Below are 72089 nucleotides of genomic sequence, written 5' to 3'. Positions count from 1 at the left end.
TGGCAGTGTGTTAATAGGAACTAACGTCAGCTCCCAACGACAGAAATAAGATACATATATTTTTTTCCAGTGTTCTTGAAATATGCAGGATACAATAGGAATGGTCTTGATCACATAGCCTACCTGGTTAAATAAAGGTGGGAAAAAAACATGTAGAGGTAACTCCGTTGACCATTTAGCCAATTTATTGAAAGCTAGCGAAAGTTACAGTTGACGAGCTAATACTGTAAATTAAACGTAATGTGTCTGCTCAGGAAACTAGTGTTTCATTAGTTATCTCGGTCATTGAATTCAATGTTGAATCGTGTTTTGATATTTCAAGTAACTAGCTGCAGGCTTAAAGTAACATTCAATCATATAATTTGCATAAAACCCCAAATAAAAGCATGTAGATATAAAGGTGTGTGTTGTATTCTAGAATGGAGATGCATATGCATATTCGCCAATATATATTGCATACCTTGCAATACGATCTTTTCTAAAAAATAATATGCTCTGCAATGAGAACCAGATGAGTTCTCAGAAAGCAGCTGCCCAATACCATGGTGGGCATGCATAATGTTGCAGTCATTGGAATAGAAGGTACGGATAATGATAAACAGCCTGTGGCATTATAGAAATAGCAGTTGGGAAATTATTGTTTGAGTTTCAAATACTAAATGTTCAATGAATGAGTATATCGGGTCGTATATGTAGGTCGTTTAAATGATTAACTTTCCTACTAACCTAAAATTGGACAGTGCCAAAATCTTGCCAATTTATTTTGCTCTTATCCAGAGCAACTTACAGTAGTGAGTGCATACATTACATTATTTTAAAAATCTGAACTGGCCCCCCATGGGAATTTAACCCACAACCCTAGCGTTGCAAGCTCCATACTCTACCAACTGAGCGACACAACCTACTAACTACGGGATTTCTACTAAGTATGACTGAGTGTGAGACATGTTTTCAATAATGTACAGTCCATGCACATACATTCAAACAAAGAACACCATCACAAATAGTGTTTCACCATTTGAGTACAGAGACAAATAGCAAAGGTGTCTCTCAGGCAGTATTTTTAGTATCTAAATATAGTGTAACCTAACAGTCAATGTATATCAAATGCAGTGGAGGGCACAATGCTGTAGTCCAGAAATGAGAGCTTTACCATCTATGCCAAAAGCCTGGGCCTCTGATGGAGACTGTAAAACTGTCATAACACATGCTTCAGTATTCCTCCTCTTCTAGGGGTGTGTGTACCCCGGCCCCATAGTCGTATTGAAAGGATCCCACCCTGGTCACCAATGTAGCTGACCAATGTAAAGATAGACAAGTGCCTTAGCAGAATGCTTGTGTGGTCCAGAGAAAAGAACTCTACCATCTATGACAAAATCCTGTGCTCCTGATGGGGACGATGTGTTTGATATGTTTGTTACCTGTTAAACTGATTCTACATTGAATATAGTCTTTGAGATGCTCAAACAAGGATGTGTATCTGTAGTTGGTGTTCTTCAACTCTAAAATGCACTAGACTAAGACAATCCACACACAAAAAGACAACAGGAAAATGCACTAGGCAGGGTAAGTAACCTAGTGGTTAGAGTGTTGGACTAGTAACTGAAAGATTGCAAGTTCAAATCCCTGAGCTGAGTACAAATCTGTCGTTCTGCCCCTGAACAGGCAGTTAACCCACTGTTCCTAGGCCGTCATTGAAAATACGAATTTGTTCTTAACTAACTTGCCTAGTTAAATAAAGGTAAAAAAAAAGATGTATACAGTATATATGTGGTCTCAATGTCTAAATAGGGACAGCAGGTCTAGTTCAAACTGCTGTAGGATGGTTCTCCTCACAGGTGAATGAATCAGCTCATGCTTGGTGGGGAGCTGGACACAGGAGAGCTGAAAAGACAATGTGAGACAAAAGTAAGAGACAATAATTAATCAAATAAATCACAGCAATGCATGTAACTTAGTTTGAGCTAGAAAATGAACCTCCTGACTTGAGGTCGACCGATTATGATATATCGATTATTGGAGGACCAAAAAAAGCAGACACCGATTAATCGTCCGATTTCTTTTATTTGTAATAATGACAATTACAACAATACTGAATGAACACTTATTTTAACTTAATATAATATATAAATAAAATCATTTTAGCCTCAAATAAATAATGAAACAGGTTCAATTTGGTTTAAATAATGCAAAAAGAAAGTGTTGGAGAAGAAAGTAAAAGTGCAATATGTGCTATGTAAGAAAGCTATCGTTTAAGTTCCTTGCTCAGAACATGAGAACATATGAAAGCTGGTGGTTCCTTTTAACATGAGTCTTCAATATTCCCAGGTAAGAAGTTTTAGGTTGTAGTTATTATAGGAATTATAGGACTATTTCTCTCTATACCATTTGTATTTCATTAACCTTTGACTATTGGATGTTCTTATAGGCACTTTAGTATTGCCGGTGTAACAGTATAGCTTCCGTCCCTCTCCTCGCTCCTACCTGGGCTCGAACCAGGAACACAACGACAACAATTTACAACAACGACAATTTAAAACGAAATGCATGCTCTTCAACCGATCGCTGCCCACACCTGCCCACCCATCCAGATTCACTACTCTGGACGGTTCTGACTTAGAATATGTGGACAACTACAAATACCTAGGTGTCTGGTTAGACTGTAAACTCTCCTTCCAGACTCACATTAAGCATCTCCAATCCAAAATTAAATCTAGAATCGGCTTCCTATTTCACAACAAAGCATCCTTCACTCATTCTGATCAAACATACCCTCGTAAAACTAACTATCCTACCGATCCTTGACTTCGGCGACATCATTTACAAAATAGCCTCCACACTCTACTCAGCAAATTGGATGCAATCTATCACAGTGCCATACATTTTGTCACCAAAGCCCCATATACTACCCACCTCTCGTTGGCTGGCCCTCGCTTCATATTTGTCGCCAAACCCACTGGCTCCAGGTTAACTACAAGTCTTTGCTATTTAAAGCCCCGCCTTATCTCAGCTCACTGGTCACCATAGCAGCACCCACCCGTAGCATGCGCTCCAGCAGGTATATTTCATTGTTCACCCCCGAAGCCAATTCCTCCTTCTGCCGCCTTTCCTTCCAGTTCTCTGCTGCCAATGACTGGAACGAACTGCAAAAATCACTGAAGCTGGAGACTCATATCTCCCTGACTAGCTTTAAGCACCAGCTGTCAGAGCAGCTCACAGATCACTGCACCTGTACATAGCTCATCTGTAAATTGCCCATCCAACTACCTCATCCCCATACTGTTATTTATTTTATTGATTTTGCTAATTTGCACCCCAGTATATCTACTTGCACACTCATCTTCTGCACATCTATCACTCCAGTGTTTAATTGCTATATTGTAATTATTTCGCCACTATGGCCTATTTATTGCCTTATCCTTATCCTTATCATTTGCACACGTTGTATATAGATAGACCTTTTCTATTGTATTATTGACTGTATGTTTGTTGATTCCATGTGTAACTCTGTTGTTGTTGTTTGTGTCGCACTGCTTTGCTTTATCTTGGCCAGGTCGCAGTTGTAAATGAGAATTTGTTCTCAACTAGCCTACCTGGTTAAATAAAAGTGAAATAAAAAATAAAAAATGTGTGAAAGAGAACAGTTAAAAATATGCACCTGTTTTCCCCAACATATCATAAACACATCTATGGCCAGGGTCAATCCATGGGCAAGACAACACTTACTGACCTACTTTCCTTGTTTGGATATTTGCTGTTGAACCATGTCCATTGATAACAAGACAATCGGCTTCTTAGCGAGACTGATGAGTTAGATGACATGTGTAACAGCACACATTATCCACTAGAGGGTGGTCCTGATCCAGAAGTGATTAGGGAGGGGACTAGTAGCCTATGGCTCCAGAACATGAAACAATGAGAACAGTCACAACATACTGTAAGAATGGATTCAAATCCGTTCCAACACCTGCACATCACCTACACCATCTCCAGGTTACTGTTTATTTTCTTTTGAGATCACATTTGGAACAACTTGCCAAAATTACAAATAAAGATATCATTACACCCTTATTGTGAAACGAAGAGTATCTCAACAATACATCAATATTTCTCAACAACGTCCTCCTGAGAAAGTACTAGTTAAACATTTAGAATGAACCAGGATGGACTATATACTGACTTATCCAATGCCATCTATGCTCAGACATTTGAAAGAGTGTTTTTGGCATGGTTAAATGGGAAGAGACTATGTTGTTGTGGTGGCAAGACTCCTAGGGAAGAAGGAAGGAAGGAGGTGGGATGAAGAAGGAGAGTGAAAAGGAAAAGGGAAGCATAGAGAGAGATATGATGACATGTGTGTGTAGTTCTCTGTAATGTCTACTCTGCTTCACGTCATTAATTGCCTCGTCCCTGTACACTAACCACATCCCCCTGCTCCCTCCCCTGACCAACATCTCTCTCCCTTCCTTTGTCTCTCTCCCTCACTCTCTCTCCCTTTCTCTCTCTCTCTCTCTCTCTCTCTCTCTCTCTCTCTCTCTCTCTCTCTCCCTCCCTTTCACTCTCCCCCCGCTCTCTCTTTGTCTCATGGGAGGGACCTTGCAGAGCTTCTTGATGAAAGCTAGTCAGACAATTTTCATTCCAGCTGGAGAACCCGATGTCGTTGCTCAGCTCTTAAGAGAATTCCCGTTGCGTCTATTCTCAAACTTTAGTATTAACCCCGGTTTATGGCTTCCCTCATTCATGGTCCCTACATTTGGGGGTAACACTAGACGTGAGTCATATGGAATAACACTTACAGGACCTTTTTTCTTCTTCTTCTATTAAAGACGACCGCTGCGGAGACCAGAAGGGCTTTCCCCCGGCGACGCCTCTGTTCTGAAAACATGTGGCCTGGGAATAATTGGGTTACAGCTCTAAATAACCAAATCAATTGGGCTCCGTAAAGGCAATGACTCCATTTCGCTGCTCTCTCTTTTTCTCCTGCTGCTGCTTTTTCCCTGTCCATGTAGGGCTCAACATCACAATAAGGCTCTGAAAGACATCCAGATGAGAAAGTGGAACGTGATAGGAGTGTTAATGTACTAACCCACATTCAGCAGCTACAAATAGAGTATGGCCCTCTCTTCGTCTGGCTGGGACTGTACTCCTGGAACCCTCTTAACAATGTCTGGCTAGCTAGAGTAATACTCATTTTATATACATTTGATGGAAAATGATATTCATTCTTTCCATTTTAGGATCATGGTTGAGAGAAATGACTAGGTCTGTGTTCCAAATGGCACCCTATTCCCTTTATAGTGCACCTCATTTTGACCAAGGCACATAGAGCTCTTGTCAGAAGTAGTGCACTATATACTGTTTAATTAGCAATAAGGCCCGAGGATGTGTGGTATGTGGCCAATATACCACGGCTAAGGGTTGTTCTTAGCCACGACACAACACGGAGTATATTGGCCATATACCACAAACCCAGAGGTGCCTTATTGCTATTATAAACTTGTTACCAACATAATTAGAGCAGTTAAAATAAATGTTTTGTTATAACCGTGGTATATGGTCTGATATACTACAGCTGTCAGCCAATCAGCATTCAGCGCTCAAACCACCCAGAGTATAATAGAGAATAAAGTGCCATTTGGGATCCATACTGGATGTCTGGCTACTTCTGGGACACCTCCACAGTTAAACCTGTCATTCTTCTGGGTCCTCTCCACCGTTAAACCTGTCATTCTTCTAGGTCGTCTCCATATTTAAACCTGTCATTCTTCTAGGTCGTCTCCACAGATAAACCTGTCATTCTTCTGGGTCCTCTCCACCGTTAAACCTGTCATTCTTCTGGGTCGTCCACAGTTAAACCTGTCATTCTTCTGGGACATCTGTGTTGTCTTCTTTATGGGAGCAGTCTGTCTCCTGATGAAGGACATATTGACTTCAGTGTCAAAGGGCGGTGGTTGGTCAGCATATACCAGCCAATCCTGTCCACTCATCGTTGGTCAACAATGCTTGTGTTCCATTCCAAGGACACGCCAAGAGCTCCTTCCTGTCATACGTCTTCCTTATCACAATCTCCTCCATCAATTTAAACAGGCCTGCTGCCGGTCCCAGCCCTCCCTCCCTCGCCCTTCCCACTGGACATATTATTTGTTTGGAGTCTGCCTCGTTAGCTGTAAGTAGATAGTGGGATCAAGGTCCAGAGGCATTGTAATGGATGTGGACGTGCACATACTGAAGTAAGTGGCCAGTGGCCAGTCTAACTCACCACTTCTCAGGGCCATTGAGACAACGAGGGCTCTTATCACCAACAAAGGGTAGTTGATCACTGAAGTCTTTACAGTTTCCCCACCACCCATCCATGGAGAGCAGGAGAGGCATGGGGGAAATCATGTGGGGGAAAAAGGGATTTCACCAGACTGCCACATACAGTACAAGCAGCAGAACAACCTTAATTCACCTTTGAGTTAGTCTGCCTCCCAAATGGTATCATATTACCTTTATAGTCCACTACCTTTGACCACTACCTTTGACCAGTACTATAAAGGGAATAGGGTGCCATTTGGGATGCAGTATTAGGCTCCTGACATTTGTATTTGTATTTATCATGGATCCCCATTAGCTGCTGCCTTCTTTTCCTGGTGTCCGGCAAAATTTAGGCAGTTATACAATTTTAAAAGCATTACAATTTCAATACAGATTTCACAACACACTAAGTGTGTGCCCTCAGGCCCATACACAACTACCACATATCTACAACGCAAAACCCATGTGTACGTGTGTGTATAATGCGTATCTTATCATGTGTGTGTATGCATGTGTCTCTGCCTATGTTTGTGTTACTTCCCAGTCCCCGCTGTTCCATAAGGTTTATTTTTAATTGCTTTATAAATCTGATTCTACTGCTTGCATCAATTACCTGGTGTGGAATAGAGTTACATGTAGTCATGGCTCTATGTAGTACTGTGTACCTCCCATAGTCTGTTCTGGACTTGGGGACTGTGAAGAGACTTCTGTTGGCATGTCTTGTGTGGTATGCATGGGTGTCTGAGCTTTGTGCTAGTAGGTTAAACAGACAGTTCGGTACCTTCAGCTTGTCAACACCTCTTACAAAAACAAGTAATGAGGAAGTCACTCTGTCTTCCACTTTGAGCCATTAGAGATTGACATGTAAGTCATTAATGTTAGCTCTCCGTGTACTTTTAAGGGCCAGCCATGCTGCCCTGCTGAGCTGTTATAATGGCGCCAAAGGAGATGGCTGCCATTTTACAATCCCGTAACCAATTGTGCTATTGTGTATGTTTTTCCACGTTATTTGTAACTGATTTTGTACATACTGTTTCTGCTACCGTGTCTTATGACCCGAAAAGAGCTTCTTGATATCAGGGCAGTGATTACTTACCCCATACTGGAGGAATTTTTCTTCTTCAACGAGTCGGACGGGAAGGATTTACTTGGACGCCTGACAGGGCCCTCATCCCCGTCATTTGCAGGAGGAAAAGATGGCGATATCGTGGACGACGGTCCGGGTGCCTTGTAAGGATCCGTCGCCTAGAGGGTAATCTACATTTACCAACTCTCCTATTAGCCAATGCACAATCAATCAATAATAAAATAGATTAACTACAAGCGCGTATATCCCACCAACGGGACATTAAAAATGGTAGCATCTTATGTTTCACCAAGTCGTGGCTGAACGACGACATGAATAACATACAGTTGGAGGGTTTTAAGCTTTTTCGGCAGGATAGAACAGCGACCTCTGGTAAGACAAGGGGCGGCAGTCTATGTACATCTGTAAACAACATCTGATGCACGAAATCTAAGGGAGTCTCAAGGTTTTGCTTGCCTGAGGTAGAGTATCTAATGATAAGCTGTAGACCACACTATTTACCAAGAGAGATTACATCTATATTTTTCGTAGCTGTCTATATACCACCGCAGACCGATGCTGGCACTAAGACCGCACTCAATGAGCTGTATACCGCCATAACCAAACAGGAAAACGCTCATCCAGAGGAGGTGCTCCTAGTGGCCGGGGACTGCAATGCTGGGAAACTCAAATCCGTTCTACCTAATCTCTACCAGCATGTTAAATGTGCAACAAGAGGGGGAAAAAACTCAAGACCACCTTTACTCAACACACAGAGATGCATACAAAGCTCTCCCACGCCCTCCATTTGGCAAATCTGGCCATAATTCTATTCTCCTGATTCCTGCTTACAAGCAAAATCTAAAGCAGGAAGCACCAGTGACTCTTCAATAAGATCGTGGTCAGATGAAGCAGATGCTAAGCTACAGGACTGTTTTGCTATCACAGACTGGAACATGTTCCGGGATTCTTCTGATGGCATTGAGGAGTACACTGTCTTCATCAATAAGTGCATCGATGACATCATCCCCGCAGTGAAGTATGTACATACCCCAACCAGAAGCCATGGATTACAGGCAGCATCCACACTGAGCTAAAGGGTAGAGCTGATGCTTTCATGGAGCAGGACTCTAACCCGGAAGCTTATAAGAAATCCCGCTATACCCTCCGACGAACCATCAAACAGGCAAAGCTACACCGGCTCTGACACTCGTCGGATGTGGCAGAGCTTGCAAACTATTACAGACTACAAAGGGAAACACAGCCGCGAGCTGGCCTGTGACACAAACCTACCAAACGAGCTAAATTACTTCTATTATCGCTTTGAGGCAAGAAACAACAGAGCACCAGCTGTTCCGGACGACTGTGTGATCACACTCTACGTAGCCAATGTGAGTAAGACCTTTAGACAGGTCAACATTCACAAGGCCGCAGAGCCAGACGGATTACCAGGACGTGTACTCCGAGCATGCACTGACCAACTGGCAAGTGTCTTCACTGACATTTTAAACCAGTCCTTAACTGAGTTTGTAATACCAACATGTTTCAAGCAGACCACCATAGTCCCTCTGCCCAAAAACACTAAGTTTACCTGCCTAAATGACAACTGACCCCTAGTACTCACGTCTGTAGCCATGAAGTGCTTTGAAAGGCTGGTCATGGCTCACATCAACACCATTATCCCAGAAAATCTAGACCCACTCCAATTTGCATGCCGCCCCAACAGATCCACAGATGATGCTATCTATATTGCACCTAACACTGCCCTTTCCCACCTGGACAAAAGGAATACCTATGTGAGAATGCTATTCATTGACTACAGCTCAGCGTTCAACACCATAGGCCCTCAAAGCTCATCACTAAGCTAAGGACCCTGGGTCTAAACACCTCTCTCCGTAGCTGGATCCTGGACTTCCTGATGGGCCGCCCCCAGGTGGTAAGGGGAGGTAGCAACACATCTGCCACGCTGATCCTCAACACAGGGGCCTCTCAGGGGTGCGTCCTCAGTCCCCTCCTGTACTGTTCACTCATGACTGCATGGCCAGGCATGACTCCAACACCATCATCAAGCTTGCCGATGACACAACAGTGGTAGGCCTGATCACCGACAACAATGAGACAGCCTATAGGGAGGAGGTCAGAGACCTCGCAGTGTGGTGCCAGGACAAAAATGTGAGCAAGACAAAATAGATGATTGTGAACTACAGGAAAAGGAGGACCGAGCGCGCGCCCCATTCTCATTGACGGGGCTGTAGTGGAACAGGTTGAGAGCTTCAAGTTCCTTGGTGTCCACATCACCAACAAACTATCTTGGCTCTAACACATTAAGACAGTCGTGAAGAGGGTATGACAAAGCCTATTCCCCCTCAGGAGACTGGAAAGATTTGGCATGGGTCCTCAGATCCTCAAAAGGTTCTACAGCTGCACCATCGAGACCATCCTGGTTGCATCACTGCCTGGCATGGCAACTGCTCGGCCTCCGACTTCAAGGCACTACAGAGGGTAGTGCGTACGGCCCAGTACATCACTGGGGCCAAGCTTCCTGCCATCCAGGACCTCTATACCAGGCGGTGTCAGAGGAAAGCCCTAAAAATTGTCAAAGACTCCAGCCACCCTAGTCATAGACTGTTCTCTCTGCTATCGCACGGCAAGCGGTACCAGAGCGCCAAGTCTAGGTCATAACAGCTTCTACCCCCAAGCCATAAGACTCCTGAACAGCTAATCAAAAGGCTACCCAGACCCTTCTTATACGCTGCTGCTACTCTCTGTTTATAGTCTATGCATAGTCACTTTAACTCTACCTACATGTACATATCACCTCAATTACCTCGACTAACCGGTTTCCCCGCACATTGACTCTGTACCGGTACCCCCTGTATATAGTCTCCACATTGACTCTGTACTGGTACTCCCTGTATATAGCCTCCACATTGACTCTGTACCGGTACCCCCTGTATATAGTCTCCACATTGACTCTGTACCGGTACCCCCTGTATATAGCCTCGCTTGTGATTTTACTGCTGCTGTTGAATTATTTGTTACTTTTATTTTACATTTTTGACTTATCTATTTTTTACTTAACACTTTTTTTCTTAAAGCATTGTTGGTTAAAAGCTTGTAAGTAAGCATTTCACTGTAAGGTCTACACCTGTGGTATTCGGCGCAAGTGACAAATACAATTTGATTTGATTTGTTCTAGCCAACTGCAATTTTCCCAAGTCCCTGTATGCGGCACCTGACCACACAACTGAACAGTAGTCCAGGTGCGACAAAACCAGGGCCTGTTGTACCTGCCTTGTTGATAGTGTTGTTAAGAATGCAGAGCAGTGCTTTATTATGGACAGACTTCTCCGCACCTTAGCTAATGATGTATCAATATGTTTTCACCATGACAGTTGACCTCAACTTGCTCAATTTCCACATTATTCATTACGATATGTAATTGAGGTTTAAGGTTTAGTGAATGATTTGTCCCAAATACAATGCTTTTAGTTTTGGAAATATTTAGGAATATTTAGGACTAACTTATTCCTTGCTACCAATTCCGAAACTAACTGCAGTTCTTTGTTAAGTGTTGTCATGCTCACTCATTTCACCACGGGCAGCAATGTGTTTCAAGTCACGTCTCCAAACATGTCCCAGTCAATAACTTATTCACACAGCAGTGTCTGGGAAAACAAAGGAGCCAGTGTGTAATGGCCACCCATATTGACCCCTTGAATGCACAATTAGACCTTAGAAGCAGTGGCAAGGCGTCACTAAGTCCCTAATGGCACCCTATTGCTTATGTTCAAAAGTAGTGAACTAGGTAGAGAATAGGGTGCCATTTGTGACACAGACTTTGTAGGAAAGGCCTCTGACTGAATCAACATTCAAATGGTCTTGTGTCACCGTGGATACAGAGTTAATAGCCAACTGGCAGAGAGCAGTGGAGCTGCCTCTCTCCTCTGAAACCATGGAGCTGACTAGAAAACAAGTAGTGCCCACATTGGCAGGTTTCTTCTATCTGGCATCGGCTTCTATGGTCTGCTGCTGTGTCAGTGTTCATGGTGAAAACACCAAAGTAACTTCAAACCGTTCATTAGAGCACAACGTTCAGATGACCAAAGACAAGTCAGGTATTAGACATTGATGGATTCCTTTTTGGCCCACGGATGGTTTTATTTTGAGGCAGGGAACTTCAATCAACATGGTTAAAGTGGGTGTGGGAGGGAGGTAGATAGGGTGTGGTTGTCCACACATGCTTTATGAGAAACACACACACAAAGCTGAAATGCTTAGCACAGCCCTATGCCTTGTACTGCCATACAGTATTTCATGGTGTCATGGTGTAATAAATCCATTGGCGATTTTTTGGGAGGGGATGCATGCAAGCAAAGCCACTACATAACACTAAACAATACATTAATTGGACTATAACGGTGACAAACGGTGCCCACACACTGTTAGGGCCTACATAAAGCTGTCCCAACAGAATGCCAAGAATGTGCAAAGCTGTCATCAAGGCAAAGGGTGGCTAATTTGAAGAATCTAAAATCTTTTCACGCACTGACCTTAGATAGCCTTTTTTATTCTCTATTTGGTTAGGTCAGGGTGTGACTTGGTGGGCAAATCTATGTTTCTATTTCTTTGTTGACCGAGTATGGTTCCCAATCAGAGGCAGCTGTTTATCATTGTCTCTGATTGGGGATCATACTTAGGCAGCCCTTTTCCCACCTTCAGTTGTGGGATCTTGATTTTGTATTGTTACTGTGTAGCCTGCAGAACGATACTTTCTTTATATTTTGTTGTTTTTTGGTGTTCATCAAATAAAGTAAGATGTATGCTTACCACGCTGCACCTTGGTCTAATTCTTCTCTAAACAAATCGTAACAAATCTAAAATATATTTTGATTTGTTTAACACTTTTTTGGTTACGACATGATTCATAGTTGATGTCTTCGCTAATTATTCTACAATGTAGAAAATAATCCCCACAAAAAAATAACTTGAATGAGTAGGTGTCCAATCGTTTGACTGCTACTTTTGCTCTGCCCTACCTGCCCTGAACGACGGGTCGCCAATGAATGAATCCCCCAGAAACTCTTGATCTATAATCCCTGTTCTGCTGTTAATTTACTATGCATTGTATGATTGCAACATGGACACAAAACATTTCCATGTCTTCCAACCATGATACAGTATGTCAATATGTGAAAGCATTCTGTTCACTGCTTAGAGCCTTAGACCAGGCATCCCCTTAAAGCAGTTATGTGGAATATGGGTTTGGCTGCAGCAGCAGCTGCTCTGGACTGTGAGTTCTACCACTGTTTACAGAATTACAGCTCTCCTCTCATGACTGCAGGAGCAGACCCCAGAGTCAGACCATATTGCTCGGTTGTCTGCCAGACAGGCCCAGACGATGCAGGCTCACTGTGGGGAGATAGATTGATGGGAGAGACCGGCTTTTTTATGTACAACACGCACAATTTATTTTTAGATGTCCCCTCCACATCAAGACCCAAGGAAAACGCCCCCCCCCCCCCCCCCCCCCCCCCCCCTTGAAAATAGGATGTGTGATCCCTGCTGTGATCCCTGCTGCCAGAGATGTCTGACTCAGCACAGTTGAAGTGGGGGGCTTTTCATAATGTGGTCCATGAAAGAGAAGAGAAATGTATTCTGAATTCATCTAAATACTTGTGTGTAGAGCTGAGTAGCAGCTGTCTTTAGTGCAGATAGCACTGTGTGATGACTAGATATTACTTTTTACATACTTGAAGATTCCCCCTTGGAGAGTCATCTCGACAAGCAAATTGTAGCCTAGCTAACACAATGCTTGACCATCCAAATGGGGAAACATAGGCATGCCCTGATGTTGTTTTCATTTCATTGCACAGGACAAAATGACAGAGATGAATGAAATGTATTTATGAACCATATCTTTAAAGGGGCAATCTGCCGTTGCTACATACATTTTTGGACTTATAAATGAATGATACACCATTGATTCTTGAAGAATGTAACTTATAAATGCTGCGTGATCTTAGTTCAACTATAACATTCCATCAGAACCCAAAGCTTGTGTTACTTCAATGTTTGTAAACATTGTAAATGTAAACAAACACTGTATAGCCTCAAAACATGGTTCTGATGATAATGTTGATATCATGGATGGTCAGTCCTTGCATCCACAACGTCTATGAATTTGAGAGTGGTTACATTTCTCCAGGCCCATCCCTCAGCTTTTTTACCAAAACAGAGGCAGGGTTCCTACTTTGTTATTGTTTCAATAGAAGCATAGCGGAATGTCTTTACCACTGTAAGCAGCAAGGCTACACAAACATCATTGGGAGAAGATGGGGTTGGAGGGGGGTAATGGTATAAGTAGCATATCATCATGTCTCTCAGTAATGCCCTTCCTGGGCAAGAAGTTGATTTGTAGCAAATATGAACATATGGCACCAGGATCATTGGCGTACCACACACCACTACAGCCCCCACAAGGAGGAGGGGACGACGGGCTCTACTCTAACGTCTATTAGCTGTAAAACTGTAACAATTTCTCTCAGCACCATGGCAATATATCTAGAATTGCAGGAAATTAGTTTAATAATTCCAAATTCTCTCAGCCTCATTAAAACAGCAACATTTTCACTCAGTCTTCTGGCAAATGTGTAGAACTAGCTGTTCACCCCCCCCCCCCCCCCCCCCCCCCCCCCCCAAAAAAAAAAAACATGGAGAAAAAAAAGCCCTTGCTCTGACCTTGAGGGCGCCCCACGAAACTGTGGTACGCCAAATTATTAAAGAAGTAAAGGAAAAAAGATCTAGAGCTATTAGAACCGCCAGTGTATGGAACACCTGCAGTAACAGCTGGAGCTGGGCTAGGTGCTCCTCAAGGGTCTGTATTGGGTTCCATGCCAGGAGTGTGGAGCGGTAAGCACCTCAAGGACATCAATCAATAGAGACTGTCTGTGTTTGGATCCCAGCAGCATGTCTGGATCCCTGCCTCTATTCTCTGGTTCTAGTTCTATTCATCCAGCCACCTTGTTATTACCCCTCAGAGGATCATGGCATCCTCTCAACTGGAGTGCCATGATTTGTGCATCTTCACAGTAACAACTCATTGTTTCAACACACTTTCTCTCTCGCTCAATGTTCAAACTTTCAGCCTCCTAGGGCTGCAAGTCTCATTTTGCCATTAGCTGGTAATGAGTTAATGCTTTCTAACAACATAATATACAGACTTGGTTTAACTCATACTGTCTTTAGGAAACCTCAGCACATCTGTGGATGGCTTGGCTATTATGTCATATTAACTCAGCTATAATTACACCACCCATGTCATTTCAGAGAGTAGCACACTGGATGAGAAGTATCGAGGGTTTTTGGTGTTCTGGATGTACGTCCAGGAGGTTCTTTTCTTTTCATTATCTTCATATTGTGGTCAGTGTTTTAGTGGCTGACAAAAGGGGAAGAGAAAGCAAAACGCAAGTCATACAAGAACGAATAATGATGTGTGCAAAATCATATGGAAGCTGTTTACATTCCACATAAAAAGACTATGATCATTCTTACCAGTAGTGTGCAGAAGAAAATATGTTTGGAAATCTCATGAATATACATTTTTAGCATGGTAAATTAGATTTACTCTTCAAGTACGCCTGATAAGTTAGAATTTGTCCAATTATTTGATGCTTGGAGGAACAACGTTACCTGGGTCTAAATGACAAAGGCAGACATTCTCTTTGTCTTTCCTCTCTCTTCAAGATCAAAAGGCACTCCCTGCTGTATTTAGTCCAGACTTGACCCCACAGATGATTGTATCATGGCTATCTAATAGATGCCATTTAGGAGACGCTTTTATCCAAAACAACTTACAGTCATGCGTGCATACATTTTACGTATGGGTGGCCCCAGCTGGAATTGAACCCACAACCCTTGGAGTTGCAAGTGCTATGCTCTACCGACTGAGCCACACAGGACCATTTTATGAAGTTGAGGCCAAGTTGTTAAGGAAAAGGAAGCCTTGTCTCTTTCTCACAGTGGCAGAGGGGCACTCCCACGACTGACCTGTTTGTCTCACTGCCCGCTGGTGTGGCACTTTTCATGCGGTTGCTATGGACACTACTAAAACATGTTGCCAGCTGCTCTAAGAGAGAAAGGGAGAGGGAAAACGAGAGAGGAGGGGTAGGGACAGAGTGTATCAATGTGAAAGAAACAGAAAGAGGGAGGAGAAGCAAGGAAGGAGAGCGAGCAAGAGAGCAGCTCCTGTGAGCAGCTCCTATTGTTCCTTAGAGGGGATCTCCGGCGTTACAGCCTACTCCGGCCTGATGTTTGGGACAGCTGAGCTGGTTTTTCCTGTTTCCTGTCTGCATCAGTCACTTATCCTCAGACACTCGGCTGGAATTTAGGGAAAACATCCGATAACAATAATGACCAAAAAACACCAAAGGAAAGTCTGCCCTGATAGCTGTGTTTTTGTTTTTCAGAGGTTAGTAGAAGTATGTATGCTATACTTTAATGTGCATGTTCAACCAGGGAATCAGGTTGCACAGTCACCGATAATGTACAACTTTGATATCAAATTATTACATTGCTCTAATTACAGTGAAATATATATATATATATATTTATACATATATATATGTTTATATTTATATACATATACAAATATATACATATACAAATATATATATATATGAACACCTTTTTGGTTACTACATGATTCCATATGTGTTGTTTCATAGTTTTGATGTCTTCACTATTATTCTACAATGTAGAAAATAGTAAAAATAAAGAAAAAACCTCCAATGAGTCATGTGATGATGTGTCACCTTTTGACTGCGAGAGAGAGAGAGAGAGAGAGAGAGAGAGAGAGAGAGAGAGAGAGAGAGAGAGAGAGAGAGAGAGAGAGAGAGAAGCAGTCAAAAGGTGACACATCTACTCATTTAAGGTTTTTTCTTTATTTGTACTATTTTCTACATTGTAGAATAATAGTGAAGACATCAAAACTATGAAATAACACATGGAACCATGTAGTAACCAAAAAGGTATGTATATAAATATATTTTAGATTTTAGATTATTCAAAGTAGCCACCCTTTGCCTTAATGACAGCTATGTGTGCCTTGAATTCTAAATAAATCACAGACAGTGTCACCAGCAAAGCACCCCCATACCATCACACCTCCTCCTCCTGCTTCACTGTGGGAACCACACATGCAGAGATCATCCGTTCACCTACTCTGCGACTCACAAAGACACAGCGTTTGGAACCAAATATCTCATCAGACCAAAGGACAGATTTCCACCGGTCTAATGTCCATTGCTCGTGTTTCTTGGCCCAAGCAAATCTCTTCTTTTTGGTGCTCTTTAGTAGTGGTTTCTTTGCAGCAATTCAACCATGAAGGCCTGATTCACACAGTCTCTTCTGAACAGTTGATGTTGAGACGTGTCTGTTACTTGAACTCTGTGAAGCATTTACTTGGGCTGCAATTTCTGAGGCTGGTAACTGTAATTACCTCTGCTGCAGAGGATAAGTTAACTCTGGGTCTTCCTTTCCTGTGGCTGTCCTCATGAGAGCCAGTTTCATCATAGCGCTTGATGGTTTTTGCGACTGCACTTGAAGAAACGTTCAAAGTTCTTGAAATGTTGCAGATTGACTGACCTTCATATCTTAAAGTAATGATGGACTGTCGTTTCTCTTTGCTTATTTGAGCTGTTCTTGCCATAATATGAACTTGGTGTTTTACCAAATAGGACTATCTTCTGTATACCTCACCTACCTTGTCACAACACAACTGATTGTCTCAAACGCATTAAGGAAAGAAATTCCACAAATTAACTTTTAACAAGGCACACCTGTTAATTGAAATGCATTCCAGGTGACTACCTCATGAAGCTGGCTGCACTCTTTCCTCTGGTCAAAAAAAAAATATATCCCAATGCCCCAGGGCAGTGATTGGCAGTGACACTGTCCTGTGTAGGGTGCTGTCTTTCGGATGGGACGTTAAACGGGTGTCCTAACTCTCTGGGGTCATTAAAGATCCCATGGCAATTATCGTAAGAGTAGGGGTGTTAACCCCGGTGTCCTGGCTAAAATCCCAATCTGGCCCTCAAACCATCACGGTCACATAATAATCCCCAGTTTACAATTGGCTCCCTCCTCTCCCCTGTAACTATTCCCCAGGTCGTTGCTGCAAATGAGAACGGGTTCTCAGTCAAAAAGAAAAATCCTTGAATGAGTAGGTGTGCCCAAACGTTTGATTGATGCTGTATATGTGAATATTTTGGATATACTGTATGTTTGAGGGATCTTGGATGATGTTTTACTTTATCTAAGCAGTCAAATCACAGATTGGAAATGGAGTGGAATTAATTATTAGAATGGGATTTTTGGGGCGAAAGGTACTCCAAAGGAGAGGTTGTGTCTGGTGTCATCCCATTTGACTAATTTCCTCGTCTTTTAGCCATGTTTGGTGGGGCTGACATGTTTATCAAACCTAAAGCCATCTGTTTGGTTTTCATATCCAGTTTTATGTACACAACTCTAAGAAGGTAGAGATTTAGTGTATTGCATCGGTCTATAACCACATATCTCAAAGATGAATCTCAGCCACTATCAGACCTTGGCTGCTCACACTGGATGTAAACAAACTCCTAAGGATAGATTCCCTCTGTGTCATATTAACTACAGGGCAATGGATGCTCAATGTGCCCTCAACAATACCAAAATACCATGTGCATTTGTGCTTTTTCCACTGATGGACAGCCTTTCTTTATATTCTTATTCAAAAGCAATGTAGTTTCCTTTCCCAAGAGTTGGGGGGAGGTCAAGGTCACTCTTTATTCTCAATCTCATTCTCACGAGTCTAAGAGGACAGCTCCTCCCAACAAGAACTATCTAAACATTTGGATGATCATTATGGCTTTCTTTCCCAGAATCCTCCCAAACAAAACTGCTTTCAACTTTCAGGGCACAAATCTCTGTAATACAGGGGGTTGAATAAACAAAACCAAACAAGACACACAAGATGGGGCATGATGCTCCTCTAGCCTTGCTATTCTTGCGTTCTCACATTGCACAATAATGCAATCTAAACTTAAGTCTTATTTGCAAATGGTGCAAGGATCAAACTTCTCAAGTGTTGTCGTAGTGACAGGCATATCGGAATGGAATTTGGTTGCATCTCAGAAATGTCCGCTGATACTGAACATAGAAAGAGTTTCTTTATAACCTCTATCATTCAATATATTTTTCCATATATTCAATAGTATGTAGAGTGCTTAACCCCAGGTTTTACAGGCACCCATCCAATAAGATACTACAAATCACAGCTGTCAGAAACAACAGGTTGGTACCGTATGGAAGGGGAGGACAGGAATGCACTGAAGAAAGGCGAGATGGAATGAGTGAGTGAACGATTGAGTGAGGCCTGGTTTTAGAAACTAATTGGAACCAAGCCCAAATGACAGTGGGCTCCATAAGTACAATGGGGTGACAGGCATCCTCCACATCAAGTGAATGAGCTGCATTCCTATCTGATCCTGTTGATGAATTACACCATGGGAACGTGCATGTGGAGGGAGAGGAACCACACAGCCAATGCTTTCCAGATACAGCACGTTTATCTTCCTCTGAGCTTTAAAAGTAAAGATGGATTTGTTTAGACCTTAGAAGTTAGAACTCTCAAGCTGAATGGATCCAAGGCCAATACGACCTGATTCAGTGACCATTAGAATTTATATATATATGCCTCACAGAAGCCCGGCATTTGTCATGTTTTGGGGGGTTTGAAGCTCTCCCAAAAGACCCCTCACATCGTGTTTATTCTGATGGACAGATAGCTAGCTGATGCCGAAGCAGGGACATTGGCCACATTACATAAGACAGACGTTTACGGAGACATGAAGTGTTTAGCTTCAGCATAGCTCAGTGTTTACAGCAGAACCGAAATTAGTTTAAATACTGGAGCTCACAAGTCTTTCCATGGAGTTTCCAAGTACTCTCTTTGCGTCTCTCTCTCGCTCGCTCTCCCTCTGTTATGTCGAGTAACTTCAGTACTACATTTGGTATTTGTGCCTCTGGTATCTACTGTATTATTAAACTACACTCCATTTTAATGTACAGTGACCTGAATTATTGGCAACCTATATGAACAAAAAAGGATGTTACACTCAACATATGAATATAACTTCTAACATCAATAAATCATTTTATTGTCAATTATTGGCACCCCTAGACATTCCTATGACTAAAATCTTATTGATGTTTATTCCGATTAAGATTAAAAAATACAAAGTTCATCTGAGTCTTTGGGAACTCTTAAGTGGTCCTCCATGGCTTCCTGTTTCACTGAAGTATAAATATGAGGTGACACCAGGCTAAACTCAGTCATCCATCAACATAGGAGAGGCCAGAGAACACACAAAAGAAATGAGACAAAAGGTTGTTGACCTTCACAAATCAGGTAATGGCTATAAAAAACGAGCTAGCTACACCCCTGAAAATACCCATCACTATTAGGGTAATAATTAAGAAATGTAAAACTGGAGCTCTGATGAACCTGCCTGAAAGAGGACGCAACGGTATTTTGCCCCCACGCAGTCAGGAGGGTTCAAGTAGCAACAAAAAAAAATCTCCAATGATCACAGTTGGAGAATTGCATAAGTTGGTTACATCTTGGGGTCAGAAAGTCTCCAAAACTACAGTTAGATGCCACCTCCATGACAAGTTATTTGGAAGGGTTGCTAGATGAAAACCTCTGCTGTCACTAAAACAAACTTTACCACCTGGAATTTGCTAATGTCATTGAAACTTTGATTGGAACCAGGTTATGGTCTGTTTTTGGCAACAAACACCAGAGGTGGGTTTGGTGTAAAAAGAGCCATGGTCATGCAGAAAATAACCTAATCCCCACTGTGAAGTATGATGGTGGATCTGTGATGTGGGGCTGTTTTACTTCCAATGGCCATGGGAGCCTTGTCAGGATACATGTCATCATGGACTCCAAGTACCAGGAGATTTTAGGCCAAAATCTGTCTGCCTCTGCCAGGTGGCTAAAACTGGGTCGTCATTAGATCTTCCAGCAGAATACCACCGTGCATACCACTGCTGGCTTGCTTCTGAAGCTAAGCAGGACTGGTCCTGGTCAATTCCTGGATGGGAGACCAGATGCTGGTGGAAGTGGTGTTGGAGGGCTAGTAGGAGGCACTCTTTCCTCTGGTCTAAATAAAATATCACAATGCCCCAGGGCAGTGATTGGGGACACTGCCCTGTGTAGGGTGCCGTCTTTCGGATGGGACGTTAAACGGGTGTCCTGACTCTCGGAGGTCATTAAAGATCCCATGGCACTTATCGTAAGAGTAGGGGTGTTAACCCTTGTGTCCTGGCTGAATTCCCAATCTGGCCCTCAAACCATCACGGTCACCTAATAATCCCCAGTTTACAATTGGCTCACTCATCCCCCTCCTCTCCCCTGTAACTATTCCCCAGGTTGTTGCTGCAAATGAGAACGTGTTCTCAGTCAACTTACCTGGTAAAATAACGGATAAATATTAAATAAAATGATCCAAAGCATACCTCCAAATCCACACGAAGATGGTTAACTGACCATAGAATCAAGCTTTTGCAATGGACGTCCCAGTCCCCTGACCTAAACCCCATTAAAAACCTGTGGAATGAGCTGAAGAGGATAGTCCACAAGCGTGGACCTGGGAGTCTGGAGGTTCTGTATGGAGGAATGGACTCAAATCCCTCCCAATGTGTTCTCCCACTTCAAACATTCTAAGAGATGACTCAGCGCTGTTATCTTGGAAAAGAGAAGGTGTGTTCTCCCACCTCATCAAACATTCTAGGAGACGACCCAGAGCGGTTTTCTTGGCAAAGGGGTGTTCTCCCACTTCAAACATTATTGGAGACGACCCAGAGTGGCTATCTTGGCAAAGGGAGGGTGCAAAGTACTACATGCAGGGGTGCCAATAAAATACCAATTATTTTATTCATAACATTGACGATTTTTCTGTGAACAATTTTAACTTAAAAATGTTGGAGTCATACAGTATGATATTGAGTGTGAGATAAAGCTGATAAACTGAAATTTTTTCAGACTTTCTTTAATCATATTTACCTAGGATGCCAATAATTCACGAGGGCGCTGTACATGCAAATATATTAATGAAGAGTAAAGTATTCTAACCTAATGGTGAGCGATTTCAGCTGCTGTGAAAGCTCCCCCTTATACTACGTCTGAAGTCTATCATGTTCTCCATGCATGATGGAAGTGTGAGAGACGAGCTTCCTAGATGCCATGTTCCTTGCTGCTGCTGTTTGGTGAGTGACTTGTGATTAACGGCATAACATGCCACCAATGTGGAAAATATTACACACAGTCTTTTAAGAGGAGTGTTCAAAGCCTTGGAATCAAGTCACTAACTGTTGGCCATGTTGCTAAACCACATCACTGTGCTATTAACAGACTTAATTAAAACCAACCAATTTCCCTCTTCCCTCCTCGTGCATCTCTCTCCCTCTGTCTTACTCCCTCCCGCTCTCTGCACCCATTGTGGTTTTTGAACGCGTTAATACGGCATGAAGACATATTTAATGGGGTATGAAGGGCTCCCTCGCCTATTGTTACAGATTATAGCAAACCACTGAATCTCAGCCATACATCTGTATGGTAAACTTGACATTTGTTCTTAAACAACCCTCAAGCTTCTCATGTTCTATCAAGTGACCCAGAATGTCCTCAAACATTTTGTGGGAGGAAAATCAAACATTCACCATACAATAAATGATTACTTTAATGTTGTGTAGGTTTTTGATCCCACCATTTAGAACACTATTCAAAATGGCAGTTGTGTTAAAAGTCTAGCACTAAAGTGTGCTTGTGACAAATTAAAAACCATTGAGTACTTGTTCTCACAACCCATAAACACGTAAGAGACAATGTTATGAAAACATGAAACCCGTTTTGTGGCACTGGAATTTCAAACAAATACAGGGTCTCTAGGAAGTGGATGTCTCTGGATCAGTAAACTTCTGTGCATCCCAAATGGCACCAAAGCAGTGCACTATGTAGGGCATAGTGTGTAATTTGGGGGATAAGCCTCAACTCCAAGTTGGAGGTCAAAATACATGCTGTTGGGTAAAGTGCCTTGTCAGGGACAGAACTTCACAAATTGGAACCCCTTGCTATGTTTATGCTGTGTTTCCACAGGCAAGTTAAACTACAATTCTCAAGTTCACATTATATACAGCATGCCTGTAAAAAAATAAATAGCTGAATCATGAGTATGATTTGATTTATTTCTCACTTTATTATATCTTAAAAAACAAATAGAAGAAACCAGAGTGAAATGTGTCTACAAAACAATAAGTTAAACGAGGGGATTCTGTGACTACACACGGTAAGCATTTAAAAAGGACAGACATGTGAAGGCAGTGACTAGTTAAGTTTGTTAGACATGAAACAAATATGTACAATTAGAACTTAAAAACACCAAAATCATTTCACATAATTTACAAACTACCGTCCTAGTTGGCATTCCAGTAGCTAAACGCTTCCAGTAGCTAAACGTTAGGGTCATGATGGATATTGAATAACAAGCACTTTAAGATAGTTAAAACACAATTAAAACTGTTTTTTTTAAAGAATCAAATATTTTACAAAAAGCACTTTTCATCCAACTACTGTTTGCCGTCCCTCAGGCTGCATGATTCTGTACAGGTCCACAATCCTCATCCTAATTCATCCTACGATTTCAGGGGAAGAGACTGTTGCAAACATAAATATTTTTGTCATTTCCAAAAGCACATAAATGCCCTCCCTGGACATGTAGAAGTCTGATTCATTCAGAGGACTTGGCTGTGATATGTATCAAACAAGAAAACAAAATACACTTTTAAATACCGGCTCTCAGCCAACAAGCACTGTCTGTTTCTACAGAATGTGCCAAAGAACCTAAACAGATGGATTATTCCCGCATGTTCCTAGATTCACGGGCTAGATCCTAGAGTCATTGTTTTCCATGTCTTTGTCTTGGGACTCTACTCCCCACAGCTTTTTAAACACTGCAACAGTGGAGATACAAAATGCTTTGTCTTGTGATACTGGAATGTATTTCACCAGCTGTAATAAAGCTGGTGTTCTTTAACTGTAGTAACCGTGTGAGAAGCAGTAAAAGTTCAATTCCATTCTCAGTCAGGTGCTTGACCCTAATTCCATTAACTACATTTTAGTCAGCAGGGTTAAAAATAGAACACCACCCCCAGATGTGAGATGTCGTTCTGTTGAATATTGCTTATGTTTCAACAAGATCTAAAAGTGCTCTTGACAAATAAAAGCCCTCCATTTTTTTGTACTCAGCAGGAGTAAAAATGTAAGGTCTGTCAGAAAAAATGAATAGCATGCTGTACATTATGTGTGAAAGAGCTAGAGAGAGACTAGAAACCTCTGGACACCACTCTCCCACTCTAAACTGACATGATCTTTTCCGGCGATAGCTTGGATATGTAGCGCATTGGATTGGAAAACCTTGCTGCCTGCTGGGAGCTGTGGATAAGACTGAGGGGGGGGGGGGGGCTGAGCCTGACCAGCTCAGACCAGTTCAACCTTGGAATTGGGGTAGACTGCAACCACGTCATATCCCTCAGGAGGCTGGACACGGGCCATGGCGTGGGTCTCACAGTACAGGTTCTCCTCAATGAAGAAGTAGCCCCTCTGCTTGAGGTTCAGGCCGCAGTCATCACACATGAAGCACTCTGTGTGGTACAGTTTGTCTCTGGCCTTCACGATGGTGCCCCTATACAGACCATGTTATTAGTCAATCAATCAATCAAATGCATTTCATAAAGCCCTTTTTACATCAGCAGTGCATACGTTAGTAAAATGTTAAAGATAATTTATATAATAATTGAGAAGCAATTAAGAGCTATTTGAATATCATACATTTTCTTAAGTACATCCCTGTTTATTCAAGTTACAAGTATGCCATTCATGGATGTGAGCATTTGCATAACCAATAAGGACTAAATAGCTTCAAAAACAGCCATAACTTTGGTTGAATCTGAACGTCCCCTGTACCCAGCCCTTTATCCTACCAACTACTGCTATAAAAGTAGGTTCATTCTTTAGTGCCCTGCCTAAAACCCAGTGTAAACGCTCTATACAACAGATCCATTGTGCTAAGCCTCCACAACAGTCTTGTTCAAATGACATCACTGTTTATCCATGGTGCTTGAGCAGTGTGGGGATTACCAGCACATCTGGGTTCCTGAGGAGGAGAGGGTGTGGTGCAGAGGTTGAATTATTAAAAAAGTGATATATGAACATCTTATAAGCTTGGACCCGTTGGAGCAGGACTAAACTGTGTCACAAATGGCACCCTATCCCCTATGCAATCTCTGGTCAAAAGTAGCACACCATAGGCCTAGAGGGAAAAAGGTGCAATTTGGGGACGCACACCTAGTCTACCGTATCGTTGTCATCTTTTCGGTTTTATAATGACTCACACTATGCCGTTGCCACAGCGCGTGCACTGGGGGAGTTTCTGTAGGCCTGGCATGGGGCCCATGGGACCAGGAATGGGGCTGCCCAATTTAGGGACTGGGGATTGAACGGGGGACCTTAGGCTTCTCACTCCAGACCTGTCAGTGGGGGACACACCTGTGGACAAAGAAAACACCTCAGTTAAGACCAGCAGAGTTCCGGGTAATGCATGAGGCTACCGGGGAGAAGGTAATGTACGAGGCTACCGGGGCGAAGGTAATGCACGAGGCTACGGGGTGAAGGTAATGTTCCAGTTAATGTATGAGGTTACAGGGTGAAGGTAATTAAGGTAATGTTCCATTTAATGTATGAGGTTACGGGGTGAAGGTAATGTATGAGGCTACAGGGTGACGGTAATGTTCCAGGTCATGTACTGTATAAGGCTACGTGGTGAAGTTTCATCTAGGACCAGATCTAGGATCAGCTTCCCCTGATCCTAACCTGGACTATTAATTGGGGAAAATGACAAATTGACCCATGATCAGTCTAGGGGCAACTTCACCCTACACCAGTATGAGCTCAGAAAGCAGTGATTAGCTCTGAGTGAAAAGATGACGAAGAATTAAAGGGTGTTCACACTTGGCTCAGGGAGACACCAAGGTCAGCTCCCATCCACCACAGAGACATCACTCCTCAGCCACCACTTCACTCCCTTTGTGCGTTACCCTCAGAGGGCATGGCAGGGGTACAGGCACAGGGCCAGAGCAGCACTCACACTGCTAGCCTCTACTTCTTTCTTCCCCATCTCTTAATTTGCTCTCTCTATACCTCTCTACCTGTGCCTCCCCCCCTCCTCCACATACTAGGGATGCCAGGACCTGACACACAGCAGGAACACATCAATTAGGAGATGAAATAAGCAGTTGCCTGGCAGAGCAAACATTCCACATTAAGGAGCAGACCATCACACCAGAGTGCTACAATCACACTCCCCCTGAACCACGGAGTGATGAGGTGCCAACATGCCCCATTAACCCAGCATGCCCCTGGCATGGCCTACCCACCATACTGGTGAAGTACCTGGTACTTGACAAAGAAGTTTCCATCACTCCACTAATGCTCTGTGACTATTTGAGGTTTGAGTAATAACAGGGTCTATTTTTGCCGTAATAATTGGTATATTACGCATCTAGTCATCATTACACTCAAATTCTAGTCAGAAGTTCTCATGGGATGCTCACAAGTGAGAGGGAGGTTCAATCATAGGACTTGTACAGAGCTACTAAGCAGCGCTAGCGTCATTTGACAGATACACTTCATGTCTCAGACAATCATCTTATTCTGGAGAGCTGCCCCCGCAGCAGGATTATTTTGCTGTGACAATACAGAATCTTATTTGACCTATATCTGTAGGAATGACATCTACTAAGAAGTCTTTATGAATAAAGTTCATAGCTTGTGATCCCCCCCCCAACTTGTAGATCCGGTGCCTGGAGTTTCCACCTATTTATCTTAGTTATTAGAGCAGCTTTTTAGAACCAGATCATGGCTACCCGCAGTGGCTAATGGGAGTAACATTCCTAGATAAACAAACTAAATAAAACATTATGTAACCCAGTCTATATTTCTTATTTTGAACAACCTCAAAAGGGTTACACTCCTACACAGGGTATTGGCAGAGACTTCAGAGTTGACTTGTTTATTTTTCAACTACAGGCGGTACAGTGTGTGCCACATCTGCATCCTCAAAAGCAAAGTAAATAAATATATCTGACTATTATATGTCACTGTAAAGTAGTGGATTTTTCAGTGATTGCTATAGCCAGGGATTTCACTCTAATAATAAACCGAATCCGTCATGCCATCGTCTCCACCAACAACCCTGTCTGACACCACAGATGGTAAGATCCGAGCCTGTTGGGCTCAAGCATAACAGACCAATTAGTTTGTTCTCCCTTGATATCCCAGGGATGCCGACATTTTCAAAAGCGGAACGTTTTATTTTGAAAAGGATGACAATATCACACGCAGTCAAACGCTCCTCTCGGTCTTAACATCAACACTGAGCTGGAAAAGAGTATAAAATCCTTCAGAACAAAACAAGGATTTCCAGACCGAGAGCAACAAACAGAGCTTCAAGGTGTCAGCATCTTACCAGAAGCTTAACCCAGTGTCAATTACGCCTTTTGTGGTCGTGAAAAACAAACAAACATTTAAAACCCTGCTGCAGTTGAATCGTCCTGGTGCAATTTAATCAAATTCTGTTGAAACCATTGACTTCTCTTCCTTAAACTCCTGTAACACCTGCAAGTGATTAGCGACAAATTCAAAGAATAACAAGGCCTGCAGTTCATCCAAAACCTTCAGGGAGCTCCGACAGACAGGATGCCAGGTTCCTAGGGATTATCTGGTCTGTTTGGGTTCTCCTTGAGGAGCTAGGGCATGGCCATGATGGAAGAAGCTGATCCTAAAACATCACATGACTCCTAAGGACTTCAGAGAGCCTAGGCCTACTTCTTGGAATGTGAATAGTTCAAAAAACACCAGGAAGTCATTTCTCAGGTTGTTATGCAATAAACTTCACACAGTCCTGTGTCTGGAAATAAATCACACACTACACTTCCAACGGAAACCATTTAGCTCAAATATACAAACATATCTAAATGTACACGAACAATCATGAGTATACAGAATATGCACACAGAGTACCAGTCAAAAGTCTGAATACACCTACTCATTCAAGGGTTTTTCTTTATTTTTACTATTTTCTACATTGTAGAATAGTGAAGACACCAATACTATGAAGTAACACATATTGAATCATGCAGTAACCAAAAAAAGTGTTACAAATCTGAATTGTATGTTTGAGTAGCCACCCTTTGCCTTGATGATAGCTTTGCACACTTGGTATTCGGTCAACCAGCTTCATGGGATAGTCACCTGGAATGCCTTTTAACAGGTGTCTCTTGTTAAAAGTTAAACTGTGGAATTTATTTCTGTAATGTGTTTGAGCCAATCAGTTGTGACAAGGTTGGGGTGGTATACAGAAGATGGTAAGATGGTAAGAACAGCTCAAATAAGCAATGAGAAATGACAGCCCACTTTAAGACATGAATGTCAGCCAATGCAGAAAATGTCAAGAACTTTGAAAGGGTTTTCAAGTGCAGTCTCAAAAAAACACCAAGTGCTATGATGAAACTGGCTCTCATGAGGACCGCCACAGGAAAGGAAGACCCAGCGCTACCTCTGCTTCAGAGGAAAAGTTAATTAGAGTTACCAGCCTCAGATTGCAGCCCAAATAAATGCTTCAGAGTTCAAGTAACAGACACATCAACATCAACTGTTCAGAGGAGACTGAGAATCAGGCCCTCATGGTCGAATTTCTGCAAAGAAAACACTACTAAAAAGAAAGATTTGCTTGGGCCAAGAAACACGAGCAATGGACATTAGACCGGTGGAAATCGGTCCTTTGGTCTGATGAGTTATTTGGTTTCAAACACTGTCTTTGTGAGACGCAGAATAGGTGAGCAGATGATCTCCGCATGTGTGGTTCCCACAGTGAAGCATGGAGGTGGTGGTGTGTTGGTGCTTTGCTTGTGACAATGTTTAGGAATTTAAGGCACACTTAACCAGCATGGCTACCACAGCATTCTGCAGCGATACGCCATCCCATCGGGTGTGCGCTTAGTCCCACTATCTGTTTTTCAACAGGACAATGACCCAAAACACACCTCCAGGCTGTGTAAAGGCTATTTGACCAAGAAGGAGAGTTATGGAGTGCTGCATCAGATGACCTGGCCTCCACAATCAGCCGACCTCAACACAATTGGGATGGGTTGTGATGAGTTGGACCGCAGAGTGAAGGAAAAGCAGCCAACAAATGCTCAGCATTTGTGGGAACTCCTTCAAGACTGTTAGAAAAGCATTCCAGGTAAAGCTGGTTGAGAGAATGCCAAGAGGGTGCAAAGCTGTCACCAAGGCAAAGGGTGGCTACTTTGAAAAATCTCAAATTTAATTTGACACTTTGGTTACTACATGATTCCATAGTTTTGATGTTGTCACTATTATTCTACAATGTAGAAAGTAGTACAGATAAAGAAGGCATTCAAGGGAGAGACCCATATACACACATTTATAAATAAATAAACTATAGAGTGAATGACATTTACAAACCGCTAAATAAATGGACAGTCATATAGAGCCACAAATGAGGGTACCTCCATCCTCTGCCTCCAGTATGCCCTGTAGGTATTTGAAGGAGCCGGACTGTTTGGGTGCAGAGGCTGGCTCCTCTGGGTCCTGCAGCATCTTATACACGTCTGACTCTGTGGTGACTTCAAAACTAGGACCGTTCCCATTACGTCCCAGAGGAGAATGCGTCGGAGGCTCAGGGCTGAAAGAGATACCAAATTAAGTCGTTTTTAGTCTGAATTCAGTGTGATCAACAGCTTCTATGACTGAAACGCCTCCACTAAATGTTGCATTGTCTTTAGATTTAATTTGTAAATGCCGTGACATGACTTATTTTTAGGGTAAAAATAAAATGCAGTTTAACAAAGTAAAAATCCCAGAAAATACTTTAACATTAACAAGTTATACAACACTTCATACGTGGTCTTCACATTGACATGATGGATATACCATGATATCTTGAAACTACTGCAGTGGTTTTCCACTCCTCCATGGCCACCATATGCCTCACCTGTGTGGGGAGCTCAGACTCAGGCTGCCCATTTGTTTTGGCAAGACTCTGTCTCCATTGCTGCCATTGTTGTGTGCGTACAGGCCGGCTGGGTTGTTGTACTGCATGTTGTTGAGCTGCTTGGAGGTGCCGTTGTTGAGGTGCGGCGCCTCGGAGATGTAGGAGGGTTTTCGGCTGTATCCACTGCCGTTGTGACCGCTGCTGTAGCCACTGATGTATCCACCGGTGATTGGTCCAGTGCTGATTGGTCGGAAATTCTGGAGAAGGAAAGAGCAGAGGAGCCATTAAGAAAAGTATGGTTGTTTCCAATGCACTTCTATATCTGTCATAGTCTGCTTGTTCGTCACTTAACATTTATGGGAACATGAATTACATCATCTCCAAGGCATGAAGGTGACGGTTGGCACAGAGGTCAAAACATTTAGCAAGGACCTGCACAACCTATACAATGACGTAACCAAATACTTCAACGTTTACTTCTGCAGACAGACTTCTACAAACCACACTGATAATCTACAGTGTAGTGGGTGCTACATGTGTGTTCATCTCTCCAAGCTACTGATTGCAATCTTTTGTTGATGTTATCACTTTTCTAACGGTTGATTTTAGTGGCATGACTGTCAAACAAGAGACAGTGACTTAATGGCTGTTGTAAGGGGCACACAATCATAAATCATAAATCCTCTGTAAATATGTCAAATGCAGTGACTTGTTTAAATGGTTGTGCAAGACATAGTTGTCATCCCACACAGCCAGCCAAGGCCGTTGATTAACGCATGCGTGTGTGTTGAGTGGTGGGTGAATTCACTGGTTGGTCCCAGGAAACAGAGGTTCAGACTCTCCGGGCAGGCAGCAGGATCCCTGTCTGTCATCTCAGCAGATGTGGCCTGGTCCTTGTTCCCTGGCTGGCCCGGACAACCCACGCATAGGCCATTTCTAAATCCCCTCTGCCGAGCCCTAGACACCATACCCAACCCCAAGCTGTGTTTCAAACCCTGGGCTTGGGCCATATAGCCAGCCCTCTCCCCAGCCCAGACAAGTAGCTCCTAGAGGGGGTGACAAGGAGAGGACCACCAGACCATCAGAGCAGAGGGTGAGTGTAGCTGTATCTGAGCCAGCAGTCCAACCCCTGCCCCGTCCACCACCGCCCGCCACTGCCTGCCTGCCTGCCCCCCCCCTCGTCCTCCAACCCCTCCACCACCGCTCCCCAACCCCTCCCCCAGCCCCTCCCCCTCTCATTCCAATGATAACCGTCAGTAATTGTACCAGGAAGCCTTTCATTTTCTGGTCTTGGCAACAAAGTACAAGAGAGGGGAAGAAAAATAATAAGAGTGCATTGTATTACGAAGTGTTCCTGCAGTGACATGACAGTAAACTTGGCCTTTTACGACTTCTTTAGTCTGTGTAAACATGACGTGTGGATGGATTCCAGCGCCTCCCTCAGACAGTTACAATAGAAGCCACAGGGCCCGGAGCGAGCTCACCAAGAGGGAAAAGCCACAGGGCCCTGAGCGAGCTCACCAAGAGGGAAAAGCCACAGGGCCCTGAGCGAGCTCACCAAGAGGGAAAGAGGGAAACCAAGAGGGAAAAGCCACAAGCTGAAATGCTTGGCAAACACTTTGGCTACACCAAACCCTCATGAGAGTGAGTGCAGATAACGTCAGTGATTATTTACTGTATTCAAGCATGTTAAATGAACAAACATGTTTGGATGTTGCCTGTTTAGTGGCAATTTTCACATTAACCGATGGAGCTAGGGAGACCAAGAGAGTAAAGTCTGCTTCAAATCCCTGGCACACATGTTTATGTCTGTTGAATGCCGAGACCACTCTAGAGACCACTAGTTGGAAGACACTTTTTTCTGCATAATATGCAGTTATATGGCCTCGTGTCTGCAGCAAAAAGATACGAGTGGATGGCAGATTTATAAAAAGGCAGCACATCTGGTGCATAGCTTTTAAAAGTGCCAGGTTGGTAACATTTAGGACCTGTAAGTGCTTTTAAAAGTTGCTCTTAGGTATGGAAGTAACCATTACTTTCATTAAATAAATCACAGTAAGCAGACTGTCCCATTAAACTGATTTATTGTACCTATGCCGGTCTGTAATGGGGATTTTAAAAACGGCACAAAATAGTTCATGGAGATCGTGCCAACTGGTGGCACTCCTTCCACAGAGTGTGTGCTTTGTTAAATCATATCTAAAAATCACCAGATTACATCACCTAGTAACCTTATCTTGTTATTTAAACCAACGCAATCAAAACTAATGTTGCTATAGTACTACCAGGCACTCTTTCAGTCGCTCACATACAGTTCAGTTCCTACATGGGAAAAAGTGAAATCCCCTTTCTTCAAGCCTTGACTCCAGCTCAGAAACACGAGAGAGAAAGCAGCAAGTATTTATGAGAAGCAGTTCTGTCTGCTCAGAAATTCTGTCAGTCATCAGATTTCACTGACCTGTTTTACAATAGTGAATAAGCATGGTTCTTGGTTCTGGGTGACTGGCTACTGAGCCTGTGTGACTAGGCAGGGGGGGGGTTATGCCTTTCAGACTGGGGACCGTTTAGACAGAACCACAGGACTCCTGGGAGAGAAAAAAAAAAACTGACTTAAAGCTACATGTATTATAGTAATAAGGACTCAGAAAAGAGGGGGACGAGATATTTACTGCTGTTACCCAAGTCGACACACTGCAGAGTTTGGTCAGGGAGAGGTATAGAGCAGGAAGGGGAGGAAGAGGACCCTTATTCAAATAATATTCCTGCTTAACAGTTTCCCCCTTATACTACACCTCCCCATGGTAATTATGCTTTTCACAAAGCACTCTGCATTGCTAACCAACCACAAACGAGCTCTTTATTATCCCTGTTCCTATCCCAGAGGCAGGCACAGGGACAGTGTGTCCAGAGCTGGCTGGAAGTAGGCAGCCTGTTAGACAAACAATGGGCTAGCTAGCGCGCCATTCTCTGCTCTCCATGACCCCATCCCCTCCCCAGTGCGCTGACAGGGGGAGAGGGACTTCTTGGTCAACCCAAATACAGATTGACATTTCTGGGGATTACCAGCTGATTAGTTATTACTTCACCCATTACTGGAAACTAACAACTAAATATGTGGGGTCACAAGTTTACGATCTGAAGGCCTGGGTGAATGTGGTGCAGTGAATGTGAACTCTCAATGGCACTGTGTTGATTGTATATTTTGAGGAAAACTGTCATAATTGAACATGTTTGACAGAGGTAGAGTATGTATGGAACAGCACACTAAACCCCTATAGAAAGATCCTATAAGTACATCACAATTAGATGGTATTGTCAGTTCTCAAATGCTAGGAGGGAGAATTCTCTCCCTCTTGCCAATGCAGCTTGAGAATGGAACCATCGTGATGCAAGTCCCATTGTTTCCACATTCTAAAGGTCCATAAGTTCCAAGCCCACTGCAAAAGCCACAATTGTGATTCCAATGAGTCTGAGGGAACAATGCAGAGGCATGCGGTTGGCCACATGTAGACCTACTTCATCACACTGTAGACCTACATCATCACACTGTAGACCTACTTCATCACACTGTAGACCTACATCATCACACTGTAGACCTACTTCATCACACTGTAGACCTACTTCATCACACTGTAGACCTACTTCATCACACTGTAGACCTACTTCATCACACTGTAGACCTACATCACCACACTGTAGACCTACATCGCCACACTGTAGACCTACATCGCCACACTGTAGACCTACATCGCCACACTGTAGACCTACATCGCCACACTGTAGACCTACATCGCCACACTGTAGACCTACATCGCCACACTGTAGACCTACATCGCCACACTGTAGACCTACATCGCCACACTGTAGACCTACATCGCCACACTGTAGACCTACATCGCCACACTGTAGACCTACATCGCCACACTGTAGACCTACATCATCACACTGTAGACCTACATCATCACACTGTAGACCTACATCATCACACTGTAGACCTACTTCATCACACTGTAGACCTACTTCATCACACTGTAGACCTACATCATCACACTGTAGACCTACTTCATCACACTGTAGACCTACATCATCACACTGTAGACCTACATCATCACACTGTAGACCTACTTCATCACACTGTAGACCTACATCATCACACTGTAGACCTACATCGCCACACTGTAGACCTACATCGCCACACTGTAGACCTACATCGCCACACTGTAGACCTACATCGCCACACTGTAGACCTACATCGCCACACTGTAGACCTACATCGCCACACTGTAGACCTACATCGCCACACTGTAGACCTACATCGCCACACTGTAGACCTACATCGCCACACTGTAGACCTACATCGCCACACTGTAGACCTACATCGCCACACTGTAGACCTACATCGCCACACTGTAGACCTACATCGCCACACTGTAGACCTACATCGCCACACTGTAGACCTACATCGCCACACTGTAGACCTACATCACCACACTGTAGACCTACATCATCACACTGTAGACCTACATCATCACACTGTAGACCTACATCATCACACTGTAGACCTACATCATCACACTGTAGACCTACTTCATCACACTGTAGACCTACTTCATCACACTGTAGACCTACTTCATCACACTGTAGACCTACTTCATCACACTGTAGACCTACTTCATCACACTGTAGACCTACTTCATCACACCCTACATCACACTGTAGACCTACTTCATCACACTGTAGACCTACATCACCACACTGTAGACCTACATCACCACACTGTAGACCTACATCACCACACTGTAGACCTACATCATCACACTGTAGACCTACATCATCACACTGTAGACCTACATCATCACACTGTAGACCTACTTCATCACACTGTAGACCTACTTCATCACACTGTAGACCTACTTCATCACACTGTAGACCTACTTCATCACACTGTAGACCTACTTCATCACACTGTAGACCTACTTCATCACACTGTAGACCTACATCATCACACTGTAGACCTACATCATCACACTGTAGACCTACTTCATCACACCCTACATCACACTGTAGACCTACTTCATCACACTGTAGACCTACTTCATCACACTGTAGACCTACTTCATCACACTGTAGACCTACTTCATCACACTGTAGACCTACTTCATCACACTGTAGACCTACTTCATCACACTGTAGACCTACTTCATCACACTGTAGACCTACTTCATCACACTGTAGACCTACATCAGAACAATGCAGAGGCATGTGGTTGGCCACATGTAGACCTACTTCATCACACTGTAGACCTACATCACCACACTGTAGACCTACATCACCACACTGTAGACCTACATCATCACACTGTAGACCTACATCATCACACTGTAGACCTACTTCATCACACTGTAGACCTACTTCATCACACTGTAGACCTACTTCATCACACTGTAGACCTACTTCATCACACTGTAGACCTACTTCATCACACTGTAGACCTACATCACCACACTGTAGACCTACATCACCACACTGTAGACCTACATCACCACATTGTAGACCTACTTCATCACACTGTAGACCTACTTCATCACACTGTAGACCTACTTCATCACACTGTAGACCTACTTCATCACACTGTAGACCTACTTCATCACACTGTAGACCTACATCAGAACAATGCAGAGGCATGTGGTTGGCCACATGTAGACCTACTTCATCACACTGTAGACCTACATCATCACACTGTAGACCTACATCATCACACTGTAGACCTACTTCATCACACTGTAGACCTACTTCATCACACTGTAGACCTACTTCATCACACTGTAGACCTACTTCATCACACTGTAGACCTACTTCATCACACTGTAGACCTACTTCATCACACTGTAGACCTACTTCATCACACTGTAGACCTACTTCATCACACTGTAGACCTACTTCATCACACTGTAGACCTACATCATCACACTATAGACCACAGGCATAAGTCCCCATTTATTCTAGCAATACTGTCAAAATGAGTCATACTTTCTGGTAATCTTACAAAACTCTTGTCTGTTGATGAGTAAGACGAGTTCATGGAAATACTCAATTTTCCTCCTGTTTCCCCACAAATAGTTTTGGTTTCAAAGCTGTTCAGGCTCAGATCCAAAAATGCAGTCATTCAACTTTGAGAATCTTCCATGTTCTCCTTGTTCAAGGAAACACCACCGTGTCACTTCCTGCTACCTAGAATTCCCAGATGCTAGTTTGGAATTTCCAATGACTTCAGCTGCTGGTAGGGAGTTCACGTGTGGTGCCTAATATGTCTGGAAAACACAATCAGCATTGTTCAATGCCGGTAACCTCTTTCAAGGTATATTACACTAGCCTGGAGCAGAAAATAACCTGGGTCATTCATTTAGCCTAACTCAAGGGACCAACCATTTCCCTCCCCCTGAAGCAAATGAGCCAAAATGGTACTCACTTTGCTGTTTCTAGTTCCACTTTAACTCTATTAAAATGAGACCAGAGTCTTTCAGTAGAGAGTGGATACAAGGTTTCCAAACCTCCCTCTAACTTTTCCAGGAGATAGAGAGTACAGCCTTCTCTGATTACAAACACAGAGGTACTGCTAGCATGCATGTCTGTTTATATACAAAGTTTGAGTTGATTGCTCCCCCTCGTTCAGGTCTGGTATTTCCTCGTATTAATCAAGACAAGACTTCAGCTCGTGTTGAGATGGTGAAATCCAAAAAGAGGTCCTAATCCCCAGGACCCCTTCTCAGGAAAACTGACAGTCTCCTTGCATTGCCTCAAGGCTGAAATGGGGGTGGTCCTTCACCTTGTTCATCACTAGGCAGATGTATATCTTATTGATACCATGCTTGCAAAAATAGGATATCAACCATGTACCATGTACCCCAAGACCATTTGAAATATTTAGAGTTAGGATCAGTGGCTTTGACTTAGTAATGGATTAATAAATCAATAAAATGTAAATATTTCTGAAGACAAATCCCCAAGAATAAAATACTAAATGTAAACTCAGGCTCAGCTACATAGACAAAAACGTCGCTGTCCCATTCACCTCCAGTGATATCAATGAAACGTCGCTGTCCCATTCACCTCCAGTGATATCAATGAAACGTCGCTGTCCCATTCCCCTCCAGTGATATCAATGAAACGTCGCTGTCCCATTCCCCTCCAGTGATATCAATGAAATAATTTACTTTCTATGTATTGAAGCTGTTTCATTAAAAAATGTCCACCAGCCTGCCTACTGATGTGGAAGTCAATATAGGCATCGGTCTGCTGTATATAGTTTCAACCTTCAATTGATGACCGATGCTTTTCATTTCAGGCCTTTGTGTGACCATTCAGCCCAGTTGACAGGGATTTCCCCACTGAAGCGACATGGGAAAGCGACCAACATGACAACCAATGCCCACAATTAAAGAGGAATGGTCATTTCTCAGATGTCCCAGCCACAATACACGCATTGTCTGCTAGTTTTGACTCACACTGGTCAGTGTCGGGAAAACTCTGAAAAGTTCAACGGCAAGGGCTCGGCTTGCTTGAGTACGCATTTGGCAGATAATTGTTTTGAAACAAATTGAGGCCCAATTTCAATACTTTCCAACTGACAGATGAACTCTAAATCATGTGAAAAACAGTAGATCTGTATAATCGTATCCATGTAAACAAGTGCAGCTCATACCTGTGGGGACTCAGACTCCAACGTAGCCATGAATGGACTGGTCTTGCCATCTTCAATAACAGTTGGAGACCAGACTTTGTCTTCACACCTGAAAAACAATACCCAGGAAAGAGAGCTACGTTAGTCATTGTTTATCTATAAAAATGCTCAGAGGCTTTTAAAAAGGTCATATCTGCTCCAATCAATTTGTGTTTGCAGGTTATTTGCTCACAGCAGTCACTAAGAAGATGCTCTTAAAATAACATTTCTGGATATGATAGTTAGCGTGGAATAAAAGGGATGAAACTCAGGACACGTACACCATAACACAGTTAAGTTAACAAAAAAAGACTTGAACATTCATATTAAATACCACTAACCACTGCTGAATATAAGTGGCGTACGCCATGGGATGAGATTGTGCACTGCCCACCCAAAAATTATTTCACACAGTAGCAAGTGGCATGGTTCTTTGTTTGGCAGGCATAACACTGGCAGCTAAAGGTGACCACATTCCAGTACACTAATGATAGTCATCTCTACAGCAGATCAGCAAAACTATGCCATGAACTCAGTACATCTTGTTATTAGATTAACTCAACATGTTAAGACAGTCATCCAGGTGGACAGAAACAATAGGATGGAAAGGCTTAAATAAGGATAGTCTGCTCTCTGTGTCCGATGACAGTGAATGAAGGACAATGGGGTTTATTGTACAAAGTGATTTTTTCCTATCATGGCTAGGCCCATTTATGTACTAAATACAGAATCTGTTCGTATACTGTACGTTTGTCCTGTTTTAAACATGCAATAGGCTAGTCTACATGCCCTGTGCTACACGTCCCAGACAGAATTGCATCAGCCAGATTTAGAACTTCCCATAAAACCATATGGTAATAAAAAGATGAAATCCAAATTGGCATGGCATTATACAGCATTTAATGGCACACTTGAGGGGGTAGTGAACGACTTGAGGGAGTAGTGAAAGACTTGAGGGAGTAGTGAGTAATGCTTTTTAGAATTCCTGAACCATTTTCCAAACATGTCAGGGGTGCCATTGCTTGACTATTTGCTGTTATGTGGGCAGCTTCCAAAAGGCCAATGTCATGTCATCACACCAGCCCCAGCGAGGGAGCAGAGGGCAGTGTGCGTATGTAGAGGAACAAAGATGATTTTCCCTCCACTCAGTAAGTCAGACAGCTATTCATTCACACCTACGTACATAGATGCAGGCAAGCCTCTGGGGCAGGAGAAAACAATGATTCCTCTGAGTTCTCCACTGGTGTAAACTTCACAACTGGAGGATGAGGTCACTCGATTCAGCTGGCATGGCTGCGGCCACATGAGGCAATGCCTCAAAAATGAGCACAGAGGTGTTCGTATCAAGGCTGCTTTATGGGCAAGTGTTTGATGGATGAGCTGCAGACTGCGTGGGATGATCTGACCTTCCAACTACTTATATCAAGACTTTATATCCCAGGATGTTTCCTTGGATACATATGAACGCTCTATTGAGAAAGTCAATTGGCGGCAAATGAATTGACATTTGCTTAAATACAAAAGAACCATAGAACATGGTAAGAAAGCCGTGAGGAGGACCAAAGACGTACGAGTGGAAACAGAGGCAGAGGCCGATGGAGAGGCAGACAATATGATACACACCAATAGGCCAGGCACAATGGAACATATTGTTTTCAGTGATCTAGTTTAGCATGTGCTCCAATAGAGTCAGCGTTTGAGGGATTAGTGGAGAAACTGTCTGCAAGGGATCCGAGCTGTGCAGAGCGCCAACAACAAACAGCCTCCTACGCTCTGCTCAATGGCTTCCAGTGCCAATAACCCAAAAGGGAGACATGTACTGTATAGGGAAGATCTTCAGAGCCTGATTCCATGGCTGAACTAACTGTATTGGGTCTGATCCTTCTCCATCTCCCCTTGCTCATAAATGAGTGTACAGTTGAAGTCGGAAGTTTACTTACACTTAGGTTGGAGTCATTAAAACTTGTTTTTCAACCACTCCACAAATTTCTTGTTAACAAACTATAGTTTTGGCAAGTCAGTTATGACATCTACTTTGTGCATGACAAGACATTTTTCCAACAATTGTTTACAGACAGATTATTTAACTCTACCACAATTCCAGTAGGTCAGAAGTTCCCATACACTAAGTTGACTTAAACAGCTTGGAAAATTCACAAAAATGTCATGGCTTTAGAAGCTTCTGATAGGCTAACTGACATCATTCGAGTCAATTGGAGGTGTACCTGTGGATGTATTTCAAGGCCTACCTTCAAACTCAGTGCCTCGGCTTGACATGGGAAAATCAAAAGAAATCAGCCAAGACCTCAGAAAAAAAATTGTAGACCTGCACAAGTCTGGTTTATCCCTGGGAGCAATTTCCAAACGCCTGAAGGTACCACGTTCATCTGTTCAAACAATAGTATGCAAGTATAAACACCATGGGACCACGTAGCAGTCATACCGCTCAGGAAGGAGACGCGTTCTGTCTCCTAGAGATTAACGTACTTTGGTGCAAAAAGTGCAAATCAATCCCAGAACAAGAGCAAAGGACATTGTGAAGATGCTGAAGGAAACCGGTACAAAAGTATCTATATCCACAGTAAAACGACTCCTATATCTACATAACCTGAAAGGCCGCTCAGCAAGGAAGAAGCCACTGCTCCAAAACCAACATAAAAAAGCCAGACTGGTTTGCAACTGCACATGGGGACAAAGATAGTACTTTTTGGATACATTTTCTCTGGTCTGATGAAACAAAAATAGAAATGTTTGGACATAATGACCATCGTTATGTTTGGAGGAAAAAGGGGGGCGCTTGCAAGCTGAAGAACACCATCCCAACCGTGAAGCACAGGGTGGCAGCATCATGTTGTGGGGGTGCTTTGCTGCAGGAAGGACAGGTGCACTTCATAAAATAGATGGCATCGTGAGGCAGAACAATTAAGTGGATATATTGAAACAACATCAAGACATCAGTCAGGAAGTTAAAGCTTGGTCACAAATGGGTCTTCCAAATGGACAATGACCCCAAGCATACTTCCAAAGTTATGGCAAAATGGCTTAAGGACAACAAAGTCAAGGTATTGGAGTGGCCATCACAAAGCCCTGACCTCAATCCTATAGACATTTTGTGGGCAGAACTGAAAAAGCATGTGCGATCAAAGAGATCCCAACTTATTATGGGAAGCTTGTGGAAGGCTACCCAAAACGTTTGACCCAAGTTTAAATTGTTTCAGGCAATGCTACCAAATGCTAATTGAGTGTATGCAAACTTCTGACCCACTGGGAATGTGATGAAAGAAATAAAATATGAAATAAATCACTCTACTATTATTACATTCTTATTATTTCACATTCTTAAAAAAAAGTGGTGATCCTAACTGACCTAAATATCTTCCCTAAATGTATATAGACTTTTGTTTTCTACTGTATTATTGACTGTTTGTTTATTCCATGTGTAACTCTGTTGTTGTTGTTTGTGTCGAATTGCTATGCTTTTTCTTGGCCAGGTCGCAGTTGCAAATGAGAACTTGTTCTAGCCTACCTGGTTAAATAAAGGTGAAATGAAATAAACTAAAAATATTATATTTTTTGCCTTCCTGTGATTCCAGGTGCTGTAGGTGTCCTGGAGGGCATGTAGTTTGCACCCGGTGATGCATTGTGCAGACCACACCACCTTCTGGAGAGCCCTGCGGTTGTGGGCAGTGCAGTTGCCATACCAGGCGGTGATACAGCTCGACATGATGCTCTCGATTGTGCAGCTGTAAAAAAGTTAGTGAAGGTTTTTGGTGACAAGCCACATTATTTGAGCCTCCTGAGGTTGAAGAGGCGATGTTGCGCCTTCTTCACCACACTGTATGTGTGCGTGGACTATCAGTTTGTCAGTGATATGTACACCAAGGAATATAAAAAATAAATAAAAAATGTAAACCTTGCCACCTTCACTGCTGCCCAGTCGATGTGGATAGGGAGGGTGCTCCCCAAGTCCACAATCATCTATTTTGTTTAGCTGACATTGGGGTTATTTTTCCTGACACCACACTCTGGGAGCCCTCACTACCACTGTTGTGTCATCTGCAAACTTGATGATCGAGTTGGAGGCCTGCATGGCCACGCAGTCGTGGGTGAACAGGGAGTACAGGAGAGGGCTGAGAACACACCCTTGTGGGGCCCTGTGTTGAGGATCAGCGGAGATGGCCCATCAAGAAGTCCAGGACCCAGTTGCACAGGGCGGGGTCAAGACCCAGGGACTCAAGCTTAAATGATGAGTTTGGAGGGTAATAGGGTGTTGAATGCTGAGCTGTAGTCAATGAACAGCGTTCTACATAGGTATTCCTCTTGTCCAGATGGGATGGGGCAGTGTGATGGCGATTGCATCGTCTGTGGACGTATTGGGGCAGTAAGCAAATTTAAGTGGGTCTAGGATGGCCGGTAAGGTGGAGATGATATCAAATCAAATTTATTTATATAGCCCTTCGTACATCAGCTGATATCTCAAAGTGCTGTACAGAAACCCAGCCTAAAACCCCAAACAGCAAGCAATGCAGGTGTAGAAGCACGGTGGCTAGGAAAAACTCCCTAGAAAGGCCAAAACCTAGGAAGAAACCTAGAGAGGAACCAGGCTATGTGGGGTGGCCAGTCCTCTTCTGGCTGTGCCGGGTGGAGATTATAACAGAACATGGTCAAGATGTTCAAATGTTCATAAATGACCAGCATGGTCGAATAATAATAAGGCAGAACAGTTGAAAGAAACTGGAGCAGCAGCACGGCCAGGTGGACTGGTGACAGCAAGGAGTCATCATGTCAGGTAGTCCTGGGGCATGGTCCTAGGGCTCAGGTCCTCCGAGAGAGAGAAAGAGAGAATTAGAGAACGCACACTTAAATTCACACAGGACACCGAATAGGACAGGAGAAGTACTCCAGATATAACAAACTGACCCTAGCCCCCCGGCACATAAACTACTGCAGCATAAATACTGGAGGCTGAGACAGGAGGGGTCAGGAGACACTGTGGCCCCATCCGAGGATGGGATATGGTCCTTGACTAGTCTCTCAAAGCACTTCATGATGACAGAAGTGAGTGCTACGTGATAGTAATTTAGTTCAGTTACCTTGGCTTTCCTGGGAACAGGAACAATGGTGACCATCTTGAAGCATGCAGGGACAGTAGACTGGGATAGGGATTGATTGAATATGTCCGTAAACACACCAGCCAGCTTGTCTGCGCATGCTCTGAGGACGCGGCTAGGGATGCCGTCTGGGCCGGCAGCCTTGCGAGGGTTAACACGTTTACTCACGTAGGCCACGGAGGAGGAGAGCCCACAGTCTTTGGTAGTGGTTCACGTCAGTGGCACTGTATTGTCCTCAAAGCACGCAAAGAAGTTGTTTAATTTGTCTGAAAGCAAGACGATGTCCATGACAGGGCTGGTTTTCTTTTTGTAATCCACGATTGTCTGTAGACCCTGCCACATAAGTCTGGTGTCTGAGCAGTTGAATTGCACTTCCACTTTGTCTCTACACTGATATTTTGATTGCCTTGCGAAGGGAATAACTAGACTGTTTGTATTCGGCCATATTCCCAGTCACATGGTTAAATGCGGTGGTACGTGCTTTCAGTTTTGCGCGAATGCTGCCATTAATTAGGGAAGGTTTTAATAGTCACAATGGGTACAACATCTCCTATACACTTCCTTATAAAATTCCTCATCGAGTCAGTGTATACATCAATGTTTTTGTCCGAGGCTACCTGGAACATATTCCAGTCCACGTGATCCAAGCAATCTTGAAGCGTGGAATCCGATTGGTCAGACCAGCGTTGGATAGACCTAAGCACTGGCGCTTACCGTTTTAGTTTCTGCCTATAGGAGGGGTGAGTAGAGTAGCAGAGGTCGAGCGTGTTACTCTCATGTACTGCAATCGATATGCTGACAGAATTTAGGTAGCCTTGTCATCAAATTAGCTTTGTTAAAATCCCCAGCTACAATGAATGCAGCCTCAGGATATATGGTTTCCAGTTTGCATAAAGTCCAGTGAAGCTCCATGCTGGCCGTCTTGGTATCCGCTTGTGGGGGGATATACACGGCTGTGAAAATAACGGAGGACAGTTCTCTTGGGAGATGCAATCAAATGCCGACTGTAAGGAATTCTAGGTCAGGTGAACAAAGGGGCTTGAGTTCCTGTATGTTGTTAAAATTACACCATGAGTCGTTAATCATGAAACATACACCCCCGCCCTTCTTACAGGGGAGAAGTTTATTCCTGTTGGCGCGACGCACTGAAAATCCTGCTGGCTGTACGGACTCTGACAGCATGTCCCAAGCTAGCCATTTTTTCAGTGAAACAGAGTATGTTACAATCCCAGAATATGGATGGTTTAATTCGGCAGCTGTGAGAAAATTCCATGCCGCATTGACTAGAGGGGAGAAGCTACCCTCAGAACAAGATGACGAGCAACAGCATTACATCAACGTCTTCCTGTTATCAAATGAATCTGGACTCCTCCTGATCCCACTGAAAACCAGTCTTTTGATATTACACCATTATAAATCAAAACCATCATGCTGCTACTTCGTTATCAGTAACATGACAAGATCAAATGTAGCCTCTGATCTTGGAGATTGGTTGAAACCACACTTATGGGGTCTCCTCACCAGACCTGGGGGATACTTACTAGATTCCTGATTTTGAAGACAAATCAAATGGCAGCAGCAGGGCTGGAGTCTCCCCTCCTGACCACCGGCTCACTTGCAGCGGCATTTTCAACCGCAACATCAGTGCCCTGGGATGACTTTTCCCCTCTTTGGCTGTCCCCTTCCTCCCTAGCAGGGGTACTGTGCATCAAATCCCTGTACCATTCATAATTCCACAGCTTTGACTCACTGTCCAGGCAGTCAGACCAGGACAACGGTGGCAAAACTTCCTCTCCCGCTTTGTTTTGCTCTCACCCTCAGTACCCCTCTCAGCCTCCCCCCCAACCCACTGGTCTCATGACTTCATTAGTTGGGAGGTGAGATGCACCACAGCTGGTCCGTGTCTTCATTGAGGCTCAAGATATACAGTCCAGCTAAGGGAGACATGACATGTTTCAATACGGCCCCGACCTGCCAGGTTTCTGTCCGCCCGAAGCTGACGCCACAGTAAACTTGGAGCGGGGCCTGTTTAGTAACGGCCAGTCTCCCTGCGAGACACACCTTTAGATCAGGCTGCCAGAAATGCCGAACTAGCAGAGCCATTTTCCCTCACAGCGCAGTGCTGAGGGAGCATATCAGGGGCTGGAAATTAAGCAAGGGGGTTGGATGGGTTGACGTGGTGACTGTGTCAAGCTCTACTGAAGCTGGGCCCGGGTTCACGATAGTGTGTTTAAACAACGCATCTTTCCTACAAACCGGCCAAAGACGTAACACGCGCTTCCCAAAACACTACGCAGAAAGAACGGCCGCTAAGTGCGTCTTAGAATGTGTCGATACTGATATTTTATTTAACTAGGCAAGTCAGTTAAGAACAAATTCTTATTTACAATGACACAGCCTACCAAAGGGCCTCTTGCGGGGACGGGGGCCTAGGATTTAAAAATATATATATATATATAATAAATACAATATAAATATAGGACAAAACAGAGACAACACTACATTAAGCGAGACCCAAGACAACATAGCAAGGCAGCAAAACATGACACACTGCATGGTAGCAACACAGCACTATGCGATCTCTTTCGATAGCTTTCTCCATTCAAATCTGTCCTTCACAATAGTGACGGATCAGCTCCTAGAGAGATATTACCACCTACGGCTGCAAATATTGAGGTGGCTTATTTTAATGTAGATTTGGCACATCATTGCGCAAATGTTAGGCTACGCGTCATGAAATATGTTGAGACGAATTAGACAGCCTACAATTAGCAAAATAACTCAATTTATTGAACATTAAATACATTTCAATCATATTGAGATGTACCTAAAGGTTACCCTTTATATTTGAATGCAGTCATCTCGGTTTTCATTTGTATCTTTTTCTACGTTGCTTGTTTGTATCAATTGCAAAGACATTAGCAACTGCGTGGTCAACTTTGTTCTGGAGTCAGACAGACGGCTACACCATGCGATTCTATGTTTAATTGAGATGTGATTTATACACAGGAGGGCAACAAAAAATATATACAACAAATCCTCTCCTGCGAGTGGTGGGGCAGGTGTTCGATTACGAGCGTTTTCAATTGAAACGTTAACGGTGGTTTTGGGAAACAGCGCAGAGATTTAACGATGCGCCTATGAAGGTTCCAACAATGAACTTAGCCTTAAGTTGCTGTTGGGAAACCGGGCCCTGGCGTGTCTTCCTCCGCCTTTCTCTTTCCTTCCAACTGCTGTGTGACAAATGTCTTTTCCAAAAACAGCTGCTCTTCCAAGCCCAGTTATGAACTGCATAGATTTCTTTGACTTGCTTTCATGAGGCTCTCTGGTAAGCTACTAAGGGCTTCTTCTATGAAGGCTCTATAAAAACAGGTTATGAAAAAAATAGTCAAGAAAGTAATGAATTCAGAGGTATAACTTAGACTTTCTTGTACTTAAGTGCTTCAAGCTTCACTGCAACCAATGTCATTTTGGTTCACAAGCAGAGATGTATGCTGATATATTTATCCAACGGCAGCACCAGAAAATTACAGGCCTCTCCAGCCTCACAGTGAGTCCTTTATAGCAGAGTCTTTTAATGAGGGCTTGGTCTGTTGTTCTCAAAAATATTATTTTCTGGGTCAACTTGTCCTCCGCCTCTTCTGGTCATTCCAAACAAAAATACATCTACAAGTTCAATACTTCCATCTCCCTGGGAAACATAACCCAAGTCATAGACGCTCTCTGCTACCACATGGCAAGCAGTACCAGAGCACCAAGTATGGGACCAACAATACTTCCATCTCCCTGGGAAACATAACCCAAGTCATAGACGCTCTCTGCTACCACATGGCAAGCAGTACCAGAGCACCAAGTATGGGACCAACAAGGCTTCTACCCACAAGCGATAAGACTGCTAAACAATGAATCAAATGGCTACCCAAATGATTTGCATTGAGCCCTTTATTTGTATTTTTTTACTGACCATGCATACTCACTGGACTATAACCACACAAGCAATCGTCACATATGCTGCTGCTACTCTGTTCATTGTCCATCTTGATTGCCTAGTCACGTTTACTATATGTAGTGCCTTCAAAAAGTACACACAATGTCAAAGTGGAATTGTGTTTCTATATTTTTACTCATTAAAAGCTGAAATGGCTGGAGTCAATAAGTATTCAACCCCTTCGTTATGGCAAGCATAAATAAGTTCAGCAGTAAAAATATGTTTAAGTCCTAAGTTACATGGACTGTGCAGAAATAGTATTTTAAATGATTTTTGAATGACTACCTCATCTCTGTACCCCACACAGAGGTGGGGTACCACAGTGGAATAGTGAATTTCAAAGACTAGGGAGTTTTCCCCAATGCCTCCCAAAGGGCACCTACTGGTAGATGGGTAAAAAAAAATGACAGACATTGAATATCCCTTTGAGCATGGTGAAGTTATTAATAACACTTGATATAACTACACCCAGTCACTACAAAGATACAGGCACCCTTCCTAACTCAGTTGCCGGAGTGGAAGGAAATTTCACAATGAGGCCAATGGTGACTGAGAACAGTTCAAGTTTAATGGCTGTGAGATAACTGGAGATGGTTCAACATTGTAGTTACTCCACAATACTAACCTAATTGACAGAGTGAAAAGGAAGCCTGTACAGAATAAGCGGTATAAATAATTTCTGAAGGTATTGTACATATTACCGCAACTACCTCATACCCCTGCACATTGACTCAGTACCGGTACTCCTTGTATATAGTGTCCTTGTTGCTATTTTACAATGAAAATATTTCCTTTTTATTTATCAACATTTTCTTACTTTTTAACTCTGCATTGTTGGGAAAGGGCCAATACAGTAAAACGCATTTCATGGTAAAGTCAACAGCGGTTGTAGTCAGCGCACATGACAAATACTTTTGATTTTGACATGCAACAACATTCCTGTTGTCAAGAAAACAATAAAGTTAGCATTATCCATATTAAGCCCTCCAAAATCTCCCCTCCCTTGTGCTCCCCTTACTGTAAGTGTGAAAGGAATGTACCTTCTGAGGTTTCAAATACAGGTCAAATATGTAACACACATTACATAAAGTGAGGGACTTGAAGTGCCCTATATCCTCTGGGTTTAACCTCTAGTGACACCCCATCCCGTGAATGGGACCGTTATCATCTGACACTAATTAGCCTAACGCAACAGACATAAATATTACTAGAAAATATTCCTATTCATGAAAATCACAAGTGAAATATATTGAGGCACAGCTTAGCCTTTTGTTAATCACCCTGTCATCTCAGATTTTCAAAATATGCTTTACAGCCAAAGCTAGACAAGCATTTGTGTAAGTTTATCAATAGCCTAGCATAGCATTTTGTCCAGCTAGCAGCAGGTAACTTGGTCACGGAAATCAGAAAAGCAATCAAATTAAATATTTTACCTTTGATGAGCTTCGGATGTTTTCACTCACAAAACTCCCAGTTAGATAGCAAATGTTCCTTTTTTCCAAAAATTATTTGTGGGCGAAATAGCTCCGTTTGTTCTTCACGTTTGGCTGAGAAATCACCCGGAAATTGCAGTCATGAAAACTGCAAAAAATATTCCAAATTAGCGCCATAATAATCGACAGAAACATGGCAAACGTTGTTTATAATCAATCCTCAAGGTGTTCACTATTGTGAAGGACAGATTTGAATGGAGAAAGCTATCGAAAGAGATCGCATAGTGCTGTGTTGCTACCATGCAGTGTGTCATGTTTTGCTGCCTTGCTATGTTTATCTATTCAATAATATATCCATCGGGAGTAGTTTTTCAGTAGGACCGATTGGAGTAATGGCTACCTCTGTATTTTACACGAGAATCTCTGGGAGCATCAGGTGACCACTTGCGCAATGTAGCCGCCTACAGGTATTCTTCAACATAAATGCGTAAAACTATGTCACAATGCTGTAGACACCTTTGGGAATACGGAGAAAGAGTAATCTGGTTGATAGCCCATTCACTGCTCAATAGGGATGCATTGGAACGCAGCGCTTTCAAAACATGAGGCACTTCCGGATTGGCTTTTTCCCAGGCTTTCGCCTGCAACATCAGTTCTGTTATACTCACAGACACTATTTTACAGTTTTGGAAACTTTAGAGTGTTTTCTATCCTAAGCTGTCAATTATATGCATATTCTAGCATCTTGTTCTGACAAAATATCCCGTTTACTACGGGAACGTTTTTTTTCCAAAAATGAAAATACTGCCCCCTAGTCACAAAAGGATAAGAGAGAAATCCAATGCTAAACTACACTATACATGCAGTCAATGTAATTGAATTTCCAGTCATACACACACAGCACAAATCTGCCCCGTAAAGTAACATTCTCATACCCACGTGGATTTTCCCCGCCTCCCCATTCCACCAGCTCCATACCTAGCACTGAATGCTAGCAGCTCATTTCAGCTGGGGCTGGAGAAAAGGGTGCATAGTTATCGGTGCAACACACCATCCAGAGTCAGCAGCTCAGGCCAACAGAAATTACTCAATGGTGTAGTGACAAAGGTCACATGCCAGTAGATACCGGGGCGTCGTGCTGCTGTGTTCACCATACCGTCATGTGACCTGCCTTTTGGATGTTCTCATTAAGCCGTGGAGAATAGAAAAGATGGATGAATGTGAAACAGAATTCACTTATTTGGTTCTGCAGGAGAGGTTGGATGGCATTTAATCTCTAACCTACAGTTATGGTTTCCCTAATCATTTGCTCATGCTCCTGACTGATTGAAAAGAGCATGCATTTGATGGAGTAGAGGCTAACAAAATAAAGATAATTTTTGATTCATATTGCTTGATGAAATATGTCAGAGCCAAGATTAATTTAAAAGCATTAAAGTACATTTATGTGAACTCGACATAGAAAGACAAGTTGAGCTTTCCTACAGCAATGGGCCATTCAGTTCACACTCGAGATCGCACTGAACTCAACCTTGAGTATCCTTAACCTGTTATGGCTGCATCCCTTTGTTCTCAATTTCCGCCTGAAGACATACCCTAATCTATCTGCCTGTAGCTCAGCCACAGATGCAAGGATATGCATATTCTCTGTATCATTTGAATGGAAACATTCTGAAGTTTGTGGAAATGTTCTTTGAGTGTAGGAGAATATAACAGATGATCTGGTGGAAGAAAAGAGAAAGAAAGAGCATACGTTTTGTTTTTTATTGTTGTAGTAACATCTTTCACATGTACTAGAATAGCCACACAGTCAGATAGGATGCTGGAGATAATTTTGATGGATAACGCAAGAGGGCAACTGTAGGTGTGCAAAGATTCAGACTGATAACTTCAGGAATGGGTGAGCTACATGACATTTAGCATGAAGTCACCCAGGTGTCCCACACAAGTTGCCCAAATGTACCCAAGTGGCTGAATTGGTGAAATGACCTATAACTATATACAGCAGTGCAAATAACTATATACAACATATCAAAAAGCAATTCTAACACACAAAAAAAAAAAATGTACAAAAAATAATTAAAGAAAATAAAAACAGTACACCCCTTGAAAGTCCTCGTCACAATATTTTGCTGCCTGTGCCATGTCCCATAGCAGTCTCTTTCTGATGTAAAGCAGAGGCAAACTGAACAAGTGGTGCATTTCATGCGACACAGAACACAACGACGCCTCCATGCTGTGCCCTTTTGGCCCTGAGGCACAGTCATGCCTGCAGTAATGAACTGTGGCATATGAACACCACTGGGGCAGAGGTAGAGCGGGCAGCTTGGCACCGGGGGCTCCCAGTCGGAGTCGCTATCACTGAAAGAAAACATAAAAAAATATTTGTATTGTATGAGCCTTTTATCATCACATAAAATAAACAGATATGTATTGTATAGAGCAGAGGGAACAGTCACTAAGGTGAAGTGCTGTTCCATTCAACTCCGGCCATTGTTGTATGTACACACACACACACACACACTGCAAAAAAATTATATTTTTTTATATATAATATATACACTGCTCAAAAAATAAAAGGGAACACTTAAACAACACCATGTAACTCCAAGTCAATCACACTTCTGTGAAATCAAACTGTCCACTTAGGAAGCAACACTGATTGACAATACATTTCACATGCTGTTGTGCAAATGGAATAGACAGCAGGTGGAAATTATAGACAATTAGCAAGACACCCCCAATAAAGGAGTGGTTCTGCAGGTGGTGACTTCAGACCACTTCTCCGTTCCTATGCTTCCTGCCTGATGTTTTGGTCACTTTTGAATGCTGGCGGTGCTTTCACTCTAGTGGTAGCATGAGACGGAGTCTACAACCCACACAAGTGGCTCAGGTAGTGCAGCTCATCCAGGATGGCACATCAATGCGAGCTGTGGCAAGAAGGTTTGCTGTGTCTGTCAGCGTAGTGTCCAGAGCATGGGTGCGCTACCAGGAGACAGGCCAGTACATCAGGAGACGGGGAGGAGGCCGTAGGAGGGCAACAACCCAGCAGCAGGACCGCTACCTCCACCTTTGTGCAAGAAGGAGCAGGAGGAGCATTGCCAGAGCCCTGCAAAATGACCTCCAGCAGGCCACAAATGTGCACGTGTCTGCTCAAAACGGTCAGAAACAGACTATGAGGGCCCGACGTCCACAGGTGGGGGTTGTGCTTTACAGCCCAACACAGTGCAGGACGTTTGGCATTTGCCAGAGAACACCAAGATTGGCAAATTCGCACTGGCGCCCTGTGCTCTTCACAGATGACAGCAGGTTCACACTGAGCACATGTGACAGACGTGACAGAGTCTGGAGACGACGTGGAGAACGTTCTGCTGCCTGCAACATCCTCCAGCATGACCGGTTTGGCGGAGGGTCAGTTATGGTGTGGGGTGGCATTTCTTTGGGGGGCCGCACAGCCCTCCATGTGCTCGCCAGAGGTAGCCTGACTGCCATTAGGTACCGAGATGAGATCCTCAGACCCATTGTGAGACCATATGCTGGTGCGGTTGGCCCTGGGTTCCTCCTAATGCAAGACAATGCTAGACCTCATGTGGCTGGAGTGTGTCAGCAGTTCCTGCAAGAGGAAGGCATTGATGCTATGGACTGGCCCGCCCGTTCCCCAGACCTGAATCCAATTGAGCACATCTGGGACATCATGTCTCGCTCCATCCACCAACGCCACGTTGCACCACAGACTGTCCAGGAGTTGGCGGATGCTTTAGTCCAGGTCTGGGAGGAGATCCCTCAGGAGACCATCCGCCACCTCATCAGGAGCATGCCCAGGCGTTGTAGGGAGGTCATACAGGCACGTGGAGGCCACACACACTACTGAGCCTAATTTTGACTTGTTTTAAGGACATTACATCAAAGTTGGATCAGCCTGTAGTGTGGTTGTCCACTTTAATTTAGAGTGTGACTCCAAATCCAGAACTCCATGGGTTGATACATTTGATTTCCATTGATAATTTTTGTATGATTTAGTTGTCAGCACATTCAACTATGTAAAGAAAAAAGTATTTAATAAGAATATTTCATTCATTCAGATCTAGGATGTGTTATTTTTGTGTTCCCTTTATTTTTTTGAGCAGTGTATATATATATTTTTATATTTCATAAAACGGCATTAGCACTTACCCGTCCAGAAGTACGTCCTGTCCTTGCAGAAACAGCTCCTCAGTTCGTTTGAATCATAACACTCCAAGATTCCTCAAACAAAAAATCTCTCACTTTCACTTTAGACTTCGCTTTACCTGATTTATTCGCCATGATATCTTCAATGAAATCGTTGAAACTACAACTTTCCGAAATACAGCTGCGCGTAAAAGCCTTACAGCAGCAACTCTGATTGTCAAGGCGGGTGCGATTACAAACAAGGAATTGTGGTCCAACCCCAAACCATTACATACTGGCGTTTACCTCAGCTCATTGGCTATCTACCCAGCTAGATTTCAAGAAGATCAGTGGTCATTGGGCAGAAATAGTCAATCAATGAAGCTTCGCTAAAATTATTGGTGTGTAAGGTAGTCATTGCTCTTTGTCTTCAAATCAGTTCACTTCGGTCAATACCCCGCAAAAAAAACAATGACGTTTGGCTGTGTTGCAACCATCCAGAGGAATGCACTGAAACCAACCATGACTAAATAAACGATTGTTTACAGTGTGTAATCACGTCGAGTGCTCTGTAAAAAATTGATAGAGATGGAATTCACGGCACAAACGGTTTACAAAATGTTTCGATTTAGGCTATAAAAATTGATTTTATCAAAGAAACCGGCACTTCATTTGATCACTGGGACCCTCAGGAAGAGAAATAAGAGCAAGATATCAGAATGTAAGTCATAATTTTACCTTCAGATGTGAATGTGTAAAAACTGTCATGGCGGAAAATGTTTGTTGTTGATTGCTCTTCTCAAACAAAAGCATGGGATAAGACACTTGCATTTTCAAGAATGTTTAATGTTACGAAGTTGTATTTTTAGTTGTCACTCTGAAATTTCCCCTGATGTTGATCCTTGTACAGGGATCGCAGCCATAACAGGTTAAATAAATTTACAACTCCTATGTGGATATAGCACTTAATGCTCAGTCTGATAAATGGACTGTTTCTCAGAGGCCGGAGCGTTTCGGGGAAAGCACATTCTAGATACACAAACGGAAAGTGGAAAGTTTCTTCTGACGGGATAAAACATTGAGCTCAAACAACTCCATGACTCCTGCTCATCTGATGGATCAGGTTACCCATGCATGTGGAATTTAGGCTGATTCTCCTTTCCATTACCATTGCATGTGCAAAGTCTGTCCAGGCTGAAGTGTATTACAATTCTGTGCCTACTCTTCACTTTACTACTCAGGATATGTTCAACCTGGATCTGTTGTTATCCCAAACCGCAGTAGCCAGCTACTCTTCTCATCTGGGCATTTCAAACCCTCCATTGGAAAGCTGGAAAAAGGATTTTTTTTATTTTTTTATCTTCCACTGCTTTGTCCCCATTTCTGAGTTCTCTGTTCCAAATGGCTGTTTAGCCTGACCATTCTCTTTGGATTAGAGAATTAGAGAACAACATTACAACATTACAACATGTAGCTCCTGTTCTCCCCAACACCAAATAACTCATCGCAAATGTTGCTGAACTAAGAATTATGCATTGGTGTAAGCAGTGGAAAGAGCCGTTTCACCCATCATGGGCTGAATAAACAATATCAATCCAACGGTCCATTTCAGAGGCCATGCTGTGCCACAATGTGTATAACTAATGGATGTGATGCAAGAGTGCTCTGTGAGGGTAGAGAATTGATCACTGACTGGCTTCCATGTGATTGAAAAGAACAATACATGGCTGCGTGGGACAAGTCAAGCTAATACATTGTGTCATTCATTCCAATCAGACCTCTTGTCAATGCTGTCTGGTTTCCTCTCTAAAAACAACTTTAGGAGACAAAATGATTGAGGACAGTATAGCGTCTGAAGGGTGCGCCCCCAAATAGCACCCTATTCCCTATATTTTGACCAGAGCTATGTAGGTGGTAAGGGGCCATATGGGACTCAAACAGTACCATGTAGACTTACCTGCTGACGGCCAGTGTGAGCTCCCCCGTGCAGGCCTTGATCCTGTTCTGGGCCTCCATGTGGGTCATGGTCTCTGTGCTGTCGCCATTGATGGCCAGGATGGTGTCCCCAGGACACAGGTCCCCCTGTGCTGCCTTACTGTCCGGTGTTACCTAACCACCAAACAAAGATATATTATTTTGTGTATTAGGGTGGAAGTGCCACACCCAGCCAAAATGCAATAATACTGACAGTCTAGTCAGGTTGTCATGCTACCTACCCTAGGACTATAGGTTTACATATCCGCAAGCAGCAGCGAGTGACACAGCAAAATGAGCAGGCAGCCACTTAAATCGTTATTGTTAAGGCTTGGTAGTTTGAACTGTGGAATCAACTTGTTGTCAAATTGTGAAATGAGTGTCAAGGCAATGATAGCCACCATTATTATATGACAAGCAGGTTCTAAAACAATGAAATTCAACAGTGGAAGACAAAATGTGCCTCACTACCTAAATAAAATAAAATCATATCACCCAAATCTACAGGATGTCAACAGTAGTCCACCCAAATCCCTGTATGATGTACTACTAGGACTCATAAGGCTCTGGTCAAAAGTGGTGCACTATATAGGGAATAGTTTTTTATTTTAAAGACGCACCCAGCCAATGAGTGCTGTCCATTCGAACAACGGCCCTCTAACGAGACCTGTCTAACACTGAAATACAGTGCAGGTTCCTCTCTATGGTCCACACTCAAGGTTTCACCTCCTTCCTCCGAGTACATTTCCCCTTCAGACACTTGTTTACATAATTACCCCCCTCCATCGCCCATCTTTTTCCATGACTCCATTACCAGACATCTCGATTTGGCAGACAGAGGTCAAATGAAACCAAGCATCACAAGTCCGTCCCCCCATATAACTAGGCCAGCCATAGGAGGGTGCACTTTTTTTTGTTTGCACCAAAAGAAAAGTAGTGAAAGAAAACAGTACAGATGAAAAACAGTGTGTAGGTGAGGTTGGAAGAACAAAGGGCTGATATGAAAAACACACCACAAATAAGTAAAAAAAATAATATTTTCAATTACAATTGTACATGATATACTCAGTATACAAGCGGGGTGGCCATCAATATCCTTTCTCTATGACACATGGATGAATGCAATATTTTACCTCCTGTGACATGAACTTTGTTGGACCGAACCCTAACCAATTCATACTTCAAGCAGAGTGAAGATGTTGGTAAATGTCAGACGTGTCACTATTCTGTAATCAATTTATTTATGTGCTTGCACAGCTCTCACTTCATAAAAAAGCAATCGCAACTTGATCTCAATATGGCATATTACTCTGAATGCAGTCTGCAAGTTACAATAGGACAGATTATCATTGGGACCAATGGTTGGAACACAATTGTGTTAAAATAATATTATGACACAGCCCATTATAAATAAAATGGCAGCCGGCAGTTTAATAATCTAAGAACAATGTTAATGTTCTTGGGAAACCCTGATCTATAGCACTTCACAATATCTATGGAGAAAAAGTGATTCCACAGCAGGAGAGCAGGCCAGCACACTGAGCAGTGCTTTGAGAGGAAAAGCATATAAATTCATGGCCCATGAAAAACTAATAGCCGAGACAAGAGTTTTAGTGTGGAATGCCTAATTTACAGCCTCTGACTCCCCTCTCGGTCACAGGCAGTCCCAGTTCCGGTAAACTTAAGGGTCACTGCTATGGGGTCTGACTGCGCCTGAGAAAACAGAGGTGTATTGTGAATGATGTGGCTGTGTCACGGTGCAGGAGGTTGTGTTGTTATTGTAGAGGGACAAAGACCAGGGTCAGGGCATGAATGGCCATCCATAGGAGACTCACTCATGCTCTCACACCAAGCCTCCACAACAAGCCTTTAATTATCCAGAACACACGCTCGGATGCATTTACACAAACTCCCAACGATACACACTATACTGACGCTATTAGTAAAACCAGCAGTCTCTGTTAAAATGTATGGAGGGTGTTTGGTGAAAGGTTCAGATGCTGACTCCAGATCCCTTCTTAAGCATATTTTATGAAAATCGATTGCCTGTATATTCAGTGCATTCCTTGAGCAATCTAAAAACATTGAGTCACTCTAGAATGTGGTCCCTTCACACAATGAGACACAGTTAATCAGTAACACATTCAGTCAGATAACAGTTAGCATATTACATTTTAATGTCACAAAGGCCAATAGGGCCTGCCAAAGACTGAGCTCATCCCAACGTACAGTAAGTGTTTGCTTGGAAACAGCAGGATCAACAGTGCTTGGTAAGGTGTGAAATAAGGAAGGGTCAAAGTATTGTTTAGTGTCATCATTGTGTGCCACAGTACAGCAGCATTCATCTGAACAGTTTTGCCCTGTGGGCCTGACTGACAACTAGGCAAGGTAACAGAAAGGCTCACATGGTGAAACACAGGAATGATGTTGGCAACCAGACAAACAACTTTGTTTGCTTGTTGATGGAGACGCTTACGGAAAAGCATTACTTGCTACTTACATTATTCCCAATGCCGTTTGATTGTCGCACTCTATTTAAAGAGTTGAAATGAGCCAATGCCATAAACAATGGAACAGCTTATGAGTAAATACATTGGCTCTCTAATGAGATGGCAAAGCCAGGGAGAGAGCGCCTGAACTTCAATACAGCCAAGGGGGGATGTTGTCGCCTACTATGCTGCGTACATGTCCATGGCGTCAGTCATTGAGTAACGCTCTGATTCCAATTGGTGTAGCTAAATGTCTGTTCATTACAAATGAGTCCACTCCTTGCAGTGCAGTCCATTGACCAATATCCATTATTTTGTTTTGTGACTCTTTACTGAGTATGTGCTAGAATTGTATAAATGAATTTGTCATTTGTATGACGGTAATTGAAACCATGTTGAATGCCTCAAGAGCTGGAAATGGCTGCAGGAAAATATTGGCAGACAAAAAGTAAGTAAATCTAATTTGGCTGTGAGCCACATGGCTCTTAGGTATGCAGCACAGAGACAGGATGCTTAGGGGCACAGAGACAATAGCGGGGTTCGAATACTCATAATAACCATACTATTTGTGAGGTGAATTGAGTATATAGTACACTTATTAGTCATAGTATGGATATAGTTAGTATGTCAAAAGTTTCCGGATGTCGTACTAAATTTGCCAAAATAAGAAGTATACACACAGAGGACACTATTTCTGTACTTTAGGGCCCATAATGCAATTCTTTAGGAAATAGGCGTTGCTTTACATTGTTTTCAGATTTGAAGAAAATGGCAGAAAATATGCAGCTGAAGTACAATGAGAGCAGATACAAATTCATTGCTTTAATTATGACAAATGTTAAGAAAATGTTGAGCAATGTAATAAAGTAATGACTTCTCAAATAAGTTACCTTGCAAGTTATGTTGGCTGACAATTTCTTAGCTACGATGTCCTTACGAACTGCATATCATTACAGCAGTATGTACCGGTATGTTTGTCGTTAGCTACCTAACGTTACTTCTACAAAAAAACATGCAAGTATATTAACTATAGGCTAACTAATTACTAGAGGTCGACCGATTATGATTTTTCAACGCTGATACAGATTGGAGGACCAAAAAAAGCCGATATTTGAAATAATTACAACAATACTGAATGAACAATGAACTTATTTCAACTTAATATAATAGATTTTATTTATGTATTTACTCTCAAATAATGAAACATGCTCAATTTGGTTAAATAATGCAACAAAAAAAAAACAGTTGTAGAAGAAAGTAAAAGTGCACCATGTAAAAAAGCTAACGTTTAAGTTCCTTGCTCAGAACATATGAAAGCTGGTGCTCCAATATTCCCAGTTCTTCAATATTCCCAGTAAAGAAATATTAGGTCGCTCTATACCATTTGCATTTCATATACCTTTGACTATTGGATGTTCTAATAGGCACTTCAATATTGCCAGCCTAATCTCAGGAGTTGATAGGCTAGAAGTCATAAACAGCGCTGTGATCAAGCATTGCTAAGAGCTGCTGGCAAACGCAGTAAAGTTTGAATGAATGCTTGCGAGCCTGCTACCAACCATCACTCAGACTGCTCTAACAATTCATAGACTTAATTATAATACAATAAACACAGAAATACGAGCCTTTGGTCATTAATATGGTCAAATACGGAAACTATCGTTTCGAAAACAAAACGTTTATTCTTTCAGTGAAATACGGAACTGTTCCATATTTTATCAAACGGGTGGCAGTCCTAAGTCTAAATATTGCTGTTACATTGCACAACCTTCAATGTACAATTCTGGCAAATTAGTTCGCAACAAGCCAGGCGGGCCAAACCGTTGAATATACCCTGACTCTGCGTGCAATGAAACGCAAGAGAACTGACAATTTCCCTAGTTAATATTGCCTGCTAACATGCATTTCCTTTATCTAAATATGCAGTTTTTTTTTAAAGTTTTTATATTTCACCTTTATTTAACCAGGTAGGCTAGTTGAGAACAAGTTCTCATTTGCAACTGCGACCTGGCCAAGATAAAGCGTAGCAATTCGACACATGGAATAAACAAAACATACAGTCAATAATACAGTAGAACAAAAGAAAACAAAAAGTATATATACAGTGAGTGCAAATGAGGTAAGTTAAGGAAATAAATAGGCCATGGTGGCGAAGTAATTACAATATGGCAATTAAACTCTGGAATGGTAGATCGGCAGAAGATGAATGTGCAGGTAGAGATACTGGGGTGCAAAGGAGCAAAATAAATAAATAAATACCAGTATGGGGATGAGGTGGGTAGATAGATGGGCTGTTTACAGATAGGCTAAGTACAGGTGCAGTGATCTGTAAACTGCTCTGACAGCTGGTGCTTAAAGCTAGTGAGGGAGATGTGAGTCTCCAGCTTCAGAGATTTTTGCAATTCGTTCCAGTCATGGGCAGCAGAGAACTGGAAGGAAAGACAACCAAAGGAGGAATTGGCTTTGGGGGTGACCAGTGAGATATACCTGCTGGAGCGCATGCTACGAGTGGGTGCTGCTATGGTGACCAGTGAGCTGAGATAAGGCAGGGCTTTACCTAGCAGAGACTTGTAGATAACCTGTAGCCAGTGGGTTTGGTGACGAGTATGAAGCGAGGGCCAACCAACGAGAGCGTACAGGTCGCAATGGTGGGTAGTGTATGGGGCTTTGGTGACAAAACGGATGGCACTGTGATAGACTGCATCCAGTTTGTTGAGTAGAGTGTTGGAGGCTATTTTATAGATGACATCACCGAAGTCGAGGATCGGTAGGATGGTCAGTTTTACGAGGGTATGTTTGGCAGCATGAGTGAAGGATGCTTTGTTATATAGGAAGCCAATTCTAGATTTAATTTTGGATTGGAGATGCTTAATGTGAGTCTGGAGAGTTTACAGTCTAACCAGACACCCAGGTATTTGTAGTTGTCCACGTATTCTAAGTCAGAGCCGTCCAGGGTAGTGATGCTGGACGGGCAGCTATCGATTGAAAAGCATGCATTTAGTTTTACTTGCGTTTAGGAGCAGTTGGAGGCCACGGAAGGAGAGTTGTATGGCATTGAAGCTCGTCTAGAGGTTAGTTAACAGTGTCCAAGGAGGGGCCAGAAGTATACAGAATGGTGTCGTCTGCGTAGAGGTGGATCAGAGAATCACCAGCAGCAAGAGCAACATCATTGATGTATACAGAAAAGAGAGTCGGCCCGAGAATTTAACCCTGTGGCCCACCCATAGAGACTGTCAGAGGTCCAGACAACAGGCCCTCCGATTTGACACACTTAACTCTATCAGAGAAGTAGTTGGTAAACCAGGCGAGGAAATCATTTGAGAAACCAAGGCTGTCGAGTCTGCCAATAAGAATGTTGTGATTGACAGAGTCGAAAGCCTTGGCCAGGTCGATGAATACGGCTGCACTGTAATGTCTCTTATCAATGGCGGTTATAATGTCATTTAGAACCTTGAGCGTGGCTGAGCTGCACCCATGACCCGCTCTGAAACCAGATTGCATAGTGGAGAAGGTATGGTGGGATTCGAAATGGTCAGTAATCTGTTTGTTAAGGATGACCTCGGCAGCTTTCAATAATTTTAGAAAGAGAGGGTCCGGATTGTCTAGCCTGGCTGATTTGTAGGGGTACAGAAGACCTTAGAAAGACAGGGTAGGATAGATATAGGTCTGTAGCAGTTTGGGTCTAGAGTGTCACCCCCTTTGAAGAGGGGGATGACCTTGGCAGCTTTCCAATCTTTGGGAATCTCAGACGATACGAAAGAGAGGTTGAACAGGCTAGTAATAGGGGTTGCAACAATTTCGGCAGATCATTTTAGAAAGAGAGGGTCCAGATTGTCTAGCCTGGCTGATTTGTAGGGGTACAGATTTTGCAGCTCTTTCAGAACATCGGCTATCTGGATTTGGGTAAAGGAGAAATGGTGGGGGCTTTGGCGGGTTGCTGTGGAGGGTGCCGGGCAGTTGACCGGGGTAGGGGTAGCCATGTGGAAAGCATGGCCAGCCGTAGAGAAATGCTTATTGAAATTCTCAATTCTAGTGGATTTATCGGTGGTGACAATGTTTCCTAGCCTCAGAGCAGTGGGCAGCTGGGAGGAGGTGCTCTTATTCTCCATGGACTTTACAGTGTCCCAGAACTTTTTTGAGTTAGTACTACAGGATGCAAATTTCTATTTGAAAAAGCTTACCTTAGCTTTTCTAACTGCCTGTGTATATTTGTTCCTAACTTCCCTGAAAAGTTTCATATCATGGGGGCTATTCGATGCTAATGCAGAACGCCATAGGATGTTTTTGTGCTGGTCAAGGGCAGACAGGTCTGGCGTGAACCAAGGACTATATCTATTCCTAGTTCTACATTTTTTGAGAGGGGCATGCTTATTTAAGATGGTGAGGAAGGCACTTTTAAAGAATAGCCAGGCATCATCTACTGACGGGATGAGGTCAATGTCATTCCAGGATACCCCGGCCAGGTCGATTACAAAGGCCTGCTCGCAGAAGTGTTTCAGGTAGCATTTGACAGTGATGAGGGGTGGTCGTTTGGTCGCAGACCCTTACGAATGCAGGCAATGAGGCAGTGATCGCTGAGATCTTGATTGAAAACAGCAGAGGTGTATTTGGAGGGTGAATTAGTTAGGATGACATCTATGAGGGTGCCCGTGTTTACTGATTTGGGGTTGTACCTGGTAGGTTCATTGATCATTTGTGTGAGATTGAGGGCATCAAGCTTCGTTTGTAGGATGGCCGGGGTGTTAAGTTATGTTTATGGTTAGGTACTTTCGTGCAACGATTGTGCTTTTGTCGCCAATGCACCTTTGTTAAATCATTACCCATTTGGCGAAGTAGGCTGTGATTCGATGATAAATCAACAGGCACCGCATTGATTATATGCAGCGCAGGACAAGCTAGTTAACCTACTAATATCATCAACTATGTGTAGTTAACTAGTGATAATGTGAAGATTGATTGTTTTTTTATAAGATAAGTTTAATGCTAGCTAGCAACTTACATTGGCTCCTTGCTGCACTCGCGTAACAGGTGGTCAGCTTGCCACACAGTTTGCTCGTGGAACGCAATGTAATCGGCAATGCCGATTACTGATTGTTATGACAACTTGAAATCGGTCGACCTCTAATTACCCAACATTTATTGACTTGATTATTCCCGTCATTCTTAGCGTAGCTAAATGGTAAAGTCGTTGTGCGTTCTCAATGGACATTCGGTTGCCTTTGTAAATTCACTCCAGCTATCTACTCCGATTTCAGAGCACTCTCAGAGCACAGAATAATGAAAAATTGAGCACGCAACACCCATCGAATATGGCCAGTGTCAGTAAGCGTAAGCAAAAAAGCATAATTAAATGGTTGCCAGCAGCACAGTCACCAACACTCTGGATAACCAGCTCTGCTAGGGTGAGTAAAATGGTCAGTGGTCTCATTTGTATCTGGAAGAAGCTAGCAAGCCAGCCAACATTAGCTTGGGTGCTTGGCTGATAAAAGGTCAGAACGTTAAAAATCAACCCTACTCCTCGGCCCGAGCGTCCAAGGTGCGCTCCAAGAGCAAAAAGCTCAATTTACAAAACGGACAATCTGACAACGCTCTGAATTTGAGCATACTCTGGCACTCCAGACTGAATTTAACACACCCAAACTAGTAATTTGTTATGCTAAATAGCTAGCTAGAGGTTGCATAGCAACAAAGTCAACTTCTAGTAGACAGGCAAAGAGCTAGTACACTCAACTGAAAGGATACTGCTAGTTTACAGTATACTAAAATTACACTGTATACTACATACTTAATGAGTATATACTATATGTTGGTATGGGCATTCAAACACAGCTAATGTGTTCAGCACTATGGTGTTAGGGAAAACAAACATAAAACAGCAAGTGAACAAGAAAGGCCTATAAATCAAATTTAGGAAGAACCAGGAGAAGGAAAAATAATGATTTACTGCCTGGTAGATACAAGTTATTTTAAGAGATAAGGATGTAACTTCAGAGGAAAGTAAAATTAAACAGAGTTCAAATGTCGGTGAAGTAAACCTCGCCTTACATTTGAAAGGAGGAAACTTAGACATTACGAGTCAAGTACAGGAGACTCCAGCTTTATCTACTCAGAGACAATACATCTCTGATAAAGAGTAAAAGTTAGTTACCTCAGTCAGTCAGTAGAGAAAATACACAAGACAATGGTTTGTAAAGGCTTGATATGTATAGACCTTATGAACTGGATCTGGCCTTGGCATCAGTGTGTAGGTCCACAACAACTGTATAGCCTACCTAGCGAACAAATGTTTCCAAGAATGTTGTGGGGAAGTTGGGTAAAATAACCTAAATATAACCTTTAGGGAAAGTGCTGTATTAGCTGGGAATCATCCATTCTCAGAAAAGGAAACTTGTGAATAATCCTTAATAAAACACAAATTTTTGTATTAAATGTACATTACATGGAGCAGTGAACTACTGTCTCAGAGGAAAACTGCTTGAAAATTGGCACCATTGGCTGGCCACTTGCGTCATATCGTGCATGAGAGTTGAATTGACATTGATTTAACAAGGTCTTCTCCCACAACTGCCATTTTCTACACATCCCTTCAAAGTGCTTTGGCAATTACGTCAGTGACCTGGCTGGGTACACTGGCTGGCAATTTAGATGCACGAGTCCTATGGACTTCACATTCATCAACTCTGGCCCAATTCCCCAACCTCAGAAAATTAGCACCTTTAGCTACAAACCAGCTGCTGCTATCAGGACTGTGTACTGGGACCCAGAACTTTCACTGTCTCAGAATGCAGGTGTTCTAGATCATGAACTCAGATATGCGCAGGGGAATCTTCCCTCTGTGTAAAATAGAGTGCCGCTGAGCACTTGGATGGAAAAACACTGAAATATCTCGCCGGTTAGGCATGTCTTCTCTGCTTTTTCCTAAATGGTTACGCTGAGCTTGAACCATGTGGGGGTTGGGTTGTCCAAATGTCCCCATGTGGATTCCTCATTGTAACCTTGCTACATCATTACTGCATATGGTGTAGTACGTACACTCATGGTGCAGTATAGCAGGAATGCAGTGAATGTGATTAATAGCAAGCCGGGAATACTATATCAGCAGAATTTAACAATAGATCTACCGGAGCATATAACTAACCCCCTGGTTCAGTGGTTCTCAAGCCTGGTCCTGGGGACCCAAAGGGGTGCCAATGTTTTTCCATAGCACTAAACACCTGATTCAAATCACCAAAGCATGATGAGTTGGTGTGAATCCAATGCGTAGTGCAAAAACTAGGCAAAAAAACTGGGCAAAAACTAAAATATAATGCTTCAGAACCGTCGCCCTGGATAAGCCCAGCTGGATTCCTTTCCCACCATTATGAGTTTTTTAAAGTTGGAGTTGACTACATACGACACTTTGACTTGGTGTTATGGACTGGGTCTGATGCTCTTTTAAGCCCCATTGGATCTCACTCTACCCTGTGATTAACATCACATATGGCACCCCATTTCCCATATAGTGCACTAGTTTCTACCATTTGGGACGCACACCCAGTGACATCAGCCAAAATCTGACAAAGCTTGAATCATAGCCTTGTTATAGTGCCAACAATGCAGTTTGGGTATGGTATCGATCTCACCGGCCTAAGGAAGATTTGAGAAAGTCTAATAATGTCTTGGTACAATGAAAACCAGTCATGATATCAGATGATCAGTCCTTACACTGCACAAATTAAAGGTACTGTAAACTTAAAGCTCTTCAGGCCTTTAAAAAAAAAAGTCCAAGTGATTATGTCAATGGCCTGGAACATGAAAGAGGGTACCTTCAGCTGACCTGGAGTCAGTCTTCTCTCATGAATCAAAAAATGACATCCTTGGTTGGAGTGTTAGTTAAAGGGTCTGGAATCTTACAGCTGAGACAACAGCTGGAATCCCTCAGCAGCGCCACAATCTCTGATGAAAAACAAATGTCAACACCTGGCCCACTCCAGGAGCCCACCACAGTTTACCCTTGACTGAGACCAACCATTGGCTACTGCCAAATCCACTGCTGGCCCCCTGACTCATTCAGAACCTTAGAAATCAACCCTTTACCCATATTTTGGTTAATAGTATATCATGTGGGCCAATAGACACTCTGCCCCACATCATGTGGCAACATTGTAGCAAGTTTGTTTGGATCTTCTTGGCAGACAGAATGATAACGGCCTCGTCATTGTATCAGTCTCATTATGGCGTCTGAGCGCACAGGCGGCATCATTGAAGCCATCTCAATTTTGAAGTAGTCAATTTTCTTCAACTACGACTTCTATGAGTTGGTAAACAAAGTAAAAAGGATGCATACTACCACCTGGAGTGCATTGTTTGAACAGGTATAAAGCCAAGCTTGGCATTTTACTGCCACCTGCAGTTAAGAAATGTTTACTCACAAATACAATTAATTTGCTGATCCCTCCTGACAACCTAGATAGTAATAGTAATAATAATTCCATCAAAATGGTTTTAGTCCTCAACAGGGGAGAATGACTGCCACGGACGTTCAAGGCCAACCACGGTACTGCAGGCATCGTTTTCAGAAAACAGGTCAAATGGTCAATCTTCATGTAAATAAACATGTAAAATAAAAAAAAAAGCACAGAAGTTGAGAATAATTGAGTTGCTATTTTTTTTTTTACATATATATATATATATATATATTTTTTTTTTTTACATATTTAGTTATTTAACTAGACAAGTCAGTTAAGAACAAATTCTTATTTACAATGACAGCCTAGGAACAGTGGGTTAACTGCCTTGTTCAGGGTCAGAATGACAGATTTTTACCTTGTGAACTCTTGGATTCGATCTAGCAATCTTTTGGTTACTGGCCCAATGCTCTAACCACTAGGCTACCTGCCACCCCAAACTGCTAATGGCAGTCTGCAGTACCCCGGGCGGCCTTCAACTTGAGTTAATGAGGGGGCAGCACTGAGCTAGTCTGCTACGTCACATCCAGGTGTAGCTCAAAATTAGCATTGTATGGGTCCATCAGATGCGCTCTTAACCCACTTCATATGGCTTCAATCCGCAATAGTCTTCACATAGGAATGAATGGTGTCACGTGAGCAATGGCTTTGTCCATTCATATACAGTCATTGGGCACTGCCTATGCTAAAATAAGCTTTTGGGCCTTAGTCTTCTATCGTTGGGTGTATTCAAGCAGTAAGCCTAACGATGCCGACAGTAGACCAAAGTATGCATGTGAAATCGGGGGAACAGTATCTGTGACAGCCGAAAGTTGGACACTGTAGGGGTTCAACATGGAATCAACATAGCCAGCCTGCTCTCAGACGTAACATAATAAATGTATATCTGGAACACTCAAATTAGAATATGTTAGGCATGGTTACATAAGACCGGTTACTTAAGGCAAAAATGTGAAACGTCTAGCAACCCAAAAATTGCGTGTTTAGATGAAATCGCTGACCTTTAGCATTTTAACAAATACTTACTACTTTTTCGCTACTTTACATGTTAGATAACCCTTCTACGAACATTGGCCATCTAGATAACTTTAGCAACAACAAATTGGAATTTGCAACATATCATACAAATTATAATTTGTAACATATACGTACGTAGTGGATGAACATCCATAATTAATACATACTGTAAGGACCCTGGGTTTATAAGTACGGAAATCGACTACCGCACGAGCATGCTTTTCGCGGGTTCGATACCTGCTCCCTGCTGTTTCATTACAATACGAAACATAATTGGACTGTCCCCAGTTTACATTTGCTATGTTACGTCTACTCCCGAGTCCAGGTTGACATAGCGGCTTTTATTTCTAAAAGTTTTTGTATCAATGTCGAAATAAACCTTCCTATACCCCCATATCAAACACTCAAACTGGAAACATAACGTGTGTATAATTAATTGGTTAGAGAAGTCTATCGCTTCCCCTGTAGTTTTCGAACAAAGTTGGTTCCTGTTTCAGCATGTATTTGGCCACTGTTCGCGTGGGTCATACAAAAATAACCTAATGATTGGTTGACAAACAGCGCCCCCCCCATAATGCAGGTGATGGCTGCATTATGCAGTTGGTGAGAAGCAACTGCAGCAACTCGTTCAAAATTGCATGACCTTTGATCACATGATTTTTGTGAAGTTCGTGCAGTCGACGTAGTCGCACACAACTATAATGCAACACTTAGAACCGCGATGACAATAAAAGTGATCCCCTCGAACGCGCCCATTCTCTATGTTGGCAGAGCAGATTAACAACAACCGTCGCATTTCACAATGACCGCATGGTGGTAACACGCTACACTTCATTCAGCAGTTGGCTACTTTACCATGCGAGAAGACCTTAACAGTTAAATTGTATACTACATGGAAAGTGAACACCTAATAGATACAGAATGTGTGGGTGTTTGGGGGTAATAAACAGCAGCCCTACAACGGCACAATGTGGTGAGTGCCACACTTGAATAAACTTCGACCCACGAGCGGGAGGATAGTTTTCACCGTTTGACTTGGAACTATAGGAAGCGGGACTGCGAGTCTCCGAGAATATGCTGACAACACAATCACGTAAACACCTGGATGTGAATGGTCAAATGAAAATCTGTGGTTTTAGAAGGATTGAGACGGACAGTCGATCGGTGAAATGTGTCAGCCTCATTTGTGGATCAATTTTGGCATTATTCTTTGTCGAAATTCAACATCAATTCACAATAAGGGGTGGTGACAAATAACACAAAAATCATTAGACGCAACGCAGCAATCGTATTTTGACATCAAAATAAATGAATGGGTACACATTTAGGCTACATACCCTCGAAATAGTTAACGGAGTACTAAAGTCCCTTCCACCGACCAGTCGAAACCCCCAAGGTGAGGGTCCCTTCAGTGTCACGGTCTGGGGCATAGTTGATTTAAAAAAATTATATCCGTAGGAACTGCGATAAACTGTGCAAAACAACTAGGTTCACCACCTATGAGCTGCTAGGCAACACTGTCTCTGTCGCAAAAACTTTCTTCTCCACTTGATTCAACTTTAAATAATGAAACCGCCTCTGACGTGTGATTGGGAGTTGTTGTGTGAAGCCGCCTGACTGCCCGCCTCGCACAGAGTTTAATATGAATGGGAGGGTGCAACGAAACGCGGTTCCATGGAAACGGTCCACTCTTTATTGGTTTAGATTGACAGACCATCTAGATTAGAATAACATATTGTAGTTTTTTAACTTAAGAAAAAAGTACAAGATTGGGATAGATGGGACATTAGAGTTCAGTTCCCAAGGTCCAGTTAGTAGGCGCATGTGTATAGTGTTTTTTTTTTTTAACACCTGCATATACACAGGCAGCCAATTCTGATCTTGTTCCACTAATTGGGCTTTTGACCAATCACATCAGCTCTTTTTCAGATATGATCTGATTGGTTAAAAGACCAATTACTGAAGAAAAATAAATCAGAATTGGGCTGCCTGTGTAAATGCACTTTGAGCCTGCTTGGTGTCACACTTTTGCTCAAACTAACACACTTTACTCCAACAATCAACTAATCCGGATCTTCAGTTTAGAATGCAATTAGTTTAGTCAGTCGTGTTTGCTATGGATGGGGGAAAAGTGTGACTCCTCTGGCCAGGGAGGCGCTAAGTGAGATTTGGTTAGGGCTCTCCACCTCGAGGGAAAACATTTTATTGGCCCCAATCTTGACAGCGAAGAAAACATTTACGTTTTAAAGATAATTTCCTGCAATTCTGCACATTTTACAATGGGGCAGAGAGAGAAAAATAGCTGTTTTCAAGCAAAATTCCTACAATTCTACATATTTTTCCATGACTTATGCCATGTTAATATGATATCTGAGTGAGAATGACAAACAAAATCAATGGGGGGACTGTGCCTGGAGGTCAGGGCCCCTGGGTACATGCCCTGCGTGCCTATTTTCGATAGCTGGCTAGACTAACTACCAATCTAAAAATGTACATGGCTAATTGCCAGCTAATTGAGTGACTGACATAGCAAGAGAAACTGCTGATGCACAATGACATTTCAAAATTGCACCTGGTGTGTTTTACTGCTCTTACTCTCAATAGCAATTTGAGAGCTTAGTTTAGTTTAGTTTATTTTTTAATTTTTACAGGGACAGTGCACATTAATCAACGTTTCAGTAAAAGTGCCGGTTTTAGCCAGCCGGCTAATTTTCAACCGCAGTCCCTGGGCAATTACAATATAGACAATAGCAGCATAGAACAAGCAAGACATAGCAACATAGGACAAGCAAGACGTAGCATACAGACAGAGCAACATAAAACAAAAAGCAGCAAGACAAAATTCATAAAAGCAACAAAGTGTTTCCACACCTCACAAGCTACAGACAACAGACAACATGGAAAGCGGCAACACACAGCTAGGGACCATGTTCACAAATCTGATTGACCTTTAGCCATGTCTTCAAGCATTTTGTGAAAGTGTGATATGTGGTGCAGTTATGTGTGTCTGATGGCAGTGTATTCCAGACATGGGAAGCTCTCACAGAGAATGCAGATTTACTAAAGGTGCTTTTCCTTAGGGGAACTATACAGTCACCTCTCATGGCAGACCTTGTGGATCTGCTGCCATATGTCTGGGTTTTCTATTTAACAAAAATATTGAGTGGAGAGGGAGCCAGGCCATTAAGGATCTTGAATACAAGACATGCATCGGTGTATTGCACAAGATTTTCCCAACTCAAGAGCTCATGCTTTCTAAGAATGTGACAATGATGATGGCTATTGGGCTTCCTATCAAGCACTTTGAGAGGCTGTTTGTAGACAGACTGAATGGGCTTTAATGTTGTACAGCAAGCTTGGGACCAACTAGTCAAGCAGTATGTTAAGTGGGGGAGTATCATAGATTTGAAGTACAGTTTTGCTACCTCTGTAGTCAAACAATTTCGTATAAATCGGAAATTAGCTAGGTTGAATTTGGTTATTTGAATTACCTTTTTCACATGCTTTTTAAAAGAGAGGTTGGAATCAAGTATGATGCCAAGCCCTACTGAGGTCCTACAAAAAGCGTCCGAGAGCCCTAAGCGACGGCTTATGCCTGAAGCCGGCCCTGACTCCGGCCCCAAGGACTGGAGTTGCCCATCCCTGACTTAGACCAGGGCCTCCCAAACTCAGTCCTGGGGCCCCCGCTGGGTGCAGAGGGGAGACCGAGTTTGGGAAACCCTGACTTAGACTATGGAGACTAAATCCATTGAGGACTTTAACCTATGTCAGAGAAAGCAACTGAACAATAGATACAACTGAAAAGTTATCATGTCAACAGCTGATATTGATTGAAAACATTACAATGTGGATGCATTCAAAAACAGGAAATGTCAATTAATTGTCTCTTCACTGATTTACCCAGTCAATTATACAGTGACTCACTGAGTATGATTTCTGTCTGTGAGTCTATGACCTCATAGACATTCCAGCATGGCTAGGCTAGCCCTGTGTCTGTACAAAACAGACATGGGAATTGAAGAAGTGTCTGAGGGTATGCTGGTGAACACTATTGAGTCAGAGTGAGTCTGGGGTACATACCTACCTGTGTCAGAGTAGCCTGACAGATGTAACTGATTTCTATTGATAACATATCTAATGGTATTGAACAACAGTGTATGTGTGTGTGTGTCAATGAGAGCATATCAAACCAGTGATGTTCTATGTGCCCTACATACTAAGGAGCCATAGTACACCTATAGGAGACACTGAGGTTAATCAGCTGTCTTTCAAGCATGAGCTGTACAGCTCTGTCACAATGCCAGTGTCTGGAGAATGACTTCATATGTGTCAGTGCAAGTGTTGGATAAACTGTTGATCATCAACCCTTCTATTTGAAAACAATATATGTTTTTGATGCCTATTCTCCCTATAAAACAGTGGAAATGTCTCTGATCAACACCCCCAGTTTAAGGCCTTGTGTATGGCCTGCAGATGTACAAATGGTAACATTTTCAGTAAAATAAAAAAAAGTATATTTGTGGCTCACAGCTTGTTTCAGAGATTTATGTCGCCAGTGTTGCAGATGCCTCGTCATACAGTATGAGACAGTGTGACACAGTGGAAACAATGATGGCACTGCAACTCCACTATCTAAATAGAGAAATTAAGTGTAATTCATGTGGTTAGAAAAATGCTGAGTGGAACAACACCTTTCCCCCTCAGAAAAATTTGGCATGGGTCCCCAGATCCTCAAAATGTTATACAGCTGCACCATCCCGACTGGTTGCATCACCACCTGGTATGGCATCTGACCGTAAGGCATCACAGAGGGTAGTTCGTCCGGCCCAGTACATCACTGGGGCCAAGCTTCCTGCCATCCACAACCTATATACTAGGCGTTGTCAGAGGAAGACCCAAACAATTGTCAAAGACTCCAGTCACCCAAGTCATAGATTGTTCTCTCTGCTACCGCACGACAAGCGGTACCGGAGCGCCAAGTCTAGGACCAAAAAGCCCCTTAACAGCTTCTACCACCAAGCCATAAGACTGATCAATTAATTGATCAAAGGGCCACCCAGACTATTCACCCCCCCCTCCCCATTTGTTTTTACCCTACTGCTACTCGCTTTTTATTATCTATGCATAGTCACTTTACCCCTACTTACATGTACAAATTACCTCGACTGACCTGTACCCCTGCACATTGACTCGGTACCGGTACCCCCTGTATATAGCCTAGTTATTGTTATTTTATTGTGTTGCTTTTATTACATTTTTTACTTAGTTTATTTTGTAAATATTTTCTTAACTCTATTCCTTGAACTGCATTGTTGGTTAAGGGCTTGTAAGTAAGCATTTCACGGTAAGGTCTTGATTAGAAGCAGATGTAATCGTTAGATAACCACAGGGCCAAAGTATCTCTAGTTAGCCTAAGTTTATAGTGTATACAACATGCTCATCAGCCAGGACTCACCAGTACAGTGAGTTGTGGTGATGGTCATGATGAATAGGAACTATTTGTAGCTCTTCCCTGCTCACTGAGGGTAGAGTCAATTTACATTGCTATCCATCACTATATATGTAATCAAACAGCTCTGTTTTTCACTCACCCATACAGACACCAGGTGTTCCAGTTGAATGTTTAATGTAGTGCTTGGTTAAGGTTGCTGGAACAATAAACAGGTGTGAATGGATTTGAACATGGCTCATTCATTTGTCATTTAATCAAATGAGAATAAGAGCAAGGTCATGTGTCAATGTGTTTGTAAGTACCCTTCACAGGAGGATCAGGCAACAGTATATACAAAACAGAGGCACAAACACAAACAGACACTCTTTTTGTCTCTCTCCCTAGCTCGCTCACTCACACACACAAACATGTGCACCCACACACATACAGGCATGCGCACACACACAAACAACTTATACCCATTTCAGACAGAAGATGTGGTATATTGCCTGTAAAACATATAAGGCTATGTTTATATGATCCCCTTTCAAACAGCCCCTTAAATAACACCTGGCAGGTCCCTTTCATGCATATCAGTGGGTAACTGACAAATCGGAATTGGTGTTGCTAAACCATTGGGGCAGTTCGCATTTCAAATTAGGGAGGTGTTAAACAATGGAAGTCTTAATGAATTTGCATACATAAAAGCAGATAATCATTGATACAGACCCGATACCTGTATTTTGGTTACAGGGTCTGTGAAAATGCAGGAATCAGGCCTCCTGAGTGGTGCAG

At 42.8% G+C, this 72089-nt stretch overlaps 1 protein-coding gene across 1 annotated transcript; it reads right to left on the bottom strand.

The window, feature by feature from the left end:
* Window positions 1-22637: 22637 nt before the first annotated feature.
* Window positions 22638-67466, bottom strand: LOC139418030 (PDZ and LIM domain protein 4-like). The gene is made up of 7 exons (XM_071167126.1): window positions 67201-67466; window positions 53894-54045; window positions 37238-37325; window positions 29536-29792; window positions 29051-29226; window positions 24857-25010; window positions 22638-24147 (listed from the first exon to the last, which is right to left on the bottom strand). Exons 1-7 carry the CDS (start codon window positions 67291-67293, stop codon window positions 23943-23945), a joined length of 1125 nt encoding a protein of 374 aa, XP_071023227.1. The 5' UTR covers window positions 67294-67466; the 3' UTR covers window positions 22638-23942.
* Window positions 67467-72089: the final 4623 nt, after the last annotated feature.

Source organism: Oncorhynchus clarkii, chromosome 10 (genome assembly GCF_045791955.1).
Source record: "Oncorhynchus clarkii lewisi isolate Uvic-CL-2024 chromosome 10, UVic_Ocla_1.0, whole genome shotgun sequence".
Classification (NCBI taxonomy): Eukaryota; Metazoa; Chordata; class Actinopteri; order Salmoniformes; family Salmonidae; genus Oncorhynchus; species Oncorhynchus clarkii.
This window is presented reverse-complemented; position numbering and strand designations above follow the sequence as displayed.

Excerpts from the sequence above, each read along its gene's own strand:
- LOC139418030 (XM_071167126.1), bottom strand. The coding sequence starts at position 67,293 with ATGCCCCAGACCGTGACACTGAAGGGACCCTCACCTTGGGGGTTTCGA. Across the intron at positions 54,046-67,200 it reads CTCCGTTAACTATTTCGAGG|GTAACACCGGACAGTAAGGC; the intron begins GTATGTAGCCTA and ends TTTGGTGGTTAG. Across the intron at positions 29,227-29,535 it reads AGTCTGAGCTCCCCACACAG|CCCTGAGCCTCCGACGCATT; the intron begins GTGAGGCATATG and ends TATCTCTTTCAG.